Source organism: Bufo bufo, chromosome 11 (genome assembly GCF_905171765.1).
Source record: "Bufo bufo chromosome 11, aBufBuf1.1, whole genome shotgun sequence".
Classification (NCBI taxonomy): domain Eukaryota; kingdom Metazoa; phylum Chordata; class Amphibia; order Anura; family Bufonidae; genus Bufo; species Bufo bufo.
In genome coordinates this window covers 100,595,869-100,667,957 of record NC_053399.1, presented here as the reverse complement: position 1 = coordinate 100,667,957, position 72,089 = coordinate 100,595,869, and the positions used below count along the sequence as shown (strand labels likewise).

Here is a 72,089-nt window from a genome sequence, read left to right as displayed (position 1 = left end):
GTCCTGTATACTGTCTGTACTCTCCGCTCCTGTATACTGTCTGTACTCTCTGCTCCTCTCCTGTATACTGTCTGTACTCTCTGCTCCGCTCCTGTATACTGTCTGTACTCTCTGCTCCGCTCCTGTACACTGTCTGTACTCTCTGCTCCACTCCTGTATACTGTCTGTACTCTCTGCTCCGGTCCTGTATACTGTCTGTACTCTCTGCTCCGGTCCTGTATACTGTCTGTACTCTCTCCTCCTGTACACTGTCTGTACTCTCTCCTCCGGTCCTGTATACTGTCTGTACTCTCCGCTCCTGTATACTGTCTGTACTCTCTACTCCTGTATACTGTCTGTACTCTCTGCTCCTCTCCTGTATACTGTCTGTACTCTCTCCTCCGGTCCTGTATACTGTCTGTACTCTCTGCTCCGCTCCTGTATACTGTCTGTACTCTCTGCTCCGGTCCTGTATACTGTCTGTACTCTCTGCTCCTGTACACTGTCTGTACTCTCTACTCCTGTATACTGTCTGTACTCTCTGCTCCTCTCCTGTATACTGTCTGTACTCTCTCCTCCGGTCCTGTATACTGTCTGTACTCTCTGCTCCGGTCCTGTATACTGTCTGTACTCTCTGCTCCACTCCTGTATACTGTCTGTACTCTCTGCTCCACTCCTGTATACTGTCTGTACTCTCTGCTCCTCTCCTGTATACTGTCTGTACTCTCTGCTCCTGTACACTGTCTGTACTCTCTACTCCTGTATACTGTCTGTACTCTCTGCTCCTCTCCTGTATACTGTCTGTACTCTCTCCTCCGGTCCTGTATACTGTCTGTACTCTCTGCTCCGGTCCTGTATACTGTCTGTACTCTCTGCTCCGCTCCTGTATACTGTCTGTACTCTCTGCTCCACTCCTGTATACTGTCTGTACTCTCTGCTCCTGTATACTGTCTATACTCTCTGCTCCGGTCCTGTATACTGTCTGTACTCTCTGCTCCTGTCCTGTATACTGTCTGTACTCTCTCCTCCTGTATACTGTCTGTACTCTCTGCTCCTCTCCTGTATACTGTCTGTACTCTCTGCTCCGGTCCTGTATACTGTCTGTACTCTCTCCTCCTGTACACTGTCTGTACTCTCTCCTCCTGTATACTGGCTGTACTCTCTGCTCCTGTATACTGGCTGTACTCTCTGCTCCTGTATACTGTCTGTACTCTCCGCTCCTGTATACTGTCTGTACTCTCTCCTCCTGTATACTGTCTGTACTCTCTGCTCCGCTCCTGTATACTGTCTGTACTCTCTGCTCCTCTCCTGTATACTGTCTGTACTCTCTGCTCCGGTCCTGTATACTGTCTGTACTCTCTGCTCCTGTATACTGTCAGTACTCTCTGCTCTCTATATTCACCACTCGCCCCGTTATGTAGGACTCTTGCTCTTCTCTTTGTCTCTTATTCCGGTAACACATGTAGCACACGCGGCGGCCGTGTCGTGGTTCACACAGGGTGCGCTCTGCAGTTTGCATATATTTTCGTATTACGGATACTTGTCCCCTATATGATTTGCCTGTATACTCCGTCTGGTTTATATATCCGGGCGCTGCTTTACATAGGACAATGCATTTTGTAGGGGTACCGTGAATGGTGTCATTATTAACCCCTTTGAAGCTGAAGATGTCTTTCTATTGAGTGTCTATACATCAGCTCGGCCTCCCGTCACATTTGCTGTCCTATCAGTTCTCGGTGTGAGCGCCGCCGTCTCCTCACCGCTGACCTAGCACAGCGCCGTCACTTGTATGAGCTGCAACCAGGCCACACCACCGACAAACATGACATCACCTGCCTAGGAAGAGGCCGGGATACTTGGTGGGGGTCCAGGACCCTTCACACCTGCCGATTAGCTGTTATCAGTGATGACCTATTCAGAAGATAGCCATCAATACCACAATCTCAGAGCAACCCTGGAGAAACAATAAGGGTTCGGTTACACGGAGTCAAACTTTCCTCTTTATTATCCAAAATTGTAAAGGCTTGGCATGTCCTGCTGTTCCATCACATACATGTGTGATCTGTAAGCCTAAGTCCTGCTGTTCCATCACATACATGTGTGATCTGTGAGCCTAAGTCCTGCTGTTCCATCACATACATGTGTGATCTGTGAGCCTAAGTCCTGCTGTTCCATCACATACATGTGTGATCTGTGAGCCTAAGTCCTGCTGTTCCATCACATACATGTGTGATCTGTGAGCCTAAGTCCTGCTGTTCCATCACATACATGTGTGATCTGTGAGCCTAAGTCCTGCTGTTCCATCACATACATGTGTGATCTGTGAGCCTAAGTCCTGCTGTTCCATCACATACATGTGTGATCTGTGAGCCTAAGTCCTGCTGTTCCATCACATACATGTGTGATCTGTGAGCCTGAGTCATGATGTTCCATCACATACATGTGTGATCTGTAAGCCTAAGTCCTGCTGTTCCATCACATACATGTGTGATCTGTAAGCCTAAGCCATGCTGTTCCATCACATACATGTGTGATCTGTAAGCCTAAGTCATGCTGTTCCATCACATACATGTGTGATCTGTGAGCCTAAGTCCTGCTGTTCCATCACATACATGTGTGATCTGTAAGCCTAAGCCATGCTGTTCCATCACATACATGTGTGATCTGTAAGCCTAAGTCATGATGTTCCATCACATACATGTGTGATCTGTGAGCCTAAGTCATGATGTTCCATCACATACATGTGTGATCTGTGAGCCTAAGTCCTGCTGTTCCATCACATACATGTGTGATCTGTAAGCCTAAGTCCTGCTGTTCCATCACATACATGTGTGATCTGTAAGCCTAAGTCATGCTGTTCCATCACATACATGTGTGATCTGTAAGCCTAAGTCATGCTGTTCCATCACATACATGTGTGATCTGTGAGCCTAAGTCCTGCTGTTCCATCACATACATGTGTGATCTGTGAGCCTAAGTCATGCTGTTCCATCACATACATGTGTGATCTGTGAGCCTAAGTCCTGCTGTTCCATCACATACATGTGTGATCTGTGAGCCTAAGTCCTGCTGTTCCATCACATACATGTGTGATCTGTGAGCCTAAGTCATGCTGTTCCATCACATACATGTGTGATCTGTAAGCCTAAGTCATGCTGTTCCATCACATACATGTGTGATCTGTGAGCCTAAGTCATGCTGTTCCATCACATACATGTGTGATCTGTAAGCCTAAGTCATGCTGTTCCATCACATACATGTGTGATCTGTAAGCCTAAGTCCTGCTGTTCCATCACATACATGTGTGATCTGTGAGCCTAAGTCCTGCTGTTCCATCACATACATGTGTGATCTGTGAGCCTAAGTCATGCTGTTCCATCACATACATGTGTGATCTGTGAGCCTAAGTCATGCTGTTCCATCACATACATGTGTGATCTGTGAGCCTAAGTCCTGCTGTTCCATCACATACATGTGTGATCTGTGAGCCTAAGTCATGCTGTTCCATCACATACATGTGTGATCTGTAAGCCTAAGTCATGCTGTTCCATCACATACATGTGTGATCTGTGAGCCTAAGTCATGCTGTTCCATCACATACATGTGTGATCTGTGAGCCTAAGTCATGCTGTTCCATCACATACATGTGTGATCTGTAAGCCTAAGTCCTGCTGTTCCATCACATACATGTGTGATCTGTAAGCCTAAGCCATGCTGTTCCATCACATACATGTGTGATCTGTGAGCCTAAGTCATGCTGTTCCATCACATACATGTGTGATCTGTGAGCCTAAGTCATGCTGTTCCATCACATACATGTGTGATCTGTAAGCCTAAGTCCTGCTGTTCCATCACATACATGTGTGATCTGTGAGCCTAAGTCCTGCTGTTCCATCACATACATGTGTGATCTGTAAGCCTAAGCCCTGCTGTTCCATCACATACATGTGTGATCTGTGAGCCTAAGTCCTGCTGTTCCATCACATACATGTGTGATCTGTGAGCCTAAGTCCTGCTGTTCCATCACATACATGTGTGATCTGTGAGCCTAAGTCCTGCTGTTCCATCACATACATGTGTGATCTGTGAGCCTAAGTCCTGCTATTCCATCACATACATGTGTGATCTGTGAGCCTAAGTCCTGCTGTTCCATCACATACATGTGTGATCTGTGAGCCTAAGCCATGCTGTTCCATCACATACATGTGTGATCTGTGAGCCTAAGTCCTGCTGTTCCATCACATACATGTGTGATCTGTGAGCCTAAGTCCTGCTGTTCCATCACATACATGTGTGATCTGTAAGCCTAAGCCATGCTGTTCCATCACATACATGTGTGATCTGTGAGCCTAAGCCATGCTGTTCCATCACATACATGTGTGATCTGTGAGCCTAAGTCATGCTGTTCCATCACATACATGTGTGATCTGTGAGCCTAAGTCATGCTGTTCCATCACATACATGTGTGATCTGTGAGCCTAAGCCATGCTGTTCCATCACATACATGTGTGATCTGTGAGCCTAAGTCATGCTGTTCCATCACATACATGTGTGATCTGTGAGCCTAAGTCCTGCTGTTCCATCACATACATGTGTGATCTGTGAGCCTAAGTCATGCTGTTCCATCACATACATGTGTGATCTGTAAGCCTAAGTCCTGCTGTTCCATCACATACATGTGTGATCTGTAAGCCTAAGCCATGCTGTTCCATCACATACATGTGTGATCTGTGAGCCTAAGTCCTGCTGTTCCATCACATACATGTGTGATCTGTAAGCCTAAGTCCTGCTGTTCCATCACATACATGTGTGATCTGTGAGCCTAAGTCATGCTGTTCCATCACATACATGTGTGATCTGTGAGCCTAAGCCATGCTGTTCCATCACATACATGTGTGATCTGTAAGCCTAAGTCCTGCTGTTCCATCACATACATGTGTGATCTGTAAGCCTAAGCCATGCTGTTCCATCACATACATGTGTGATCTGTAAGCCTAAGCCATGCTGTTCCATCACATACATGTGTGATCTGTGAGCCTAAGTCATGCTGTTCCATCACATACATGTGTGATCTGTGAGCCTAAGTCATGCTGTTCCATCACATACATGTGTGATCTGTGAGCCTAAGTCCTGCTGTTCCATCACATACATGTGTGATCTGTAAGCCTAAGTCATGCTGTTCCATCACATACATGTGTGATCTGTGAGCCTAAGTCATGCTGTTCCATCACATACATGTGTGATCTGTGAGCCTAAGCCATGCTGTTCCATCACATACATGTGTGATCTGTGAGCCTAAGTCATGCTGTTCCATCACATACATGTGTGATCTGTGAGCCTAAGTCATGCTGTTCCATCACATACATGTGTGATCTGTAAGCCTAAGCCATGCTGTTCCATCACATACATGTGTGATCTGTGAGCCTAAGTCATGCTGTTCCATCACATACATGTGTGATCTGTAAGCCTAAGTCCTGCTGTTCCATCACATACATGTGTGATCTGTGAGCCTAAGCCATGCTGTTCCATCACATACATGTGTGATCTGTAAGCCTAAGCCATGCTGTTCCATCACATACATGTGTGATCTGTGAGCCTAAGTCATGCTGTTCCATCACATACATGTGTGATCTGTAAGCCTGAGTCCTGCTGTTCCATCACATACATGTGTGATCTGTGAGCCTAAGCCATGCTGTTCCATCACATACATGTGTGATCTGTAAGCCTAAGCCATGCTGTTCCATCACATACATGTGTGATCTGTGAGCCTAAGTCATGCTGTTCCATCACATACATGTGTGATCTGTGAGCCTAAGTCCTGCTGTTCCATCACATACATGTGTGATCTGTGAGCCTAAGTCCTGCTGTTCCATCACATACATGTGTGATCTGTGAGCCTAAGTCATGCTGTTCCATCACATACATGTGTGATCTGTGAGCCTAAGTCCTGCTGTTCCATCACATACATGTGTGATCGGCGAGCCTAAGTCATGATGTTCCATCACATACATGTGTGATCTGTAAGCCTAAGCCATGCTGTTCCATCACATACATGTGTGATCTGTGAGCCTGAGTCATGCTGTTCCATCACATACATGTGTGATCTGTAAGCCTAAGTCCTGCTGTTCCATCACATACATGTGTGATCTGTAAGCCTAAGTCCTGCTGTTCCATCACATACATGTGTGATCTGTGAGCCTAAGTCCTGCTGTTCCATCACATACATGTGTGATCTGTGAGCCTAAGTCCTGCTGTTCCATCACATACATGTGTGATCTGTGAGCCTAAGTCCTGCTGTTCCATCACATACATGTGTGATCTGTGAGCCTAAGTCCTGCTGTTCCATCACATACATGTGTGATCTGTGAGCCTGAGTCATGCTGTTCCATCACATACATGTGTGATCTGTAAGCCTAAGTCCTGCTGTTCCATCACATACATGTGTGATCTGTAAGCCTAAGTCCTGCTGTTCCATCACATACATGTGTGATCTGTGAGCCTAAGTCCTGCTGTTCCATCACATACATGTGTGATCTGTGAGCCTAAGTCATGCTGTTCCATCACATACATGTGTGATCTGTAAGCCTAAGTCCTGCTGTTCCATCACATACATGTGTGATCTGTAAGCCTAAGTCCTGCTGTTCCATCACATACATGTGTGATCTGTGAGCCTAAGTCATGCTGTTCCATCACATACATGTGTGATCTGTGAGCCTAAGCCATGCTATTCCATCACATACATGTGTGATCTGTGAGCCTAAGTCCTGCTGTTCCATCACATACATGTGTGATCTGTGAGCCTAAGTCCTGCTGTTCCATCACATACATGTGTGATCTGTGAGCCTAAGCCATGCTGTTCCATCACATACATGTGTGATCTGTGAGCCTAAGTCCTGCTGTTCCATCACATACATGTGTGATCTGTGAGCCTGAGTCATGCTGTTCCATCACATACATGTGTGATCTGTGAGCCTAAGTCCTGCTGTTCCATCACATACATGTGTGATCTGTAAGCCTAAGTCCTGCTGTTCCATCACATACATGTGTGATCTGTGAGCCTAAGTCATGATGTTCCATCACATACATGTGTGATCTGTAAGCCTAAGCCATGCTGTTCCATCACATACATGTGTGATCTGTGAGCCTAAGTCATGCTGTTCCATCACATACATGTGTGATCTGTGAGCCTAAGCCATGCTGTTCCATCACATACATGTGTGATCTGTGAGCCTAAGTCCTGCTGTTCCATCACATACATGTGTGATCTGTGAGCCTAAGTCCTGCTGTTCCATCACATACATGTGTGATCTGTGAGCCTAAGTCATGCTGTTCCATCACATACATGTGTGATCTGTAAGCCTAAGTCCTGCTGTTCCATCACATACATGTGTGATCTGTAAGCCTAAGTCATGCTGTTCCATCACATACATGTGTGATCTGTAAGCCTAAGTCCTGCTGTTCCATCACATACATGTGTGATCTGTAAGCCTAAGTCATGCTGTTCCATCACATACATGTGTGATCTGTAAGCCTAAGTCCTGCTGTTCCATCACATACATGTGTGATCTGTAAGCCTAAGTCCTGCTGTTCCATCACATACATGTGTGATCTGTAAGCCTAAGTCATGCTGTTCCATCACATACATGTGTGATCTGTAAGCCTAAGTACTGCTGTTCCATCACATACATGTGTGATCTGTGAGCCTAAGCCATGCTGTTCCATCACATACATGTGTGATCGGCGAGGACTGAACATTTGATGACCTCGTCTCTCCGTAGGCCATGAGGACCACATTGTCTGAGACATGATTTCCACCGCTCGCGATGATCACCTTTTCTCGCCTGATCTACAGCGAGTGCCCGAAACAGGCGCCTGAGCCTCACAAATCAGAGCACAAAATGCAGCGATGAAGAACTACGTGTGATAGACACAGATCCATGTCATTCTCTTCTTACAACATACATGCGCCTCCAGGCGTGACATTTGCCTGTATAAATGTTTGTTTTCCCAAAAGGCAATTCATAGATTGTTCATGAGGAGGTTTACTATCTGTTTACTCTGAACCGTTCCATTCATTTCTCTTGATTAAAGTCAAGCATTTGTCTTTATTACTGACGCGCGTTCAGCTGTGTATAAAGTTATCCTCTGAACACGTAACATATCTGTTGCATGTCAGCATGTGGTTTATGGTGTAGCAGAACTCAGCTCTGATATCAGCAGCATGTGCTCGCCGCTCTTCCACTCACACTCCGGTGGTTCTTCCTCCGGGGGCCCAGACATGTCTTCTTCCTCAGCTTCCTTCAGGCAACCTGGCTACTGGAGTCGTCTGTCTTGTCTGCCCTGGCATGCTGCAGCCTGCTCCTGCCGGAAAGACATCTCCCCTCTGCCTATAGGGTGCACACTCCCTCTGACTCTTAAGGGGCCAGTGCGTACACTGTAATCCTACACCAGCCTTCTGATGACCACCTTTGGGTACTTCAGACACTTTCCCCTATAGAAGGGTGGGCTCCTAGCTTGCTACTTCCTGCCATGGTGTCCTGTATTCATTTGTCTTCTGCCTGATACCTGACCTATGCCTGATCTCTGTATTGGCCCTTCGCTGTCTGCCCTGACTTCAGACCGTTTACTGTATTACATGTACTTCACTAGGTCTGTCCCTATGGCTTTGACTGACCTCCCCACCCACGTCTCAGGTGTCAATCACGCCAAGATGACTCCAGGTAGCAGCCTGCAGCGAACTCTAGATCCCTGTATAGGGGTTAAAAAGTGACTTTTAGTATAATGACCATAGAATTAGCCCTGTCAAACCTGTTGGTCGACACACTGACTGCCATAACGAAGTCACGTATGTGCAGTTGAATGCACCTGTCCTGCCCCCAGCCATAAGCAGATAGCATGTGAGCCAAAATACAAAGCATGCAGTGTTTTGTTGTCGGCCCATACATCAAACATGCTGCTCGGGAATTGCTTTCCCTTGTGCATATCTATACAACGCTGTAAAAGAGCAGCAAGGGTGTGTTGGCATAAACTTTCTTATTCATTTGTGTTTTCCCCTAGAGTCGTCCTGTAAGGACTGTTGGAAATTTTGGGAAAACTGATCACATATTTTGGTGGAGGGAAGGTGAAGTGAAATACGGTAGCGTGCGGCACTTCCGGCATCCTTTACGCTGACCAACGATCAGGCTGATTATCGGGAAGGAGCGTTTATTGGAACAGTCACGATCATTGTCCTGTATAAAGGTTTCTGCCGATCAACTGAGGAACGAGTAAAACTTGTTCACTGGGTGAATGTGTCTTTCAGCCCCCACCAAAATCATCAATCGTGAGCAGCAGACCTTCTCGTGTGAACTGGGTCTTCTGTCCATAAACAATGATTTTCTATGTGGAAACACGCGCCATAGGTGAAGATGCTCCAGGGAGCGGTTTATGGTCAGGCAATGATATTGAAAGATAGCCAAATTGTGAGGCCTCCAGAACTCCTGGATCTCCCATGCTTCCGTAACCTCCTACGAATGTATAATCTGCATCAGACACAGCCATTGAAACTGATAAGGATATGATAGATTTAAGATGGTCACCTCCAAAGTCCATTTCAAGTGCCTTGAAGCATAGGCGTACCTCTTTTGCCAAAATCCAATGCTACTTTTTATGTTTATAAGGTTTTCGGTGCACCGTGGGCAAGGTCACTCCATTTTGTGCATCTGGCGCCCCCTGGGTCATTGCTACGGGCTGTAAAATTTCAGGGACTGTCAATCAAACAAGAGGGGAGTCTCTGGCCTGCATTATAGGCCGAAAACCCTACTGAAATAAAAATAAAAGAAGTGTATCTCCAGATTAGAGGACTTGGTTGTCTAAAAAAAAACTGGTCGGGTATGTTTTTGCGTAACTACTATACATGGCGACATGCTTACTTTTAAACCATCTCTGAAGAAGAGATATGTAATACTTTTCAAAAATGTCTGCATCCGTTAACCTCTTAAGGACATAGGGCGTACAGGTACGCCCTTGTGCCCTGGTACTTAAGGACACAGGGCGTACATGTACGCCCTGTGTATTTTCGATCACTGCCGTGCGGCTGGCAGTGATCGGAACCCGGTGCCTGCTCAAATCATTGAGCAGGCACCTAGGCTAAATGCGCGGGGGGGTCCCGTGACCCCCCCCATGTCGGCGATCGCGGCAAACCGCAGGTCAATTCAGACCTGCGGTTTGCTGCGATTTCTGAAGTTTCTGGTCCCCGCAGTCCCTGACCGCAGGGATCAGAAATTTTATATGCCCAAAAAAAAGTTTTATTTACCCCCCCCTGCACCCCCGAATGATTTTTATGGTGGCGGGAGGTGCAGGGGGAGGGTTGCGGGCGGTGTGGGCGGTGCGGGAGGCGGGCGGTGCGGCAGGCGGGATCGCGATCCCCCGCCCGCCTCCCCTTGTATAATCGTTGGTGTCTAGTGGGGATACCAGGGTGCCAGCACATTGCTGGCACCCTGGTATAAACGGCTGACATCTGCGATGCGATGTCAGCCGTTTAACTCTTTCCATACAGCGGTCCGTACGGACCGCTGTATGGAAAAGGTTAACAGCGCAGGGAGCTCCCTCCCTCTCCCATCGGGGGGCTGCTGTGCCTTTGCAGGCCCCCGATGGGGAGGGAGAGAGCCCCCAGAGAGCCCCCCGAGAGATCCCCTCCTTACCCTTCCCCGTCTGCGAAGTTCTGAGCAGTACTGAGCAGACGGGGAAGGTTCCCATGGCAACAGGACGCCTCTCAGGCGTCCTGCTGTCCATGGTGCTGAACAGATCTGTGCTGAATGGCATAGATCTGTTCAGTGTAAGTAAAATACAGTACAGAACAATATATATTGTACTGTACTGTATTATTCAGACATCAGACCCACTGGATCTTCAAGAACCAAGTGGGTCTGGGTCAAGAAAAAGTGAATAAAAGTGAAAAAAAAGTAAAAATCAAAAAACACATTTATCACTGATAAAAAATGAAAAAAATAAAATTCCCTACACATGTTTGGTATCGCCGCGTCCGTAACGACCTGATCTATAAAACGGTCATGTTACTTTACCCGAACGGTGAACACCATAAAAATAAAAAATAAAAAACTATGATGAAATTGAAATTTTGCCCACCTTACTTCCCAAAAAAGGTAATAAAAGTGATCAAAAAAGTCGCATGTACGCCAAAATTGTAACAATCAAACCGTCATCTCATCCCGCAAAAATCATACCCTACCCAAGATAATCGCCCAAAAACTGAAAAAACTATGGCTCTTAGACTATGGAAACACTAAAACATGATTTTTTTTGTTTCAAAAATGAAATCATTGTGTAAAACTTACATAAATAAAAAAAAAGTATACATATTAGGTATCGCCGCGTCCGTATCGCCCGGCTCTATAAAAATATCACATGATCTAACCCCTCAGATGACCACCGTAAAAAAATAAAAATAAAAACGGTGTAAAAAAAGCCATTTTTTGTCATCTTACGTCACAAAAAGTGTAATAGCAAGCAATCAAAAAGTCATATGCACCCCAAAATAGATGCCAATCAAACCGTCATCTCATCCCGCAAAAAATGAGACCCTACTTAAGATAATCGCCCAAAAACTGAAAAAACTATGGCTCTCAGAATATGGAGACACTAAAACATTTTTTTGGTTTTAAAAATGAAATCATTGTGTAAAACTTACATAAATAAAAAAAATTGTATACATATTAGGTATCTCCGCGTCCGTGACAACCTGCTCTATAAAATTACCACATGATCTAACCTGTCAGATGAATGTTGTAAATAACAAAAAAAAAACGGTGCCAAAAAAGCTATTTCTTGTTACCTTGCCGCACAAAAAGTGTAATATAGAGCAACCAAAAATCATATGTACCCTAAACTAGTACCAACAAAACTGCCACCCTATCCCGTAGTTTCTAAAATGGGGTCACTTTTCTGGAGTTTCTACTCTAGGGGTGCATCAGGGGGGCTTCAAATGGGACATGGTGTCAAAAAAACCAGTCCAGCAAAATATGCCTTCCAAAAACCGTATGGCATTCCTTTCCTTCTCCGCCCTGCCGTGTGCCTATACAGCTGTTTACGACCACATATGGGGTGTTTCTGTAAACTACAGAATTAGGGCCATAAATAATGAGTTTTGTTTGGCTGTTAACCCTTGCTTTGTAACTGGAAAAAAAATATTAAAATGGAAAATCTGCCAAAAAAGTGAAATTTTGAAATTGTATCTCTATTTTCCATTAAATCTTGTGCAACACCTAAAGGGTTAACAAAGTTTGTAAAATCAGTTTTGAATACCTTGAGGGGTGTAGTTTCTTAGATGGCGTCACTTTTATGGAGTTTATAATCTAGGGGTGCATCAGGGGGGCTTCAAATGGGACATGGTGCCAAAAAAACAGTCCAGCAAAATCAGCCCTCCAAAAACCAAACGGCGCACCTTTCACTCTACGCCCCGCTGTGTGCCCGTACAGTAGTTTACGGCCACATATGGGGTGTTTCTGTAAACAGCAGAGTCAGGGCAATAAAGATACAGTCTTGTTTGGCTGTTAACCCTTGCTTTGTTAGTGGAAAAAATGGGTTAAAATGGAAAATTAGGCAAAAAAATGAAATTCTCAAATTTCATCGCCATTTGCCAATAACTCTTGTGCAACACCTAAAGGGTTAACGACGTATGTAAAATCAGTTTTGAATACCTTGAGGGGTGTAGTTTCTTAGATGGGGTCACTTTTAGGGAGTTTCTCCTCTAGGGGTGCATCAGGGGGCTTCAAATGGGACATGGTGTAAATAAACCAGTCCATAAAAATCAGCCTTCCAAAAACCAAACGGCGCACCTTTCACTCTACGCCCCGCTGTGTGGCCGTACAGTAGTTTACGGCCACATATTGGGTGTTTCTGTAAATGGCAGAGTCAGGGCAATAAAGATACAGTCTTGTTTGGCTGTTAACCCTTGGTTTGTTAGTGGAAAAAATGGGTTAAAATGAAAAATTAGACAAAAAAATGAAATTCTCAAATTTCCTCCCTATTTGCCAATAACTCTTGTGCAACACCTAAAGGGTTAACAACGTATGCAAAATCAGTTTTGAATACCTTGAGGGGTGTAGTTTCTTAGATGGGGTCATTTTTGGGTGGTTTCTATAATGTAAGCCTCGCAAAGTGACTTGAGACCTGAACTGGTCCCTAGAAATTGAGTTTTTGTAAATTTCGGAAATATTTCAAGATTTGCTTCTAAACTTCTAAGCCTTATAACATCCCCAAAAAATAAAATATCATTCCCAAAACAATTCAAACATGAAGTAGACATATGGGGAATGTAAAGTCATCACAATTTTTGGGGGTATTACTATGTATTACAGAAGTAGAGAAACTGAAACTTTGAAATTTGCTAATTTTTTTCAAATTTTTGTTAAATTAGGTATTTTTTGGTGCAAAAAAAATTTTTTTTTTTACTCCATTTTACCAGTGTCATGAAGTACAATATGTGACGAAAAAACAATCTCAGAACGGCCTGGATAAGTCAAACCGTTTTAAAGTTATCAGCACTTAAAGGGACTCTGGTCAGATTTTCAAAAAATGGCCTGGTCCTAAGGTGTAAAAAGGCTGTGTCCTTAAGGGGTTAAGATCCACGTAAAACACACGACAAGGAGCTAGGCGAACGTCTGGTGGCCAGAAGGTGAAATGACATTCAGAGACACTCTCATGCAGAGCTGTGCAGAATCACATGGCTGATGAAAATAAACCGTTGAAAGTGTGCAGCAGTAAAATAGTTAATATTTATTGTAGACAAGAAATTAGAATGCAATGTGGCTTTGTGGAAAAAGTAGAAATATTCGGACGGAATGGGAACCGCAACGTTATACATCTAACGCATACTAAATACCTTAAAGTTATCAGTTTGGCCTCCGCTCACATTGGGCGTCACGTGTTGGTTCGACAAGCGTGACAGAAAGTCGTAGAAAAGCTGCGCAACGCAAAAATATGTGCGTCTGGCCTGCAACTTGTCAACTATTTTACGAAACAGTACATTAAAGTCAATGGAGTAAAAGTTGCATACGACATGTCTGTTTTTTTTTTTGACAATCATTAGAACAAATGTTGTGCGACATATGTTGCCATGTAGCCATTTATCAAAAAGTTCCATTGGTGTTCCACAGAGAAGGTAGGATTTTTTGGATATCCTTTTGGATGAAAAGGGAACGTTTTTCCTGTTCAGTCTTTCATGTAGAAGCATCATTTTAATTCTCATATAGATTTTTTCTTTCAGATTTTGCACCCACATAAAATTCTGCCATGTCTTTACAACTGGCCTCCTGGACCAGTTAAAGCGAGGTGTGAACCAACACTAAGGTTTCATGCACACGGCCGTTGCCCGGTCTGCAATACACGTGCACTGGCCGCGTGCACCCCACTTGAATGGGTCTGCAATCCAGGAGATGCGATGCGGAACGGAAGCACGGATCAGAAGCCCACGGAACACCACGGAGTGCGGACGGATCACAGACCCATTCAAGTTGAATGCGTCTCGATCCGTCCCGGCCGCTGCACGGATGTTGCTCGTGCATTGCGGTGTGCATGAGGCCTAAAAGAGTAATTTATAGTAAATAATTTGAATTTGGCATCTTGCTATATAGAAACAATAATGATCATGTATTAAGCTTCCAAGGTCATTTAAAATATTTTTGTTTAGCACCTAGAAATGCAAGCAGACAAGATGGAGGCCGACAAAATGGCTTCAACACTTTCCTTCTTTTGTTTAATAAAAATATATCTATGGTAACCCCCTTCCCTAAACTCGCCCTATCTAGGCCCTCTGTGGTAAGGCAGCCGCCTGACGGTGACACACCTCAACCCTCGTATCTCCTTAACTATTATCTATCCCTACGTCTGGGATGGAATGGGGTCCCCGCATGAGAGACAAAGCTTGAAAGTTGTTTCTTGTGACAGTTGGGACACTCTGCATAAAGTCGGGAAAAGGCGAAGGTTGTTCTCGCATGTATCCAGACCGGCATGATCAGCTGCACTTGATATAGTCCTTCTCACCTTTTCTGGTGAACCAAACAGGATCTCATATGGTGTTAAGTGTGTTAAGGCTACTGGTAGATGTTCCACCCACCCATCCATCTTTTGAATTTTAGTTTCAGAGTCCCATTAAGTCTCTCAACCTTATCACTGCTTTGAGGGTGGTATGGAAGTCCTGCAGTACACCCATGTCCCACAGTTTCTCCTAGTAGTTTCTTGACAATTGTCTTGGCAGTTGCCCTGGTACATGCCTATCCTTCTGGACATTCAGAGAAAAGATCCACACAAATGAGAGCATACTGATATTGTCCCACACAAGGTAGCTGTATGAAGTCTACCTGCAGTCGCTGAAATTGGTACAGTGGTCGGAGTGTATGTTTCTTAGAGGTCAGGACTGGTTTACCTGGTTAATTAAGGAGGAACACATTACAGGCCTGGACTTAAGAGGGGGCAGCCAGGGAGAACCCAGATGCCACCCAGTGTTTGTCGAAAGACTGCCTCATAACATTCTTGTTACAGTGAGATAGGTCACAGGCTAGGTAGGTTATCATGGCAAAGAATGCCCAGGGAAGGCAGAACCTCTCATCCACATGCCATACTCCACACATATGCTGGCTCCGTTCTTTTCTACTGCTCTCTTTCCTCCATGGAAGCACTTAGAGCTTGGGGGAATTTAGTTTACCAATCTGCAAGGATTAGGGACTTGTTCACTTTTCTTAAGTTATGGACCATTTGGAATTAATCCGGTTTCCTCTGTTTCCCTCTTTTTCTTACTGGGAAGAGGAGTATGTTTTAAGGGGATCTGCATTTTTGCAAGATTCCTTTTTCTAGACACAGTTCTGGCTGCTCTAGTGTCCACCAAGCAATCTAGGGTCTCTCCACCAGGTAATGCCAGGGTATTGTATACCTGGCTTCCTGGACCCTCGATGATAGGGGTTAGGTAGACAATGGATTGTTGAATTCCTAGTCTGCACCCGTGGAAAGAGTAACATATTGTTGCCTGCTGCCGGGTTGACTAAGTGCCTCCGCAATCTTTCATCATGTGTCATGGTTTTCCACACTGAAAGCACAACCCTTTTTTCTACATTCCTCTGATGCAGGACGCCTACTACCCTGTTCATTCTCTTTATTATCAGTCACATTTCTTGTTTGGTGAGACTTTCTCCTTTTCTAAATTTATGGTGATGGGCTTGGACTTGTTAGTCTTTTTTCTCTTATCATCTCATATTCTTGGTCAATAGAAACATAGAAACATAGAATGTGTCGGCAGATAAGAACCATTTGGCCCATCTAGTCTGCCCAATATATCTGAATCCTATGAATAGTCCCTGGCCCTATCTTATATGAAGGATAGCCTTATGCCTATCCCATGCATGCTTAAACCCCTTCACTGTATTTGCAGCTACCACTTCTGCAGGAAGGCTATTCCATGCATCCACTACTCTCTCAGTAAAGTAATACTTCCTTATATTACTTTTAAACCTTTGCCCCTCTAATTTAAAACTGTGTCCTCTTGTGGTAGTTTTTCTTCTTTTAAATATGCTCTCCTCCTTTACCGATTTGATTCCCTTTATGTATTTAGCAGTTTCTCTCATCTCCCCTCTGTCTCGTCTTTCTTCCAAGCTATACATGTTAAGGTCCTTTAACCTTTCCTGGTAAGTTTTATCCTGCAATCCATTTACTAGTTTAGTAGCTCTTCTCTGAACTCTCTCTAGAGTATCTATATCCTTCTGGAGATATGGCCTCCAGTACTGCGCACAATACTCCAAGTGAGGTCTCACCAGTGTTCTGTACAGCGGCATAAGCACTTCACTCTTTCTACTGCTTATACCTCTCCCTATACATCCAAGCATTCTGCTGGCATTTCGTGCTGCTCTATTACATTGTCTTCCCACTTTTAAGTCTTCTGAAATAATTACTCCTAAATCCCTTTCCTCAGATACTGAGGTCAGGACTGTGTCAAATATTCTATATTCTGCCCTTGGGTTTTTACGCCCCAGGTGCATTATCTTGCACTTATCCACATTAAATTTCAGTTTCCAGAGTTCTGACCATTCTTCTAGTTTTCCTAAATCCTTTTCCATTTGGCGTTTCCCTCCAGGAACATCAACCCTGTTACATATCTTTGTGTCATCAGCAAAAAGACAAACCTTACCATCGAGGCCTTTTGCAATATCACTTATGAAGATATTAAACAAAATTGGTCCCAGTACAGATCCCTGTGGAACCCCACTGGTAACATGACCTTGTTTTGAATGTTCTCCATTGACTACAACCCTCTGTTGTCTGTCACTCAGCCACTGCCTAATCCACTCAACAATATGGGAGTCCATGCTCAATGACTGCAGTTTATTGATAAGTCTTCTATGTGGGACAGTGTCAAAAGCCTTACTAAAATCTAGATATGCGATGTCTACTGCACCTCCACCGTCTATTATTTTAGTCACCCAGTCAAAAAAATCTATAAGATTTGTTTGACATGATCTCCCTGAAGTAAACCCATGTTGTTTTTCATCTTGCAATCCATGGGATTTTAGATGTTCCACAATCCTATCCTTTAATAGGGTTTCCATTAATTTGCCTACTATTGATGTCAGACTCACTGGTCTATAGTTGCTCGATTCCTCCCTACTACCTTTCTTGTGAATGGGCACGACATTTGCCAATTTCCAATCTTCCGGGACGACTCCTGTTACTAATGATTGGTTAAATAAATCTGTTAACGGTTTTGCCAGCTCACCACTAAGCTCTTTTAATAATTTTGGGTGTATCTCATCAGGCCCCTGTGACTTATTTGTCTTCACTTTAGACAGCAAACTTAGAACATCTTCCTCTGTAAAGACACATGCATCAAATGATTTATTAGTCATCCTTTCTAGTGGAGGTCCTTCTCCTTTTTCTTTTGTAAAAACTGAACAGAAGTATTCATTAAGGCAGTCGGCTAGCCCTTTATTCTCTTCTACATACCTTCCGTCCTTTGTTTTTAATTTAGTTATTCCTTGTTTTAATTTCCTTTTTTCATTTATATATCTGAAGAATGTCTTATCCCCTTTTTTCATAGACTGAGCTAGTTTTTCTTCTGCCTGCGCTTTAGAAGTTCTTATAACTTGCTTGGCCTCTTTCTGCCTAATCTTGTAGATTTCCTTATCTTCATTGCTCTGGGTTTTTTTATAATTACAAAATGCTAGCTTTTTATTTTTAATGAATTGGGCCACTTCTGCTGAGTACCACAGTGGTCTCTTCCTTTTTTTGCTTTTACTGACAAGTCTAATGCAATTTTCTGTTGCCTTCAATAATGCACCTTTTAAGTAGTCAATGTGTTGCAATACTCTTTTGTGATGGTATTACTGCACAGTATCAGTTGATTCTTTTCTCACTTCTGTGTCTGCCAGTGAATTAACCACCTGTCCTCTACAGTAAATCTCACACCTGTCTGTTCACTGCAGTCCTCAATCGGAAGTCCATCTCTGTTCTCTTTCCACAGGTCTGACCACTCCATGTCCACCCCGCATTCGTTTGGTGTGACTTCTTTCATAATATTTCATAAGATATCATCACCCCCCATACCACTCTGGTATATTCTTCCAAGTCTACCCATTTACACTGTTACAATTGACATATCCTTTTCATGTACTTCATAAACTGGATGGGTTTTGTCCGTATGTCTGGCATGCCAGTTACTATGGCTGACAATTCTGATCTGGTCAAGAGTTTATACCACAAAGTGGTTCTTACTACACTTGGATCTCCTGTTATTTCCTTCGAGTCCAGTTATTTCCTCGATCTCTCCTCCTTTGTCCATCCAGTTACTTCATCACCATGAGCCACCATTGCTTCATCACCAGAGCCTCCTTTCCATCCTGAACACTTTCAGCTGCCCTTGTCCATGTCTCTACTTAGCCTCCCACCCTCTTCTTTTCTTTCCAAGCCCACAGTTCAGACATAAACTTCCACCATACCACAGGGCCCAGTGACCCTGTGGGCAGCATTCCAGCTTTTCTGAAGACATCTTTCACGTCTTTAAAGGCTCATGTGCCTTCTTGTGTCCTCACTATATCCATAGCTGTCATAGGATCCTGAGATCCTTCTCTTTTGGCCTGCCGGTTCCCCCTGGTCATATATCTTGTGTCCGACAACTTGTGTTTAACACTAATTTTGCATCATAAACCTCAGTGGTCTCCTCACTGTTCACAGGTGTGTATGTCTACACCCTGGTCTTTCTGTCAGCTAAGACAAGACTTCCCGACTGCTCTCAGGCCGGTACGTCTATACACTGGTCTTGCTATCAGGTAAGACAAGGCCATTGAGTCCTCTACGGAACCTCTTAGTGTCACCTGACTTGTTATTTCAACGAGTCTCCTACAGAACCTGGTTCTCAAGTCACGCCGGGACCTGCTCCTCTGTGACATCTAGTGTCACCGTGGTCTCACAGTAGCTCTTGCCTACTAGCTATCCCTTTCTCTGAGACTTGTAAATTTTATAGTCTACCCAAAAGGTGAGGAACAGTAACAGGCAGCATTATTAGGACAAACTCTTCTAAGCCATATGAGTGAATATGAAACATACCCCTGAAGAATGATTCTTGTCTTGGACACTGAATCAAATACAGGGTCTGAATGAGGATCTAAATGGTATGTAATACCCATCCACCAAACTAGACCATGCACAGACAGATAAGTCAACAGTACCAGCAACACCATTTTACAGTCACAATGACTATGACCTTACAGGGCACTTCCATTACAAACCTCTAGTCTTCAGGATCTAAAAGGTTGTTTCTCATAATACTATGCCTTGGGTAGGATATACTTTAGGGCATATAATACTTGTAGTCTACCACAAGGGACCATGGTCTACTTATCTGATTATAGTGAGGAACTGAATGACTGGGGACAACTACACAAAGCTATCCTATCTACATGTATGCTTAAAAATGACTTGAATGTTTATGTCTTCCAAAATCAGGATTTATTGGTCCTTTACCAACAAATTCTCTGGGGATAAGTCATGGGCAACAAAAACTGGGGCGCATCCCCTTCGGACTCAACTGCAAAGAATCTGAATAAGGAAATGTATTTAAATATGTAAATTGTCTGTGCGACTGGGTGAAACAGTCTCCCTTGTTCAACATCCATCAATAATGCCCCTCTGGCTACATGTGGATAGGGTGTACCATGACAGTTCAGTCTAAAAATAGGGACAGGTAAATCAGGTCTGAGAGGTGTATATCCAGTAACTCTGTCATATTAAAAGGTCACAAATGTACAGTATGCATACCAAGCTCTAACCTTCAGAAAATGAGGCTAGTATAACTGAACAAATAAATTGACTACATGTCACGGTGGGAGCAGTGAACCCTGAACTTGCCTATCCCACTGTCCCTATCTATTTGCATGATCCACCCTAGACAGCGTCCCACAACTGGTCAGGAGTCCCTTCCTGAATAACTGCAGGAGTCTATACGGTAAGGAAGACCAGGAGGCAAATAATAATCAAGTGACAGATCGGCAGCCACAAAAATAGGAATATGACGAAAACAGACAAGCCATTCAAAACCAAAAGAGACAACACTGAATCAAATCAGGAACCCTAAATCAGAGTCAGAACCGCGACAAAGTCAGACCGGGAAAACCAGAAAGAAACCTCAGGGTCCAAATGTCGGTCAGAGGTCCAGAATCCAGTAGGCAAATACACAGAATAAGGCTAGTGAGGGTCTATGGCCAGCCCCTTGCTATTTAGAGACAGAACAATGCTGTGGCTGATGAAATATACATCAGAACCACAAGGTCCTGTTGGTTACCTGTCACTTCAGTCTACCTCCATGAGTGGGAACAATGCGATAATTCCCTTGGACCTCAGGATTCCCTGGGTGTTAATCTCGACTCATCCTATTATGACATCTGGTTTCACTTTGATGAACCTGAGCCACAAGTAGGACTAGGGATCCAGCCACCAGTCACTCACTTTTCACACTTGTAGAGACACATTAAACCTTTTTATCCACAGGGAGCCCCTATCCAAGCACTGGGTGGCTTAATACACCGTCACTTCACTGGATCCCTGGAGTGAGTGTGATGGGGTCCCAAATCAGTGCCAGGGGTGCCTCCAGAGACACTGCCGTCAGTGTGCTCAGAGGTTAGTCTTTCAGCACCAGGTCCTATCATTAACTACAGACCACATTCTCCTCATCTCACTCACTCACAACTCTCATATAGACAAGAAGCAGAAGTAGTGAGAAGGTAGGATAGTGGCAGCAATAATACTTCCAGGAGAGAGCCTCAGATCCCAAATTATATCACCCACATCCAGTTATCTTTAGCCTGAAGGAATGGTGAGATCAGAGTACCAAATTTCTATTCACCTAGGATTGTGTAATCTCCCATTCTCTAAGGCTAATATTACACTAGCAGATTAGTCAGATGATTGTCAGGAAGGAATCATTCCTTCCCAGCAATCGCTTGCTCATTAGTGGAGGAGAGTGCTGCTATTACATGCAGCGATCTCCTCCACAGTATGGGGAGGGGCGATTGTTATGCCATTGCTGGTCCCCATACCGAGTCCTTGTTTACCGGCAGAAGATTGTGATTAAACAGCATGATCTGCAGCCGGCAAGCGATCATTTCTAAGCATGCTGAAAGATTCCGATTGCCTGATGAATGTGCATCATTCATTGGTTGATCGGCGGCATTATTACACTGCCAGATCATTGTGTGAACGCTTGTTAGCGATGATCTGGCCGACAATCGACCAGTGTAATATTAGCTTAAGGCTCAGACGTTTGCCGGATGTCAGCGAGTTGGTTTGGCCTCCAAGAAGATGTTGGAGTATTTCTTCTTGATTTGAAAGAGTCAATGCCTGGATCAGGATTTCAGCATGACCCCATTACAACAGCGCAATGTGGTCGTACCCTTAGGCTGACATGATGGCCCAATGCCATGTGGTGAGACCTGTGCTCATAGCCCAGCATCATGCAGCTGGATTGACATACAGCAGAGAACAGAAGAACTGGAGGTCCACCATTGAAGCCTGTTTTCTTTGCGGGTGGACACTGAGCACATCAACGTGAAAGAGTCTGGAGAAGCCATCCTGAAGGCTATACTGACTGCAAAATCATCCAGCATGGCCAGTATCGCGATGGGTCAGTGATGGTCTGGCATATCCTTGGAGGGTTGCAAACCTCCACATAATGAAATCCCCAGAGCTATTGGCAGACCTTACATTGGTGTAGTGGGCCCTGGGTTCCTCCTGGTGCAGGACAATGCCTGGCCTCATGGTGCCAGAATGTAGCCAGTTCCTGGATGATGAAGACATTGCCACCTTTGACTGGCCCTCGTATTCTCAAGACCTGAGTACAGTGAGAACCTATGAGACACTCTGCATCGGTGCATCCAATGCCACTCAGTAGTGTCACCGACTGTCAAGGCGCTCACTGATGCCCTGATACATGTCTAGAGGACCAGGAAGACGATGATGCATATTTGGAAACATTTGAGATCATGTGTAAGTCACACCTTATTGCGGAAACTTACTGGAAAGGCGAATTCCACCTTTTGCACCCTTTCATAGGAACAGAGGCTGGACTATGCTGAGGTTAAGGGGGCATTGTTAGTATGTTGTGCCATCACACCAGAATATTAACAACAGTGTTTCAACAACCTACAAAAAAGGACCCATGACACCTATTTGGACAAATGACCTGGATCAGTGAACTCATGGCTGTGAGACTTTTCAGGACTACCGCTAGCTATTTCTGAAAGATCAGATCTTTCAAAGGTGTCCAGTAGGAGATAAGGAGTAGATGATTGATCAGGAACCCCAAACATTGGAGGAGGCAGCCTGCATTGCAGATTGATATATGAAAAGTTGATCTGCAACTTGAAGAAGATCAGCACACACTGCTATAACACCAGCGATGGTAAAGGACCGTACCACCCAGGCAACTTCTACAGGCTTCCTGTAAAACCATCTTTAGGGGGTGATGGATCAGGAACCCCAAACATTGGAGGAGGCAACTCTGAGAAGCTCAGCACACACCGCTAGAACTCCAGCCAAGGTAAACGACCACACCATGACCAGCAATGGACCCTGCTGACTCATCAAACAGCTATAAATGTGATTCTCTAGGGTTTCTGTAAGCACCTCGCCAAGAGGCCACCCCAGTGCCACCTATCACAAGAGTTCACGTGGCACACCCCATTGCTGCAATCAGTCAGGAAGAGATGTTCAGCTGGTTGAGGATGTGTTCAGTGGCAGAGAATGCCAGCGGGATGTCTAATGAAGAACAGAGCATGGATGCTAAAAAGAGGAAGAATCACGTAGTCCCGATACAGGTAAATGGACAACCGGCTGGAAGCTTCATGGACTTCAGAGCCAGAACTGTAGGAGTAATGGGTAAATTACCTGCTGACTGGAAATGATGTTGGAGACGTCTGTTGCAGCATTATCAGGAGACAGGCAGCAATCGAGCATGGCTCACAGGACGGTGCCCCTTCCTTCCCAGAGGAGCATGTATGCCTCCTCACACCGATTAAATCGCTCTTCTAGGTCTGAGATTTCTACACTTTTACAAATTGGAGTACCTTTAGCATTATCTGCATCTTCTTGCCAGTAGTTGAGGACAGTAACCTGAGACTGCAGAGAACGACCCGTCCTTAGAATCTCAGCTACTGTATATTTAAACTGTCCATCTGAGGGGAATAAAATACTTCACTGGGGCCAATTCCTATTGTTCGGTGCCTATCTTTGGTGATCATGAGCCACTTTCGTGGCACATGGGGGCACTTCATGTTACAACCACCAGGTGCCATCAGTTGCTCCACAGGTTTGTTCATTCTCGCCACAGGTCACACCTTCACCCAGTCACCTCATGTCTTCACCAGTAATAGTTCATGTGTTATCATACGGCACTAACATTTTCCATAGTGAGCAGAACTGTGGATGTTGTTGGTATTTCAGGTGGACTGTACACAGCCCGGAAGATTTCTCAGCTCGTTCACGACTTTATGGTAGCGCTCTGCCTAAAGCTGTAGTACCAGCCCCTGATTATATCAGATCTGTGAGAAAGTTCTGATCTATAGGTGTCATCATGAAGATGATTACCAGGTGACAGTGGCCATTGTCCTGTGTGAATATTCCGGTAACACATGTAAGATTCTCATTTCATTGGAAGGTTTTATAGGGGAGCACATGACACATGGAGGCAACATTCGGTCACAATGCAGGCGATCGGCGCAGTGGCGTACCTCCAACAGAGGCATACAATGCAGCTGCTATGGGGCCCATGGGGAAGAGGGGCCCGCAGTGAACCAAAGGCCCCTGATTACATTCAATACAGGCTCCAGCTCCAGTCTAGAATTCCTCTCAGTGGAGAAAGGTCCTATACATCTAGTAAAGGAACTGCACAGAGAACTATGTTGTTCCCAGGTTAGACAGGTGCATCTGCCAGGACCTGTGATGACATCATCACTGGTCCTTCAAACCCCAACTGCATGGAGAAGAACTGTTCAATAAGCTTTCCATTGAGACAAGAATGGAGTGGTAAGAGGCAGTCTTCCTTTTTATCTACATTCGCCCCCATTCCCTGTTTTTACTCATATCTCATATATATATATATATATATATATATATACATATTTCTACACTGCATATATTGCCCTCTGACAACCCCTCCCCCACTGGCAGCATACCTCCCAACCGTCCTGGATCCCGCAGGACAGTCTGGACATAACCACTTATGTATATGCAACTTCCCATGTTTGCGTGGATTTCCTCCGGGTCTCCGGGTTTCCTCCCACGCTTCAAAGACATACTGATAGGGACCTTAGATTGTGAACCCCATTGGGGACAGCGCGATGCTAATGTCTGTAACGCGCTGTGGAATATGTCAGCGCTATAAAAGTGCATAAAATTAAAAAATAAGATGTTCCCGTCTGTGGGGTTTTCTCTGAGCCTCTAATTAATTTGTAGATGAATTTAAATATGGCAACGTGTTGAGAGGCCGTGGGAGGCTATGATTTATGTCCAATCTATGGCCTGCATGGAGGGGCGTGCAAGATTGAGCATGTGAAATAGATCAGTCCTTGAGAATCACACCCGGATCACGCGACAGGGCGGCCCCCATGTGTGACAAAATGGCACTAACATATTGCATAGTGGAGCAGAACTGTAGAGTTTGTTGGTATTTCTGGTGGACTCTACAGAGCCAGAAGATTTCTCAGCTCGTCCTTGCACTTTCATGACTCCATGGTAGAGCTCCGCGTAAAGCTGTAGTACCAGCCTCTGATTATATGAGATCTGTGTCATCATGGAGGAGATTACTTGTGATCACAGCTATTGTCCTGTGTGAATAGAAGCCGGAACACAGGACGTGTATAATATACGTATAATATGCGTAGTAATAATGTGAACTCATCCGACTGCTGAAACCGCAGGACAAATGTCCACAACACCTAGAAGAGGATGTTATGTATCTGAGCCCGTGATGTGAGATACTTGTGCTGGGCTCTTATTTCTGGGAAAATGGCTCTTCTATCCTGCTGGTAGGCTCTTATGTTGTATTAGTGGGCGCTTATTTCCAGGAGTTGGCCTCTTATTTTCTGGTTTATGGCTCTTATTTTCTGGTGGTGGGCTCTCATATCCTGGTTGTGGGATCTTATATCCTAGTGATGGGCTCTTATTTTCTGGTGGCAAGCTCTTATGTCCTGGTGGTCGGCTCTTATGTCCTGGTGGTGGGCTCTTATTTTCTGGTTTATGGCTCTTATTTTTATGGTGGTGGGCTCTCATATCTTGGTTGTGGGATCTTATATCCTAGTGATGGGCTCTTATGTTCTGGTGAATGGCTCTTATGTCCTGGTGGTCGGCTCTTATGGGCTGGTGGTGGGCTCCTATTTTCTGGTTTATGGCTCTTATTTTCTGGTGGTAGGCTCTCATATCTTGGTTGTGGGATCTTATATCCTAGTGATGGGCTCTTATGTTCTGGTGAATGGCTCTTATGTCCTGGTGGTCGGCTCTTATGGGCTGGTGGTGGGTTCTTATATCCTGGTTGTGGCCTCTTATGTTCTGCTGGCGGGCTCTTATGTCCTGGTGAATGGCTCTTATCTTCTGGTGGTGGGCTCTTATGTCCTGGCTGTGGGATCTTATATCCTGGTGATGGGGCCTTCTCTCCTGGTGGTGGGCTCTTATGTCCTGGCTGTGGGATCTTATATCCTGGTGGTGGGCTCTTATGTCCTGGCGGTGGGATCTTATATCCTGATGGTGGGCTCTTATGTCCTGGCTGTGGGCTCTTGTGTCCTGGTGGTGGGCTCTTGTGTCCTGGTGGTGGGATCTTATGTCCTGGTGGTGGGCTCTTGTGTCCTGGTAGTGGGCTCTTATGTCCTGGTGGTGGGCTCTTATGTCCTGGCTGTGGGCTCTTGTGTCCTGGTGGTGGGCTCTTGTGTCCTGGTGGTGGGCTCTTATGTCCTGGTGGTGGGCTCTTATGTCCTGGTGGTGGGATCTTATATCACTGATCAAGCACTGGCTGTGTGAAAGCAGCCTTACACTTTGAGCGTTGTCTCTGTGGATCTGTCCTCGGGCAGTTTACATAGCGCTGGTTCAGGGTGTGGCATCCCACAGGTCTCTCAGTCAGAAAGGGGTTAAGTAGGCAGTGGTCCCTCGCAGATTTGGACAGTCTGTGATAGGACATCCCACAACAATCATTGCCAATGAGGAGTGTGTGTGGGGGAAAAGCGCCCCCTCTGGTTTAGGGGATGCCCCGGCAGGAGCCGCCTGTCTATATAAGAGCGATGACACTGCTCTGACGCATCTCTCCGCAGCTCCCGAGTCTGAACACTGCTCTGCCTCATTAGCTGGTAGGTGCCTCATGCCTCCCTTCTCTCCAGATCTGTACGATCCGCAATCTCTGCTCCGGTCCTGTATACTGTCTGTACTCTCTGCTCCGCTCCTGTATACTGTCTGTACTCTCTGCTCCGCTCCTGTATACTGTCTATACTCTCTGCTCCGCTCCTGTATACTGTCTGTACTCTCTGCTCCACTCCTGTATACTGTCTGTACTCTCTGCTCCGCTCCTGTATACTGTCTGTACTCTCCGCTCCGCTCCTGTATACTGTCTGTACTCTCTGCTCTGCTCCTGTATACCGGCTGTACGCTCCGCTCCTGTATACCGGCTGTACTCTCTCTCTCTGCTCCGCCACGTGCCCCATTATGTATGATGTTAATGCTTCTTGCTCTTCCCTTGGGGTTTGTCTCTTCTTCCGGTAACATGTAAGACTCTCATTTGGTTGGAAGGTTTTATGGGGGCGCACATATTTGCGGTGGCCGTGGTACAGGCGGGGTGCGCTCTGCAGTTTGCATACATTTTGTATTGCAGATACTCGTCCCCTATATGATTTCTCTGTAGACTAAGTCCGGGCGCTGCTTGTATGCCATCATTAAACCATCAGCTCGGCTTCTCATCACTTGGGGCAAGATTCCATTTGCTGGCCTGGTCCTGTATCTAAACACCCTAGGCAAAGGAGAGGTGCTTGTTGGCGCCCCTGGCACTCAGCAACTGGTACATACCTTGCCACCCCCCCTTCCAATTAAAGCAGTGCCATGTTGATGCCTGGTTCCTTCGTTCTTGATAAATGCATCCTATTATCCTATTGCATGGCACAAGGCGCTGGTTGTGCTGGCGCCATTGACCGTGTGTCTGTGCTTTTTCCTTAGATAACAATGGCTCTCCAAGGTGTGATGATCACCGTGATGAAAACTTTTGATAGTTATGCAAAGGGCGATGGAGACAGCAGCACCCTGAGCAAGAGCGAGCTCATCAACCTGGTCCAAAAAGAGTTCCCAGCTCTGTGTGTAAGTACCCGGCCACCATGTATGTCACTGGAGAAGTTGTCAGGGCCCAGCCCCCACACTGGCTACTCCACATAGTGATATTACAGTGTGTATAGTAATGGATACTGTGACACTGAGTAACACTCTACCTGTCTTACCACAGGAAAGTCAAAAGAAGGATGAAATTCTCAAAGGAATTTGTGGACAGATGGACATGGACGGTGACAGCAAAGTCGATTTCAAGGAATACGTCACGTTTCTGGCCTGTGTAACCATGGCCTTAAAAGAAAGCCTCTAAATGCGGAGGGCAACGAGCAGGAGAGATGATGTGTTATCATTGTAATATCTGTCAATAAAATGTTTAGACTCGTTATCGGCTGATTCATTCTGTTTTATATAGGGACATTCAGGGGGGAGGGGTCACCTACCCAGTCTACAAAGGTCAAATGTAGATGCAAGGTAGTCCCACAACCAGCATTAACACGGCTGATATGTATTACAGAGGAGAACAGCGGCTCAGAGGTTGGTAGTGGCTCAGGAAGCTGGTCATGGTTGGTGATGGCTCAGGAAGCTGGTCATGGTTACTGATGGCTCAGGAAGCTGGTCATGGTCACTGATGGCTCAGGAAGCTGGTCATGGTCACTGATGGCTCAGGAAGCTAGTCACGGTTACTGATGGCTCAGGAAGCTGGTCACGGTTACTGATGGCTCAGGAAGCTGGTCATGGTTACTGATGGCTCAGGAAGCTGGTCATGGTTACTAATGGCTCAGGAAGCTGGTCATGGTTACTGATGGCTCAGGAAGCTGGTCATGGTTACTGATGGCTCAGGAAGCTGGTCATGGTTACTGATGGCTCAGGAAGCTGGTCATGGTTACTGATGGCTCAGGAAGCTGGTCACGGTTACTGATGGCTCAGGAAGCTGGTCATGGTTACTGATGGCTCAGGAAGCTGGTCATGGTTACTGATGGCTCAGGAAGCTGGTCATGGTTAGTGATGGCTCAGGAAGCTGGTCATGGTTACTGATGGCTCAGGAAGCTGGTTATGGTTGGTGATGGCTCAGGAAGCTGGTCATGGTTACTAATGGCTCAGGAAGCTGGTCATGGTTACTGATGGCTCAGGAAGCTGGTCATGGTTACTGATGGCTCAGGAAGCTGGTCATGGTTGGTGATGGCTCAGGAAGCTGGTCATGGTTACTGATGGCTCAGGGCATAGGTGGTGGCTTGGGGGATGAATGATGGCTAGTTGTGACTCGGACTGTTGGTGGTGGCTTGGGGAATTAATGGTGTTGCAACAGGCGCCTCCCCCTCTGTGTCGCGCATCCCAGGTGTAGGAATTGCCGAGTGGTATACTGCGGCCTAAAATTTCTTTGTGTCACAGTGCTCCAGACTAAAATAAAATACCTAGTAGCCATTGGCTCCTGAACTGAAAAATTTAGGAGCCAAATAAAATTTTTAGTCGCCAAATCGAAACCGAATCAAAATTTTGGTATCGTGACAACGCTATGCCGATCAGATCGGCGTAGGGTTGTTTCGATACCAAAATTTTGATTCGCTTTCGTCACCATAAAAAAGTATTGCGATACTCAAATACAGCGCAAAAAAAAAAAAAAAAGCCGCGTGCATTTCGCATTTTATGAAACGTTCGCCCATAATAGAACAGTCCTATCCTATTTTTTGTGGTGACAAGGTGACAAAAAAAATGGCGAATGCTCACCGCATAGGAGATATTTTTTAATTTAATAGTTTGGACTTTTCGGACGCAGCGCTCTGTAATATGTTTATTTATTTATTGTTTATATGTAAAATTGGGAAAGGGGGATTTAAACTTAATATTTTTAGTGTTTTTTTTTTTTTCTTACTTATTAGCCCCCTTAGGGGCTGAAACCCTTGTCCTATTCACCCTTAGGCCCCTTTCACACGGGCGAGATTTCTTGTCGGGTGCAATGCGTGAGGTGGACGCATTGCACCCGCACTGAATCCGGACCCATTCACTTCTATGGGGCTGTGCACATGAGCGGTGATTTTCACGCATCACTTGTGCGTTGCGTGAAAATCGCAGCATGCTCTATTTTCACTCAACGCAGGCCCCATAGAAGTTAATGGGGCTGCGTGAAAATCGCAAGCAAGTGTGGATGCGGTGCGATTTTCACGCATGGTTGCTAGGATTACAGTCTATTCACTGTGTTATTTTCCCTTATAACACGGTTATAAGGGAAAATAATATTCTTTAATACAGAATGCTAAGTAGAAGGTCAATATAATAAATATTATATACACCCCAGTATAATAAACATTGGTGGCGCAGTGCGCCCCCCCCAACAACCCAGTAGATTGGTGGTGCAGTGCGCCCCCCCCCCCCCAACACCCCAGTACAATAGACATTGGTGGCGCAGTGCGCCCCCCACCCCCAACACCCCAGTATAATAAACATTGGTGGCACAGTGGGCAGTGCCAATGAGGGTTAAAAAAAAAAATATTAACTCGCCTCCTCCAATTGATCGCGTAGCTGCCGGTCTCCTGTTCTTTCTTCAGGACCTGTCAAAGGACCGGTGGTGACATCACTGTGCTCATCACATGGTACATCACATGATCCATCACCATGGTAATTGACCATGTGATAAGCTCAGTGACGTCACCACAGGTCCTGAAGAAAGAACAGGAGACCGGCAGCTACGCGATCAATTGGAAGAGGTGAGTTAATTATTATTATTTTTTTAACCCTCATTGGCACTGCCCACTGCGCCAATGTTTATTATACTGGGGGTTTGGGGGTGGGGGGGGGGCGCACTGTGCCTCCAATGTTTATTATAATGGGGGGGGGGGGGGGGCTGCGCCACCAATGAAGATAACTGAGCTGTTAATACAAATACAGGAGGCGGGTGCCGAAATCAAATAGCCGGCACCCGACCTATGACGGGGAGCTGTGATCCGCTAGCAGTTAACCCCTCAGCCCCTCAGGAACCGCACATGAAGGGTTAACTGCCACTGATCGCAGCTTCCTGTCATAGAGGTCGGGTGCCGGCCACAGCCCCTCCCCTCCTCCCGTCTCTCTTCTTACTGGCAGCGGCGCCGGCAGCAGCAGCACAGGGAGGAGGGAGAGACTCCTCCTCTTCGCTGCTGAGAAGAACATCGGCGGCGGGGCAGAGAACTATCTCCTGTGCCCCGCCGCTGCATTCAACTGCAGAGCCGCGGTGGCCGGTCTAGTCGCAAATGGCGACAAGACTAAAAAGTCTTGACTCCATTTGTAAATTCTAAGTCGCATTGGCGACCATTTTGGTCGCCATCTGGAGCCGTGCTGGATACGGCTGGACCCCAAACTTTGGATCCGAAGCAATAAATAGGGGGAATAATTGAGGGATAAAAGAATAACTGGAGTCCAGACCTTGAGATGAATTTCAATTGCAGCTTTACTTTGCATAAACGTTCTCAAACGGTTTTACAGGCTTTGTCTTGGTTCCAGCAGGCTTTAGCATGAGACTATTTTGTAGTGCCACCTACAACATTGAGGCTAGGCACTACCAATAAAGGGATCTAGGTAGAAAATCTTCCAGGAGATCCTCCGGTCATCAGGACCTGAGGAATATAAGATCTGAGTGATCCTGAGCAGACAGGGACTTATCGTGCTACATGGCAGTAGATATGGAGCTCCTCGGCCCCTGCACTGCATGCTATCACTTCCCATTCTCCAATACAATGAAAAGAAACAGAACCAGCGCGTACCTCTGGTTGTGACCTACAACCCCCAACTAGAGGTATTGAGGAAAACTGCCAAAAAATTACATCATGTCCTACGTAAGGATGATTGACTAAAAACAATCTCCCCAGATCCCCCCTGTGGCGAAACCAACCTCGCCACTGGGTTTTGGAGGGGACTGGGTACTAGCCTCTTGCCCCAGGATTGAGGGCCCTCTCATCAGCCCATGCAAAACTTAAACCCCATGGCGATTTGACTATGTTTGTGGCATCTGAGCGCTCAGATCCAAGCCATATGGGGACATGTGGGGTTTTGAGATGTGTGACAGAACCATCTGTCTGTGTAATTGTATTGTATGTTATGTGAGGGCACCCAGTTAGCTCATGTTATTGTATTCATGTTGTCTGAGTGCCATTCACCTAATAATATGCACTCAGACTTGAGCTGTCTGGGAATGTGTTAAATGTCTATGTGTAATGTAAAGGGTGGGACATTGTATGTTTGAGTAAGTGATGTCTGTTCCATTGTCTCTCTGTGTGAATTGGCGATGTCCTTTGTCCTGAGAGATAATTGAATTACTTCTCGGTTGTCTCCAGGACAGAGGATATTGTGTATTCGTCTGTCTGTGATGATTGCATCAACCCAGTGTGAGGTAATTCTATCACGGACAGAGGGGAGGATTTTGTGTTGGAGTGTCTGAGTGTATTGTACGTGGTTATTGGCTGTTTTTACAAAACCCTGGGGTGGTAACTTTGTTGGAAGATGTGTATAAAATGCTTGTGTGTTAAAATAAAGGGAGTTCCTGTTTTATACCTTCATGAAGTCTTGGCTCATGTTTGGGGGATGGAATAACTACACTCTTGGGGATTGCTATATCATAATACTACCCTGAGTATAAGCTCTTGTAAGAGCTTGCTCCTGGTTCCTGTCTCTGGATTTAGGAGAGGTTCACCCACTGGAGCCTTGTCGTAGGTCCAGGGTGGGTAGGAGACGGCGAGACCTCCACCAAGCTTTGGCGGTTCGCGGGGTCTGCAGCGCTGACGGTGTCGAGTGGAGTGCTTGGAGTCCTATGGAAGCACTAGGAGCATCTATCGACGGAGGTACCCGGTCGGGGTACTAGGCGTTCCGTTACACCCCCTTTACTAGCTTACTGACAACCTCCAAATCTAAGGAACATTCTTGTCAGATCAAGTTCAAGGCCATAAAGGAACCCATCCCTGTAATATCAGAAGATGCAAAACCTGTTCCCATATAAAGACAACAGACAAGATCCGGATCCCCAACACACAGCAGGACTATAAGATCCCTGGGACATTCACATGTTCTACATCTAATGTGATTTATCTGATTCTCTGTTGGAGAAACAGGACAGAAACTCAATGCAAGGATGAGGTCCCACCGCCGCACAAGAAGAAGAAGAAGAAGCTGCACTTTCCTGTGGCTAAGCATTTCTGTAGCCCAGGACACAATGAAGAACACATGAAAGTTCTCATATTAAAAGGTAACTTCAAATCCCAAAGAGCTAGAAGAATTTGGGAATACAAATCTATAACACTGCTCGACACTTTGAATACTGGACTGAATTTGTCCCCGGGATTTATGACACTACAAGATCTAAAGAGTCTTCTATAGACATAGTTGGGGCACCAGGTCTCTGAGAGAACATCAATTTAGAGAGCCATAAAACTCTCACACCACTTATCTGTCAGATAATTAAGGACTCATTCTCAAGATCTTTGATATTCTGTTGTTTTTCAAAAGTCCATTCATTCCCCCAGGTCTCTGCTCTTATTGTATATATATTGCTGTTTCTTCATACATCCTTGTAGTACGCCTGATGATGTCTCGAAAGCTCGATATCATCATTACTTCTATTTTTGTTAGCCATTAAAAGATATCAAACCTGCAATACTCTTATTTTGTCTTTCTTAATGAGAGCACTAAACATCGCTGTTGAAGCCTGTTTTCTTTGCGGGTGGACATTGAGCACATCAACATGAAAGAGTCTGGAGAAGCCATCCTGAAGGCTATACTGACTGCAAAATCATCCAGCATGGCCAGTATCGCGATGGGTCAGTGATGGTCTGGCATATCCTTGGAGGGTTGCAAACCTCCACATCATGAAATCCCCAGAGCTATTGGCAGACCTAACATTGGTGTAGTGGGCCCTGGGTTCCTCCTGGTGCAGGACAATGCCTGGCCTCATGGTGCCAGAATGTAGCCAGTTCCTGGATGATGAAGACATTGCCACCTTTGACTGGCCCTCGTATTCTCAAGACCTGAGTACAGTGAGAACCTATGAAACACTCTGCATCGGTGCATCCAATGCCACTCAGTAGTGTCACCGACTGTCAAGGCGCTCACTGATGCCCTGATACATGTCTAGGGGACCAAGAAGACGATGATGCATATTTGGAAACATTTGAGATCATGTGTAAGTCACACCTTATTGCGGAAACTTACTGGAAAGGCGAATTCCACCTTTTGCACCCTTTCATAGGAACAGCGGCTGGACTATGCTGAGGTTAAGGGGGCATTGTTAGTATGTTGTGCCATCACACCAGAATATTAACAACAGTGTTTCAACAACCTACAAAAAAGGACCCATGACACCTATTTGGACAAATGCCCTGGATCAGTGAACTCATGGCTGTGAGACTTTTCAGGACTACCGCTAGCTATTTCTGAAAGATCAGATCTTTCAAAGGTGTCCAGTAGGAGATAAGGAGTAGATGATTGATCAGGAACCCCAAACATTGGAGGAGGCAGCCTGCATTGCAGATTGATATATGAAAAGTTGATCTGCAACTTGAAGAAGATCAGCACACACTGCTATAACACCAGCGATGGTAAAGGACCGTACCACCCAGGCAACTTCTACAGGCTTCCTGTAAAACCATCTTTAGGGGGTGATGGATCAGGAACCCCAAACATTGGAGGAGGCAACTCTGAGAAGCTCAGCACACACCGCTAGAACTCCAGCCATGGTAAACGACCACACCATGACCAGCAATGGACCCTGCTGACTCATCAAACAGCTATAAATGTGATTCTCTATGGTTTCTGTAAGCACCTCGCCAAGAGGCCACCCCAGTGCCACCTATCACAAGAGTTCACGTGGCACACCCCATTCCTGCAATCAGTCAGGAAGAGATGTGCAGCTGGTTGAGGATGTGTTCAGTAGCAGAGAATGCCAGCGGGATGTCTAATGAAGAACAGAGCATGGATGCTAAAAAGAGGAAGAATCACGTAGTCCTGATACAGGTAAATGGACAACCGGCTGGAAGCTTCATGGACTTCAGAGCCAGAACTGTAGGAGTAATGGGTAAATTACCTGCTGACTGGAAATGATGTTGGAGACGTCTGTTGCAGCATTATCAGGAGACAGGCAGCAATCGAGCATGGCTCACAGGACGGTGCCCCTTTCTTCCCAGAGGAGCATGTATGCCTCCTCACACCGATTAAAGCGCTCTTCTAGGTCTGAGATTTCTACACTTTTACAAATTGGAGTATCTTTAGCATTATCTGCATCTTCTTGCCAGTAGTTGAGGACAGTAACCTGAGACTGCAGGGAACGACCCGTCCTTAGAATCTCAGCTACTGTATATTTAAACTGTCCATCTGAGGGGAATAAAATACTTCACTGGGGCCAATTCCTATTGTTCGGTGCCTATCTTTGGTGATCATGAGCCACTTTCGTGTCACATGGGGGCACTTCATGTTACAACCACCAGGTGCCATCAGTTGCTCCACAGGTTTGTTCATTCTCGCCACAGGTCACACCTTCACTTAGTCACCTCATGTCTTCACCAGTAATAGTTCATGTGTTATCATATGGCACTAACATATTGCATAGTGGAGCAGAACTGTAGAGTTTGTTGGTATTTCTGGTGGTCTCTACAGAGCCAGAAGATTTCTCAGCTCGTCCTTGTACTTTCATGACTCCATGGTAGAGCTCCGCGTAAAGCTGTAGTACCAGCCTCTGATTATATGAGATCTGTGTCATCATGGAGGAGATTACTTGTAATCACAGCCATTGTCCTGTGTGAATAGAAGCCGATAATAACAGGAACACAGTACGTGTATAATATACTTGTGGTCAGGGCGACGGCCCTTGAACGTACTAATCGGAGCTTACCGAAGGCTGGTTAATGCCGGGAGCCCGGAGCGAGGGTAGGCCTAAAAGGGGCCAAAAATGGAGACATAACCATACTGTTAAACACTTTATTGTAGCATTACAGGGCAAGTGAACAGAACGCATCACGAATCTCGGATTGAGGATTTGGTACATATCTGGAGAAACAAGACGATCTCCACCGCCCCATACTCCTGATGACATGTGGCGGTATTTTGTGCCTAGAAGCGGCTGAGGCCGCCCCAATGCGAAAGGAGTGGCCCGAGATGGCCTTGGGATCCTGACCCAACCCTGCAACCAAGGAGCGGACATGGGACATGAACTGAGATGTGGACAATGGACCCCCCTTTAAGGGAAGTAGAGGACTATCTGGGGCTGCCGCCTGCAGCCCTGACGACAATTGCTGCAGCGCATTGACCGGGCACCAGTCGTTGTGCGAGGGGTAAAACCTCACCAGAGTTGGAGGTCCTGTTTGAGCGGTCTTGGTAGACCGGATGCTCAGTATAAAATGGTCGTGATGCCAGGTCAAGTGCTGCTTCTGCAGATGATGGCTGTTCTGGACGGCAGTAGTGAATTCCCCCGGCCGGAGGAACCCGTAAAACCCCAGGTATAGGGCGGCTTTAATGACGGTGCTAACCAAAGGCCCAAAAGGATTACCATCCAGAGCCAAGGACAACTGCCTAAACAAGGAGCCGGACATGGGTTGACGGACCACTGGCCTACTTGTACCGGCTTTCTCAATGCCCCGGAGCGTGGCCTTGATGGCTTGTGATGTGAAAAAAGATACTCGGGCAGGGTTGTTCAATGTGAATTGATGTTGAATTCCTGCCAAGTAAAGGCGGATGGTGTTGTGCGCGAGACCGAGGTTGGCATGACAATGCGAGATAAATGCCATCACGAATGACACGTCATCCACGTTGCCTTGTGGATGACTCTTTGCAAACTCCTTATAAAGGTTCCAGCCCGTGCGATAATTTCTGACCGCGTTTTCAGAAAGGCTCTGGTGCAAGAGATCTTTAGCTGTCCTGATCAAAGCCGTTAATCCCACACCAGGTCGCTGTAAGCTGGAATGCCCGCCCCGGCTGCGTCTGCATGCGGCATAATCTGAAAAAAGACATTAACGTTAAACCGGGACAGCGCATCCGCAGCCGTATTCATGGAACCCTGAATGTGGGAGCACTCAAAGCAAAAATTATGCACCATGGACAGCCACACCAACCTGCGCATGAGGGTCATGATCTTAGGGGATTTAGCTCTGCCACTACGGATGATGTCAACCAAGTCCTGACTATCAGTGATAAACAACACCCTCGAGTCTGACCAGTCGTGGCCCCATACCTGGGCTGCTGCTACTAAAGGATATAATTCCAACAGGGGGGATGACCAAAGAGCCTCCCTGTCCACCGTGATCTGGGACGGCCAGGCACCGGCCAGCCAGTGATTGCCGAATATGGCTGCAAAGCCCTTGGATGCGGCTGCATCTGAATAAACCGTGGGAGAGGATGGGTTCCGCGGGGGAATGAACAACCTTACCCCATTCCATGAAGACATAAATGTATTCCACATGGACAGGTCCGCCATGGCCTGTTGGTCCAACCGAATAATACTGTCTTGCTCTGGGGCTGATGGCAGGAGCAGCAGGAGCCGGGAAACAAAGGTATGTCCCTGGGGCATGACCCTCATGGCGAAGTTCAGGCGGCCCAGCAACGATTGGAGGTTCGTCTTGGTCAGTACGCATGCCTTGGACGCCTCCAGGATGGCTAACCGTATCTGCTGCAACTTCTCCTCGGGGAGCCTTGCTTCCAACCTCACTGAGTCCAGGATGACCCCCAGGAAGGTGATCGTCTTGGAAGGACCTACCGTCTTCCCCGAGGCGACAGGAACCTGGAGTGCCGAGAATAATTCCAGCAGAGAGGATAAGCTGGAGGGCTGCTGGGCAGGGTGTTCCACCAGCAGGAAGTCGTCCAGGTAATGTATGCACATGGGCGCCTGCCCATGTTCGACCAGGATCCAATGCAGGGCCTGGGCCAGACGGTCAAACAGCCATGGGCGGCTTTTAGAGCCAAACGTTAGGCGATTGGCAAAGTAGTACCTGCCTGCCCACTTGATGCCGTAGTATTGCCACAGTTGCGGATGGATCGGGAGCAGTTTGAAGGCGTCCGCAATATCTGTCTTGGACAACCAGGCCCCCCTGCCTGCCTTGAGAATAAACTGAATCGCCTCATCGATAGAGGAGTACTTCATACTAAACTCTTCCGACGGTATGAGGGAGTTGATACTGGGTATGTGAGAGGAATGAGGAGCCGAGAGATCATATATAAGTCTTTTTTTATTTGAGTCCTTCTTAGCCACCACTCCAATGGGGTTAACCCTCCATACTTCAAAGGGAATAGAATCAAACGGACCGATGAGGAACCCTTTTTCCAGCTCCAAGGAAATCGCCGCTTGCACAGCCTCTGGATCCTGTCTGGCAGAGAGAAGATTCTCACACTCCCAGTTGGCATGCGGAAGGGCCACCAACCCCGTATGGAACCCTTGTGACAGACCCGTAAGCAGATGCATCACAAACTGTTGATCACCATGCCCTACTAGGAGTGCCCCCAGGAGATCGATGTTGATGTCGGTCAGTCATGCCTGTTTAGATGACTTTTTGGGACAGGTGGACCTTGGATGTGCACGAAAGCAGACTGTGCACACGTGGAGGGCCCTGCACCCACTGAACATGCAGTGACCGAAGTTAAAATTATTACATATCTGGCTTTTGCCCAGATACACAATCGGCCTACCAAACTTGTCCATGAGGGCCGGACCCCTGGTGACTCCTGATGTACCTGGAAGGGCTCTATATGGACGGGCAGATGCCTCGTTGGGGCACCATACTGTGTCATGGAAAATGGACTGGCACGAACCACAAGTGGGGGCTCGGAGCCCTGCAAAATGCCTGCAGAAAAGCTCCATGTCTAGCACAGCCCAATTGGTCATGAATTGTAACTGTGCTAGGGAGGCTGCGGCTTTAGCCGCGAAGGACCGATGGTAATCATAAAACGCCGAGCCCCCATACTTGTGGCCCAAATCGGTGACCTGATATAGATAGGCGTCCAGCTACTCCCTCCTATTAGGCTGTGCCGAGCAGATGACGTCCCTGAACAAACTGAAAGCGAGCACAAACTCGGGTATGGACAGTTTGCGATTCAGTCGGGCATCTTTGGACTTCATCACTACTGACACCTCCCCGCAATCGATGGTTCTGTGCTCGCTTGCATCATGGGATGCTATGAGGATAGATGCCAGGTTGACCTCTTTGCCTGCCAGTATATCCCTCCTGATATTTTCCGCCACAAAATGAGCTGGGACAATGGCCGGCGGAGTAGCCGACATATCTGGGGAAACCGCCACTGGCCCTGACACCCCCTTCACGGGCGACACCGACTGCGACGAGGTGGAGGCCCTGGACTCCAGCTCCATGACCCTGTGCTGGATGTCTGCAACTGAGGCAGCCAGACTCCCCATAGTGGCATTCAACTGAGCCAGCGATGCCTGGACAGTAGGTACTGCCAGCTGCTCGCTGGGTGGGCCCGGGCTGGATACCAGCAGCCTATAAAGTTCGGCTTTCCTGGCCGAAGCCGGGTGACTGATGCCCCTTTTATTCAATTCGGCCACCAATTTTGGAATTGTCCAGTTCCTCAGGGATCCATGACCAGCCAGACCGGAAACCACGGACCCGGAGATGGACGAGGCATCGTCGATGTCTGAGGCCTGGGATATGTTGACCACTCTGCAATACTCTACGCCCTGGATATCACCTGAGGACAAAACCTTTGTTACTAGTGCCGACACCAGGCGCGTCTTGGACATCCCGATGGCCCCTCCCCCTTTTGGCCTCCACCAGAAAGACCGCCCCTAGATTATGGCCGACCTGACTGACCTGAATTGATACTCACCTGGTAATGGAATTTGATGAAAATGATAACGATACCGTACTGGAGGCCCCGTACCACCAACCGAGGTGGAGGCCTTGTTTATGGGAAACCGAAGGCACCGAGACCCCAACGTGCTGCCGTATAAACAAGAACAAGAATGAACATCTAAATGCACTGGGAATAACCCACTTGGTCGCGTCAGGCCGTACAACCTGCCCCTAAGGGTAAACGAGAAACATGGCCTAAACGTTTCTAGGCAACAATGATGAGGACAGAAGAGCCAATAACCAGGATGACGTGCCCCCCGGGCGTGCTGCAGGGTCAAGCATGCTGCTATGGGCGGAGGTGAGCTAAATTTGGTGAAAGAAAGACCCCTTGGACGTACTTAGACAGGACACCATGCCGCCGGGGCGGCTGACGCGACATTGCCTGAACGCTTCAGACAAACGTGTAACAAGATACAAGTAAGACAACCTGGACGTACCAGGCAGGACCACGTGTCACCGGGGTGACGGACGTCATATTTGCCCGAACGTTTCAAGCAGACGTACAACAGGAGATAAATATGACAACCTGGACGTTCCAGGCAGGACCACAAGCCACCAGCGTGGCAGACATACTTTGCCTGAACGTTTCAAGCAGACGTGCAACAGTAGACGAGCATGGCAACCTGGACGTTCCAGGAGTGAACAACATAATACTGCTTGAACGCTTCAAGCGGATGTACCACATGAGATGACGAGACACCCTGGAATCCAGGACACCGTGCCACGAAGTGGCGGACGAGACTTTGCCTGAATGCTTCAAGCAGACGCACCACAATAAACAAAAACGACAACCTGGGATTCAAGGCCGGACCACATGCCACCGGAGCGGCGGACGCAACAATGCCTGAACGTTTCAAGCAGACGTACCACAATAGACAAAGTGACAACCTGGAAGTTTTAGGCAGAATTATGAGCCACCGGGGTGGCTGACAGAATAGCGCCCGAACGTTTCCAGCAGACGAGCAAAGAGGGAGAGAGAGAGAGAGGTATGACAACCTGGACGTGCCACGAGGAACCACATGCCATGGGTGCGGCGGACATTACATATGGAACGTGTGAAAGTGCCTGCGGCCAAACCCCTGTGACACATACCATACCCGTATAGAAGACAGGACGTACCACCTACTGCAAGTCAAGAATCCTTGAACCGGAGTGGAGCGTCAAATAGCCGACCAGAAGCAGATACTGCAATATGATGACGCAAGACAAAAAGATAAGTTTGTTTTTTTTTTGAACAGAACACCGGCACTGCTGTTCCCGTATGCAGAGCCAACAAGCCGCTTCTAGAGCAGGAAAAGCAAAAGACTCTAGAACCGTAAGATATTCAATATGGCACTTAAGGACAGAAAACAAATAGGTGAATGGAAACAGTTCCCATGAAACCAGCCACGTGCTTGACCAAGCGCATGTGCTGACGTGCATGCGCCTCTGTCAATGTGACCCAATGGTGATCAGCCACGTGCCTGATGGAACCAGTGGGCACACATAACAAGGAACTATGAAACGACCTATATGTAAATACCATAGATGAAATGAAACAATCACAACACATATACCGTCCGTATATGTGAGTGACCCCAGCCATGGTGAAAACAGCTGGTGGCTGACAACTATCACACGTGTAGCAAGGATATAGATCACGAGATAGTATGTCCAGGATAGTGTCAACTCCCATCTACCGACGGTATATATGAAATGCTCCAGCCATGGAGGAAGCCGGTACTTGACATTATCACTTGTGAAGCAACCTCCTACAGTTAATAGATTACATGTACCGCATTAATATAATGCTTCCATAACTCACAAGTACTACTAGAGTGATAGACACATAAGGGAGTGGGGTGATCTATGGAGAGCGAGGGGCCTGTATGCTGTTTTTCTACAGTGACCCTCTGTATTCTATTTCTCGCCGCCTACAGACGTGCTTCTAATAGTCAAATGTTGTATATTTGTATAGTGGTATGAAGACATGAAGCAAACATACTGCACAGTATCCTTATTCCTATATATTTGGCGGGGGTTCCTAAACACGGTGCGAGCGTTACCAGGGGCGGAGCCGCAGAGCGTGCCTAGCAACCGGCACACGCGGCTGCTCCCGGAACGCCCGCCCGCATGAAGCCTGCGCCGCCCGGCCTGCCTCATGGAAGCCTGCCGGGCCACGGTATACCCCGCAACATGCTTGCACCGCCCCAGTACCGCGGTAAGTATCGTGACCAGCCGCGCGCTGCCCCCCCGCCGGGGTGAGGACCGGACCCGCCGTGCCGGCATCAGATTCCCCCTGCTTACCTGAACGACACCCGAGACGAGCCGAACGCCAACAGATACTCACCCAGACCGTGACGAAAAAGAGCGGGACGTGCAGGAACCAGACGCAAACCGGAAGTACCAGGTACCTGGCTGCACGTCCCGTCTGTAACCCCCGCCGAGGTTATAAAGGCAGAGGGGGCGTGGCCTCTGCCCCTCCCACAAATACAGGCTGCCCGGCACGTATAATATGCGTAGTAATAATGTGAACTCATCCGACTGCTGAAACCGCAGGACAAATGTCCACAACACCTAGAAGAGGATGTTATGTATCTGAGCCCGTGATGTGAGATACTTGTGCTGGGCTCTTATTTCTGGGTAAATGGCTCTTCTATCCTGCTGGTAGGCTCTTATGTTGCATTAGTGGGCGCTTATTTCCAGGAGGTGGCCTCTTATTTTCTGGTTTATGGCTCTTATTTTCTGGTGGTGGGCTCTTATATCCTGGTTGTGGGATCTTATATCCTAGTGATGGGCTCTTATGTCCTGGTGGTGGGCTCTTATGTCCTGGTGAATGGCTCTTATCTTCTGGTGGTGGGCTCTTATGTCCTGGTGGTGGGCTCTTATGTCCTGGTGGTGGGTTCTTATATCCTGGTTGTGGCCTCTTATGTTCTGCTGGTGGGCTCTTATGTCCTGGTGAATGGCTCTTATCTTCTGGCGGTGGGCTCTTGTGTCCTGGCAGTGGGCTCTTGTGTCCTGGTGGTGGGCTCTTCTGTCCTGGTGAATGGCTCTTATCTTCTGGTGGTGGGCTCTTATGTCCTGGTGGTGGGCTCTTATGTCCTGGTGGTCGGTTCTTATATCCTGGTTGTGGCCTCTTATGTTCTGCTGGTGGGCTCTTATGTCCTGGTGGTGGGCTCCTATGTCCTGGTGGTGGGTTCTTATATCCTGGTTGTGGCCTCTTATGTTCTGCTGGTGGGATCTTATGTCCTGGTGAATGGCTCTTATCTTCTGGCGGTGGGCTCTTGTGTCCTGGCTGTGGGCTCTTGTGTCCTGGCTGTGGGCTCTTGTGTCCTGGCGGTGAACTCTTATCTTCTGGCGGTGGGCTCTTGTGTCCTGGTGGTGGGCTCTTCTGTCCTGGTGAATGGCTCTTATCTTCTGGTGGTGGGCTCTTATGTCCTGGTGGTGGGCTCTTATGTCCTGGTGGTCGGTTCTTATATCCTGGTTGTGGCCTCTTATGTTCTGCTGGTGGGCTCTTATGTCCTGGTGGTGGGCTCTTATGTCCTGGTGGTGGGTTATTATATCCTGGTTGTGGCCTCTTATGTTCTGCTGGTGGGCTCCTATGTCCTGGTGAATGGCTCTTATCTTCTGGCAGTGGGCTCTTGTGTCCTGGCGGTGAACTCTTGTGTCCTGGCGGTGGGCTCTTGTGTCCTGGTGGTGGGCTCTTGTGTCCTGGCGGTGGGCTCTTGTGTCCTGGCTGTGGGCTCTTGTGTCCTGGCTGTGGGCTCTTATTTCCTGGCGGTGAGCTCTTGTGTCCTGGCTGTGGACTCTTGTGTCCTGGTGGTAGGCTCTAATATCCTGGTGGTGGGCTCTTATATCCTGGCTGTGGGCTCTTTATGTCCTGGTGGTGGGCTATCTTCTGGTGGTGGGCTCTTATGTCCTGGTGGTGGGTCTTATGTCCTGGCTGTTGGCTCTTGTGTCCTGGCTGTGGGCTCTTGTGTCCTGGCGGTGGGCTCTTATGTGCTGGCGGTGAACTCTTATGTCCTGGCTGTGATCTCTTGTGTCCTGGCGGTGGGCTCTTGTGTCCTAGTGGTGGGCTCTTGTGTCCTGGCTGTGGGCTCTTGTGTCCTGGCTGTGGGCTCTTGTGTCCTGGTGGTGGTGTAACGGTCGCGTACACACACACACAGGGGGAAGGGAAGTGACCACTGCGCTCCACCCTTACCCCTGGCCCTGCCTACTTGCCTCGCGAGTCCTAATGACAGGGGACAACTGGACGGCAATCCCTAACTTGGAATAAGTGCAGGGATGACAGACAGACAAACAACAGGACGTGAACGGACCGAGTCAATACCAGGAAAGCTACAAAGTACAAAGGGAGCAAGCAGAGAATTGTCAGGGGAAGCCGGGGTCATAAATACCAGGAGAGCAGCAAAGTACACAAGGAGCAGGCAGAGGATGGTCAGGAATTCAGCAGGAGGTAAGAACGCCAGGAAAGACCAAATCACAGGTGGAACCTAAATTAACAGGCAACCTGTGTCCAGCAGGCTGCCTGTATTTATAGTGGGGAGTGAGGGTCATGTGACGTGGCCAGCGTCACATGACCGACAGACCAACTAGTCGAGCACCGAGTGATCAGCTCGGCGCTCAAGGCAGACTTAGGAGCAGGGAGCCACCCAGCTAGTAACGCCGCCCTGGGAATGAGGTCAAACACAGATCCTCATTCCCAAAGCTAAGCAACAGGTCTGCGGGTAATGGGGGACCGAGTGCACCTTCGGAACCCCGTTACAGGTGGGCTCTTATGTCCTGGTGGTGGGCTCTTATGTCCTGGCTGTGGGCTCTTGTGTCCTGGTGGTGGGCTCTTGTGTCCTGGTGGTGGGCTCTTATGTCCTGGTGGTGGGTTCTTATGTCCTGGTGGTGGGATCTTATATCACTGATCAAGCACTGGCTGTGTGAAAGCAGCCTTACACTTTGGGCGTTGTCTCTGTGGATCTGTCCTCGGGCAGTTTACATGGAGCTGGTTCAGGGTGTGGCACCCCACAGGTCTCTCAGTCAGAAAGGGGTTAAGTAGGCAGTGGTCCCTCGCAGATTTGGACAGTCTGTGATAGGACATCCCACAACAATCATGGCCAATGAGGAGTGTGTGTGGGGGAAGGGCGCCCCCTCTGGTTTAGGGGATGCCCCGGCAGGAGCCGCCTGTCTATATAAGAGCGATGACACTGCTCTGACGCATCTCTCCGCAGCTCCCGAGTCTGAACACTGCTCTGCCTCATTAGCTGGTAGGTGCCTCATGTCTCCCTTCTCTCCAGATCTGTACGGTCCGCAATCTCTGCTCCGGTCCTGTATACTGTCTGTACTCTCTGCTCCTCTCCTGTATACTGTCTGTACTCTCTGCTCCTGTATACTGTCTGTACTCTCTGCTCCGCTCCTGTATACTGTCTGTACTCTCTGCTCCTCTCCTGTATACTGTCTGTACTCTCTGCTCCGGTCCTGTACACTGTCTGTACTCTCTGCTCCACTCCTGTATACTGTCTGTACTCTCTGCTCCGCTCCTGTATACTGTCTGTACTCTCTGCTCCGGTCCTGTATACTGTCTGTACTCTCTGCTCCGGTCCTGTATACCGGCTGTACTCTTCTCCTCCGCTCCTGTATACCGGCTTACCTCTTCTCCTCCGCTCCTGTATACCAATTGTACTCTCTCTGCTCCGGTCCTGTATACCAACTGTACTCTCTCTGCTCCGCTCCTGTACTCTCTCTGCTCCGCTCCTGTATACCGGCTGTACTCTCTCTCTGCTCCGCTCCTGTATACCGGCTGTACTCTCTCTCTGCTCCGCTCCTGTATACCGGCTGTACTCTCTCTCTGCTCTGCTCCTGTATACTGGCTGTACTCTCTCTCTGCTCCGCTCCTGTATACCGGCTGTACGCTCCGCTCCTGTATACCGGCTGTACTCTCTGCTCTGCTCCTGTATACCGGCTGTACTCTCTCTCTCTGCTCCGCCACGTGCCCCATTATGTATGATGTTAATGCTTCTTGCTCTTCCCTTGGGGTTTGTCTCTTCTTCCGGTAACATGTAAGACTCATTTGGTTGGAAGGTTTTATGGGGGCGCACATACCTGCGGTGGCCGTGGTACAGGCGGGGTGCGCTCTGCATTTTGCAGATACTCGTCCCCTATATGATTTCTCTGTAGACTTAGTCCGGGCGCTGCTTGTATGCCGTCATTAAACCCTCCTTCACGGAGTGTCTGTACATCAGCTCGGCCTCTCATCACTTGGGGCAAGATTCCATTTGCTGGCCTGGTCCTGTAACTAAACACCCTAGCCAAAGGAGAGGTGCTTGTTTTGCCCCTGGCACTCAGCAACTGGTACATACCTTGCCACCCCCTCCCACCCCCCCCCCCTTCCAATTAAAGCAGTGCCATGTTGATACCCGGTTCCTTCGTTCTTGATAAATGCATCCTATTATAGTAAAGAGAGACTCGGCATGGAAGAGGACCGTTATACCGCCCCCTGCTGCATGGCACAAGGCGCTGGTTGTGCTGGCGCCATTGACCGTGTGTCTGTGCTTTTTCCTTAGATAACAATGGCTCTCCAAGGTGTGATGATCACCATGATGAAAACTTTTGATAGTTATGCAAAGGGCGATGGAGACAGCAGCACCCTGAGCAAGAGTGAGCTCATCAACCTGGTCCAAAAAGAGTTCCCAGCTCTGTGTGTAAGTACCCGGCCACCATGTATGTCACTGGAGAAGTTGTCAGGGCCCAGCCCCCACACTGGCTACTCCACATAGTGATATTATAGTGTGTATAGTAATGGATACTGTGACACTGAGTAACACTCTACCTGTCTTACCACAGGAAAGTCAAAAGAAGGATGAAATTCTCAAAGGAATTTTTGGACAGATGGACATGGACGGTGACGGCAAGGTCGATTTCAAGGAATACGTCACGTTTCTGGCCTGTGTAACCATATGCTTAAAGAAAAGCCTCTAAATGCGGAGGGCAACGAGCGGGAGAGATGATGTGTTATCATTGTAATATCTGTCAATAAAATGTTTAGACTCGTTATCGGCTGATTCGTTCTGTTTTATATAGGGAGGGGTCACCTACCCAGTCTACAAAGGTCACCTATTCAGGGGGAAAGGGTCACCTACCCAGTCTACAAAGATCACCTTTTCAGGGGGGAGGGGTCACCTACCCAGTCTACAAAGGTTACCTATTCAGGGGGGAGGGGTCACCTACCCAGTCTACAAAGGTCAAATGTAGATGCAAGGTAGTCCCACAACCAGCATTAACACGGCTCATATGGTCATGGTTACTGATGGCTCAGGAAGCTGGTCATGGTTACTGATGGCTCAGGAAGCTGGTCATGGTTGGTGATGGCTCAGGAAGCTGGTCATGGTTGGTGATGGCTCAGGAAACTGGTCATGGTTAGTGATGGCTCCGAAAGCTGGTCATGGTTACTGATGGCTCAGGAAGCTGGTCATGGTTACTGATGGCTCAGGAAGCTGGTCATGGTTACTGATGGCTCAGGAAGCTGGTCATGGTCACTGATTGCTCCGGAAACTGGTCATGGTTACTGATGGCTCAGGAAGCTGGTCATGGTTACTGATGGCTCAGGAAGCTGGTCATGGTTACTGATGGCTCAGGAAGCTGGTCATGGTTACTGATGGCTCAGGAAGCTGGTCATGGTTACTGATGGCTCAGGAAGCTGGTCATGGTCACTGATGGCTCCGGAAACTGGTCATGGTTACTGATGGCTCAGGAAGCTGGTCATGGTTACTGATGGCTCAGGAAGCTGGTCATGGTTACTGATGGCTCAGGGCATAGGTGGTGGCTTGGGGGATGAATGATGGCTAGTTGTGACTCGGACTGTTGGTGGTGGCTTGGGGAATTAATGGTGGTGGAACAGGCGCCTCCCCCTCGGGCCCTCTGTGTGGCGCATCTCAGGTGTAGGAATTGCCGAGTGGTATACTGCGGCCTAAAATTTCTTTGTGTCAGTGCTCTTACCTGGATACAGTGCTCCAGACTAAAATAAAATACCTAGTTGCCATTGGCTCCTGAACTGAAAAGTTTAGGAGCCAAATAAAATTTTTAGTCTCCAAATCGAAACCGAATCAAAATTCTGATATCGTGACAATGCTACGCTGATCAGATCGGCGTAGAGTTGTTTCAATACCAAAATTTTGATTCGCTTTAGTCACCATAAAAAAGTATTGCGATACTCCATACCGCGCAAAAAAAAAAGCCACGTGCATTTCGCATTTTATGAAACGTTCGGCCCATATTAGAACAGTCCTATCCTATTTTTTGGAGTTACAAGGTGACTAAAAAATGGCGAATGCTCACCGCATAGGAGATATTTTTTAATAATTTAATAGTTTGGACTTTTCGGACGCAGCGCTATGTAATATGTTTATTTATTTATTGTTTATATATTTTATATGTAAAATTGGGAAAGGGGGAATTAAACTTAATATTTTTTTTTTTTTTTTACTTATTAGCCCCCTTAGGGGCTGAAACCCTTGTCCTATTCACGCTTAGGCCCCTTTCACACGGGCGAGATTTCTGCGCGGGTGCAATGCGTGAGTTGAACGCATTGCACCCGCACTGAATCCGGACCCATTCACTTCTATGGGGCTGTGCACATGAGCAGTGATTTTCACGCATCACTTGTGCATTGCGTGAAAATCGCAGCATGCTCTATGTTGTGCGTTTTTCACGCACGCAGGCCCCATAGAAGTTAATGGGGCTGCGTGAAAATCGCAAGCATCCGCAAGCAAGTGTGGATGCGGAGCGATTTTCACGCATGGTTGCTAGGATGACAGTCTATTCACTGTGTTATTTTCCCTTATCACATGGTTATAAGGGAAAATAATAGCATTCTTTAATACAGAATGCTAAGTAGAAGGTCAATATAATATATATTATATACACCCCAGTATAATAAACATTGGTGGCGCAGTGCACCCCCCCCCCCCATCCCAACACCCCAGTATAATAAACATTGGTGGCGCAGTGGGCAGTGCCAATGTGGGTTAAAAAAATTAAAAAATAACTCACCTCCTCCAATTGATCGCGTAGCAGCCGGTCTCCTGTTTTTTCTTCAGGACCTGTCAAAGGACCTGTGGTGACATCACTGTGCTCATCACATGGTACATCACCATGGTAATTGACCATGTGATAAACTCAGTGACGTCACCACAGGTCCTGAAGAAAGAACAGGAGACCGGCAGCTACGCGATCAATTGGAGGAGGTGAGTTAATAATTATTTTTTTTTAACCCTCATTGGCACTGCCCACTGCGCCAATGTTTATTATACTGAGGTGTTGGGGGGGGGGAGGGCGCACTAAAAAGTCTTGTCGCCATTTGTAAATTCTAAGTCGCATTGGCGACCATTTTGGTCGCCATCTGGAGCCGTGCTGGATACGGCTGGACCCCAAACTTTGGATCCGAAGCAATAAATAGGGGGAATAATTGAGGGATAAAAGAATAACTGGAGTCCAGACCTTGAGATGAATTTCAATTGCAGCTTTACTTTGCATAAACGTTCTCAAACGGTTTTACAGGCTTTGTCTTGGTTCCAGCAGGCTTTAGCATGGAACTGGCAGGCAAACTCCACTCTGCTATATCTGTTTCTCTCTGACTTTGCTGTACTGGCTGGCTGTATAACTCTTCTGTATGCTGCACTTCACTTTGTAGTCTGACTCTAGGTTCTGCCAGGGAACTTTCCTTTTGGCTCCTGAGGTGTCAAGCTTTGGCATCCATGGCCAGCAGAGATTATGGTGCTCTGGCTGGTGTGGGCACGTTCAGCAGAGACGTGCCCCTGCACACCTTCCCTTAGTAGGGGGTACACTGAACTGGTCCCCACCCTTCCTGCAGGAAGTAGGACAAGCCCACATCTCTCCAGAGGGGGGTTAGAATCGAATGAAAAGTTCCATTCTCTGTAAGTATAGCCCTGCCGTGTTTGCTGCCACCTGCTGGTGAACCAGGCACATTACATGAACAGTTACATAACATTAGAAATGCAGAGTGTGGAGGACCTGGAATAAACGCATAAGATGACATGAGGTTAGACCAATAAAGACAGTAGCAAGGTGCAGAAGTGGTAACACCACTCTGGGGTGTTGTAGTGGCTTGGGAGTTGAAGGTGCTCCTGCTCTCCGGCCACCTTCTCCTGTCTATCCTAATATTGAATGTACAGTCGTGGCCAAAAGTTTTGACACAAATATTAGTTTTCACAACGTTTGCTGCTAAACTGCTTTTAGATCTTTGTTTCAGGTGTTTCTGTGATGTAGTGAAATATAATTACACGCACTTTATACGTTTCAAAGGCTTTTATCGACAATTACATGACATTTCTGCAAAGAGTCAGTATTTGCAGTGTTGGCCCTTCTTTTTCAGGACCTCTGCAATCCGACTGCACATGCTCTCAATCAACTTCTGGGCCAATTCCTGACTGATAGCAACCCATTCTTTCATAATTCTTTCATAATCACTTCTTGGAGTTTGTCAGAATTAGTAAGTTTTTGTTTGTCCACCCGCCTCTTGAGGATTGACCACAAGTTCTCAATGGGATTAAGATCTGGGGAGTTTCCAGGCCATGGACCCAAAATGTCAACGTTTTGGTCCCCGAGCCACTTAGTTATCACTTTTGCCTTATGGCACGGTGCTCCATCGTGCTGGAAAATGCATTGTTCTTCACCAAACTGTTGTTGGATTGTTGGAAGAAGTTGCTGTTGGAGGGTGTTTTGGGACCATTCTTTATTCATGGCTGTGTTTTTGGGAAAAATTGTGAGTGAGCCCACTCCCTTGGATGAGAAGCAACCCCACACATGAATGGTCTCAGGATGCTTTACTGTTGGCATGACACAGGACTGATGGTAGCGCTCACCTTTTCTTCTCCGGACAAGCCTTTTTTCAGATGCCCCAAACAATCGGAAAGAGGCTTCATCAGAGAATATGACTTTGCCCCAGTCCTCAGCAGTCCATTCACCATACTTTCTACAGAAGATCAATCTGTCCCTGATGGGTTTTTTTGGAGAGAAGTGGCTTCTTTGCTGCCCTTCTTGACACCAGGCCATCTTCCAAAAGTCTTCGCCTCACTGTGCGTGCAGATGCGCTCACACCTGCCTGCTGCCATTCCTGCGCAAGCTCTGCACTGGTGGCACTCCGATCCCGCAGCAGAATCCTCTTTAGGAGACAATCCTGGCGCTTGCTGGACTTTCTTGGACGCCCTAAAGCCTTCTTAACAAGAATTGAACCTCTTTCCTTGAAGTTCTTGATGATCCTATAAATTGTTGATTGAGGTGCAATCTTAGTAGCCACAATATCCTTGCCTGTGAAGCCATTTTTATGCAACGCAATGATGGCTGCACGCGTTTCTTTGCAGGTCACCGTGGTTAACAACGGAAGAACAATGATTTCAAGCATCACCCTCAATGTCAAGTCTGCCATTTTAACCCAATCAGCCTGACATAATGATCTCCAGCCTTGTGCTCGTCAACATTCTCACCTGAGTTAACAAGACGATTACTGAAATGATCTCAGCAGGTCCTTTAATGACAGCAATGAAATGCAGTGGAAAGGTTTTTTTGGGATTAAGTTAATTTTCATGGCAAAGAAGGACTATGCAATTCATCTGATCACTCTTCATAACATTCTGGAGTAGATGCAAATTGCTATTATAAAAACTTAAGCAGCAACTTTTCCAATTTCCAATATTTATGTAATTCTCAAAACTTTTGGCCACGACTGTAGATTGTTAGCCCCAGTGTGGACAAGATCTATGGTGAGCGTTGATCTCCAACATTCAGGCCAGAGAAGTAATGTTTCTCCTTGTTGAGAACAGCAAGATGGCCATTATAACCCAGGCAATGCTCCCTGGGGAAAAAAGTAAGCAAAATAAATTTCCATGAAGAAGACTATTTTGTAGTGCCACCTACAACATTGAGGCTAGGCACTACCAATAAAGGGATCTAGGTAGACAATCTTCCAGGAGATCCTCCGGTTATCAGGACCTGAGGAATATAAGATCTGAGTGATCCCGAGCAGACAGGGACTTATCGTGCTACATGGCAGTAGATATGGAGCTCCTCGGCCCCTGCACTGCATGCTATCACTTCCCATTCTCCAATACAATGAAAAGAAACAGAACCAGCGCGTACCTCTGGTTGTGACCTACAACCCACAACTAGAGGTATTGAGGAAAACTGCCAAAAAATTACATCAATCATGTCCTACTTAAGGATGATTGACTAAAAACAATCTTCCCAGATCTCCCCCCCCCCCCCCCCCCCCCTTACTAGCTTACTGACAACCTCCAAATCTAAGGAACATTCTGATCAGATCAAGTTCAAGGCCATAAAGGAACCCATCCCTGTAATATCAGAAGATGCAAAACCTGTTCCCATATAAAGACAACAGACAAGATCCGGATCCCCAACACACAGCAGGACTATAAGATCCCTGGGACATTCACATGTTCTACATCTAATGTGATTTATCTGATTCTCTGTTGGAGAAACAGGACAGAAACTCAATGCAAGGATGAGGTCCCACCGCCGCACAAGAAGAAGAAGAAGAAGCTGCACTTTCCTGTGGCTAAGCATTTCTGTAGCCCAGGACAAGATGAAGAACACATGAAAGTTCTCATATTAAAAGGTAACTTCAAATCCCAAAGAGCTAGAAGAATTTGGGAATACAAATCTATAACACTGCTCGACTTTGAATACTGGACTGAATTTGTCCCCGGGATTTATGACACTACAAGATCTAAAGAGTCTTCTATAGACATAGTCGGGGCACCAGGTCTCTGAGAGAACATCAATTTAGAGAGCCATAAAACTTTCACACCCCTTATCTGTCAGATAATTAAGGACTCATTCTCAGGATCTTTGATATTCTGTTGTTTTTCAAATGTCCATTCATTCCCCCAGGTCTCAGCTCTTATTGTATATATATTGCTGTTTCTTCATACATCCTTGTAGTACGCCTGATGATGTCTCGAAAGCTCGATATCATCATTACTTCTATTTTTGTTAGCCATTAAAAGATATCAAACCTGCAATACTCTTATTTTGTCTTTCTTAATGAGAGCACTAAACATCGCTGTTGAAGCCTGTTTTCTTTGCGGGTTGACACTGAGCACATCAACATGAAAGAGTCTGGAGAAGCCATCCTGAAGGCTATACTGACTGCAAAATCATCCAGCATGGCCAGTATCGCGATGGGTCAGTGATGGTCTGGCATATCCTTGGAGGGTTGCAAACCTCCACATCATGAAATCCCCAGAGCTATTGGCAGACCTTACATTGGGGTAGTGGGCCCTGGGTTCCTCCTGGTGCAGGACAATGCCTGGCCTCATGGTGCCAGAATGTAGCCAGTTCCTGGATGATGAAGACATTGCCACCTTTGACTGGCCCTCGTATTCTCAAGACCTGAGTACAGTGAGAACCTATGAGACACTCTGCATCGGTGCATCCAATGCCACTCAGTAGTGTCACCGACTGTCAAGGCGCTCACTGATGGCCTGATACATGTCTAGAGGACCAGGAAGACGATGATGCATATTTGGAAACATTTGAGATCATGTGTAAGTCACACCTTATTGCAGAAACTTACTGGAAAGGCGAATTCCACCTTTTGCACCCTTTCATAGGAACAGCGGCTGGACTATGCTGAGGTTAAGGGGGCATTGTTAGTATGTTGTGCCATCACACCAGAATATTAACAACAGTGTTTCAACAACCTACAAAAAAGGACCCATGACACCTATTTGGACAAATGCCCTGGATCAGTGAACTCATTGCTCTGAGACTTTTCAGGACTACCGCTAGCTATTTCTGAAAGATCAGATCTTTCAAAGGTGTCCAGTAGGAGATAAGGAGTAGATGATTGATCAGGAACCCCAAACATTGGAGGAGGCAACTCTGAGAAGCTCAGCACACACCGCTAGAACTCCAGCCAAGGTAAACGACCACACCATGACCAGCAATGGACCCTGCTGACTCATCAAACAGCTATAAATGTGATTCTCTAGGGTTTCTGTAAGCACCTCGCCAAGAGGCCACCCCAGTGCCACCTATCACAAGAGTTCACGTGGCACACCCCATTGCTGCAATCAGTCAGGAAGAGATGTGCAGCTGGTTGAGGATGTGTTCAGTAGCAGAGAATGCCAGCGGGATGTCTAATGAAGAACAGAGCATGGATGCTAAAAAGAGGAAGAATCACGTAGTCCTGATACAGGTAAATGGACAACCGGCTGGAAGCTTCATGGACTTCAGGGCCAGAACTGTAGGAGTAATGGGTAAATTACCTGCTGACTGGAAATGATGTTGGAGACGTCTGTTGCAGCATTATCAGGAGACAGGCAGCAATCGATCATGGCTCACAGGACGGTGCCCCTTCCTTCCCAGAGGAGCATGTATGCCTCCTCACACCGATTAAAGCGCTCTTCTAGGTCTGAGATTTCTACACTTTTATAAATTGGAGTACCTTTAGCATTATCTGCATCTTCTTGCCAGTAGTTGAGGACAGTAACCTGAGACTGCAGGGAACGACCCGTCCTTAGAATCTCAGCTACTGTATATTTAAACTGTCCATCTGAGGGGAATAAAATACTTCACTGGGCCAATTCCTATAGTCTTTGGTGATCATGAGCCACTTTCGTGGCACATGGGGGCACTTCATGTTACAACCACCAGGTGCCATCAGTTGCTCCACAGGTTTGTTCATTCTCGCCACAGGTCACACCTTCACCCAGTCACCTCATGTCTTCACCAGTAATAGTTCATGTGTTATCATACGGCACTAACATTTTCCATAGTGAGCAGAACTGTGGATGTTGTTGGTATTTCAGGTGGACTGTACACAGCCCGGAAGATTTCTCAGCTCGTTCACGACTTTATGGTAGTGCTCCGCCTAAAGCTGTAGTACCAGCCCCTGATTATATCAGATTTGTGAGAAAGTTCTGATCTATAGGTGTCATCATGAAGATGATTACCAGGTGACAGTGGCCATTGTCCTGTGTGAATATTCCGGTAACACATGTAAGATTCTCATTTCATTGGAAGGTTTTATAGGGGAGCACATGACACATGGAGGCAACATTCGGTCACAATGCAGGCGGTCGGCGCAGTTGCGTACCTCCAACAGAGGCATACAATGCAGCTGCTATGGGGCCCATGGGGAAGAGGGGCCCGCAGTGAACCAAAGGCCCCTGATTACATTCAATACAGGCTCCAGCTCCAGTCTAGAATTCCTCTCAGTGGAGAAAGGTCCTAAAAAATCTAGTAAAGGAACTGCACAGAGAACTATGTTGTTCCCAGGTTAGACAGGTGCATCTGCCAGGACCTGTGATGACATCATTACTGGTCCTTCAAACCCCAACTGCATGGAGAAGAACTGTTCAATAAGCTTTCCATTGAGACAAGAATGGAGTGGTAAGAGGCAGTCTTCCTTTTTATCTACATTCGCCCCCATTCCCTGTTTTTACTCATATCTCATATATATATATATACATATTTCTACACTGCATATATTGCCCTCTGACAACCCCTCCCCCACTGGCAGCATACCTCCCAACCGTCCTGGATCCCGCAGGACAGTCTGGACATAACCACTTATGTATATGCACTTCCCATGTTTGCGTGGATTTCCTCCGGGTCTCCGGGTTTCCTCCCACGCTTCAAAGACATACTGATAGGGACCTTAGATTGTGAACCCCATTGGGGACAGCGCGATGCTAATGTCTGTAACGCGCTGTGGAATATGTCAGCGCTATAAAAGTGCATAAAATTAAAAAATAAGATGTTCCCGTCTGTGGGGTTTTCTCTGAGCCTCTAATTAATTTGTAGATGAATTTAAATATGGCAACGTGTTGAGAGACCGTGGGAGGCTATGATTTATGTCCAATCTATGGCCTGCATGGAGGGGCGTGCAAGATTGAGCATGTGAAATAGATCAGTCCTTGAGAATCACACCCGGATCACGCGACAGGGCGGCCCCCATGTGTGACAAAATGGCACTAACATATTGCATAGTGGAGCAGAACTGTAGAGTTTGTTGGTATTTCTGGTGGACTCTACAGAGCCAGAAGATTTCTCAGCTCGTCCTTGCACTTTCATGACTCCATGGTAGAGCTCCGCGTAAAGCTGTAGTACCAGCCTCTGATTATATGAGATCTGTGTCATCATGGAGGAGATTACTTGTGATCACAGCCATTGTCCTGTGTGAATAGAAGCCGGAACACAGGACGTGTATAATATACGTATAATATGCGTAGTAATAATGTGAACTCATCCGACTGCTGAAACCGCAGGACAAATGTCCACAACACCTAGAAGAGGATGTTATGTATCTGAGCCCGTGATGTGAGATACTTGTGCTGGGCTCTTATTTCTGGGAAAATGGCTCTTCTATCCTGCTGGTAGGCTCTTATGTTGTATTAGTGGGCGCTTATTTCCAGGAGGTGACCTCTTATTTTCTGGTTTATGACTCTTATTTTCTGGTGGTGGGCTCTTATGTCCTGGTGGTGGGATCTTATGTCCTGGCGGTGGGCTCTTATGTCCTGGTGGTGGGCTCTTTATGTCCTGGCGGTGGGCTCTTATGTCCTGGCGGTGGGCTCTTATGTCCTGGCAGTGGGCTCTTATGTCCTGGCGGTGGGCTCTTATGTCCTGGCGGTGGGCTCTTATGTCCTGGCGGTGGGCTCTTTATGTCCTGGTTGTGGGATCTTATGTCCTGGCGGTGGGATCTTATGTCCTGGCGGTGGGTACTTTATGTCCTGGCGGTGGGCTCTTATGTCCTGGCGGTGGGCTCTTATGTCCTGGCGGTGGGCTCTTATGTCCTGGCGGTGGGCTCTTATGTCCTGGCGGTGGGCTCTTATGTCCTGGCGGTGGGCTCTTATGTCCTGGCGGTGGGCTCTTATGTCCTGATGGTGGGCTCTTATGTCCTGGTGGTAGGCTCTAATATCCTGGTGGTGGGATCTTATATCCTGGTGGTGGGCTCTTATATCCTGGCTGTGGGCTCTTTATGTCCTGGTGGTGGGCTCTTTATGTCCTGGTGGTGGGCTATCTTCTGGTGGTGGGCTCTTATGTCCTGGCGGTGGGCTCTTATGTCCTGGCGGTGGGCTCTTATGTCCTGATGGTGGGCTCTTATGTCCTGATGGTGGGCTCTTATGTCCTGGTGGTGGGCTCTAATGTCCTGGTGGTGGGATCTTATATCCTGGTGGTGGGCTCTTATATCCTGGCTGTGGGCTCTTTATGTCCTGGTGGTGGGCTATCTTCTGGCGGTGGGCTCTTATGTCCTGGCGGTGGGCTCTTATGTCCTGGCGGTGGGCTCTTATGTCCTGGCGGTGGGCTCTTATGTCCTGGCGGTGGGCTCTTATGTCCTGGCGGTGGGCTCTTATGTCCTGGCAGTGGGCTCTTATGTCCTGGCGGTGGGCTCTTATGTCCTGGCGGTGGGCTCTTATGTCCTGGCGGTGGGCTCTTATGTCCTGGCGGTGGGCTCTTATGTCCTGATGGTGGGCTCTTATGTCCTGGTGGTGGGATCTTATGTCCTGGCGGTGGGCTCTTATGTCCTGATAGTGGGCTCTTATGTCCTGGTGGCAGGCTCTAATATCCTGGTGGTGGGATCTTATATCCTGGTGGTGGGATCTTATATCCTGGCTGTGGGCTCTTTATGTCCTGGTGGTGGGCTATCTTCTGGTGGTGGGCTCTTATGTCCTGGTGGTGGGCTCTTAATGTCCTGGTGGTGGGCTCTTATGTCCTGGTGGTGGGATCTTATATCCTGGTTGTGGCCTCTTGTGTCCTGGCGGTGGGCTCTTGTGTCCTGGCGGTGGGCTCTTGTGTCCTGGCGGTGGGCTCTTGTGTCCTGGCGGTGGGATCTTATGTCCTGGTGGTGGGCTCTTATTTTCTGGTTTATGGCTCTTATTTTCTGGTGGTGGGCTCTCATATCCTGGTTGTGGGATCTTATGTCCTAGTGGTGGGCTCTTATGTCCTGGCGGTGGGGTCTTATGTCCTGGTGGTGGGCTCTTATGTCCTGGTTGTGACCTCTTATGTTCTGCTGGTGGGCTCTTATCTCCTGGTAAATGGCTCTTATCTTCTGGTGGTGGGCTCTAATATCCTGGTGGTGGGCTTTTATATCCTGGCTGTGGGCTATCTTCTGGTGGTGGGCTCTTATGTCCTAGTGGTGGGCTCTTATGTCCTAGTGGTGGGCTCTTATGTCCTGGTGGTGGGCTCTTGTGTCCTGGTGGTGGGCTCTTATGTCCTGGTGGTGGGCTCTTATGTCCTGGCTGTGGGCTCTTGTGTCCTGGCTGTGGGCTCTTGTGTCCTGGTGGTGGGCTCTTATGTCCTGGTGAATGGCTCTTATCTTCTGGCGGTGGGCTCTTGTGTCCTGGCGGTGGGCTCTTGTGTCCTGGCTGTGGGCTCTTGTGTCCTGGCTGTGGGCTCTTGTGTCCTGGTGGTGGGCTCTTGTGTCCTGGTGGTGGGCTCTTGTGTCCTGGTGGTGGGCTCTTATGTCCTGGTGGTGGGTTCTTATGTCCTGGTGGTGGGATCTTATATCACTGATCAAGCACTGGCTGTGTGAAAGCAGCCTTACACTTTGGGCGTTGTCTCTGTGGATCTGTCCTCGGGCAGTTTACATAGCGCTGGTTCAGGGTGCGGCATCCCACAGGTCTCTCAGTCAGAAAGGGGTTAAGTAGGCAGTGGTCCCTCGCAGATTTGGACAGTCTGTGATAGGACATCCCACAACAATCATGGCCAATGAGGAGTGTGTGGGGGGGAAGGGCGCCCCCTCTGGTTTAGGGGATGCCCCGGCAGGAGCCGCCTGTCTATATAAGAGCGATGACACTGCTCTGACGCATCTCTCCGCAGCTCCCGAGTCTGAACACTGCTCTGCCTCATTAGCTGGTAGGTGCCTCATGTCTCCCTTCTCTCCAGATCTGTACGGTCCGCAATCTCTGCTCCGGTCCTGTATACTGTCTGTACTCTCTGCTCCTCTCCTGTATACTGTCTGTACTCTCTGCTCCTGTATACTGTCTGTACTCTCTGCTCCTCTCCTGTATACTGGCTGTACTCTCTGCTCCTGTATACTGTCTGTACTCTCTGCTCCTCTCCTGTATACTGTCTGTACTCTCTGCTCCTGTATACTGTCTGTACTCTCTGCTCCTCTCCTGTATACTGTCTGTACTCTCTGCTCCTGTATACTGTCTGTACTCTCTGCTCCTGTATACTGTCTGTACTCTCTGCTCCTGTATACTGTCTGTACTCTCTGCTCCTCTCCTGTATACTGTCTGTACTCTCTGCTCCTGTATACTGTCTGTACTCTCTGCTCCGCTCCTGTATACTGTCTGTACTCTCTGCTCCTCTCCTGTATACTGTCTGTACTCTCTGCTCCTCTCCTGTATACTGTCTGTACTCTCTGCTCCTGTATACTGTCTGTACTCTCTGCTCCTCTCCTGTATACTGTCTGTACTCTCTGCTCCTGTATACTGTCTGTACTCTCTGCTCCGGTCCTGTATACTGTCTGTACTCTCTGCTCCGCTCCTGTATACTGTCTGTACTCTCTGCTCCTGTATACTGTCTATACTCTCTGCTCCTCTCCTGTATACTGTCTGTACTCTCTGCTCCGCTCCTGTATACTGTCTGTACTCTCTGCTCCGCTCCTGTATACTGTCTGTACTCTCTGCTCCTCTCCTGTATACTGTCTGTACTCTCTGCTCCTGTATACTGTCTGTACTCTCTGCTCCGGTCCTGTATACTGTCTGTACTCTCTCCTCCTGTATACTGTCTGTACTCTCTGCTCCTGTATACTGTCTGTACTCTCTGCTCCTGTATACTGTCTGTACTCTCTGCTCCTGTATACTGTCTGTACTCTCTGCTCCTGTATACTGTCTGTACTCTCTGCTCCTGTATACTGTCTGTACTCTCTGCTCCTGTATACTGTCTGTACTCTCTGCTCCTGTATACTGTCTGTACTCTCTGCTCCTGTATACTGTCTGTACTCTCTGCTCCTGTATACTGTCTGTACTCTCTGCTCCGCTCCTGTATACCGGCTGTACTCTCTCTCTCTGCTCCGCTCCTGTATACCGGCTGTACGCTCTCTCTCTGCTCCGCTCCTGTATACCGGCTGTACTCTCTGCTCCGCTCCTGTATACTGTCTGTACTCTCTGCTCCGCTCCTGTATACCGGCTGTACGCTCTCTCTCTGCTCCGCTCCTGTATACCGGCTGTACTCTCTGCTCCGCTCCTGTATACTGTCTGTACTCTCTGCTCCGCTCCTGTATACCGGCTGTACTCTCTGCTCCGCTCCTGTATACCGGCTGTACGCTCTCTCTCTGCTCCGCTCCTGTATACCGGCTGTACGCTCTCTCTCTGCTCCGCTCCTGTATACCGGCTGTACGCTCTCTCTCTGCTCCGCTCCTGTATACCGGCTGTACGCTCTCTCTCTGCTCCGCTCCTGTATACCGGCTGTACTCTCTCTCTCTGCTCTGCTCCTGTATACCGGCTGTACTCTCTGCTCTGCTCCTGTATACCGGCTGTACTCTCTGCTCTGCTCCTGTATACTGTCTGTACTCTCTCTCTCTGCTCCTGTATACCGTCTGTACTCTCTGCTCTGCTCCTGTATACCGGCTGTACTCTCTGCTCTGCTCCTGTATACCGGCTGTACTCTCTCTCTCTGCTCCGCCACGTGCCCCATTATGTATGATGTTAATGCTTCTTGCTCTTCCCTTGGGGTTTGTCTCTTCTTCCGGTAACATGTAAGACTCATTTGGTTGAAGGGTTTTATGGGGGCGCACATACCTGCGGTGGCCGTGGTACAGGCGGGGTGCGCTCTGCATTTTGCAGATACTCGTCCCCTATATGATTTCTCTGTAGACCTAGTCCGGGCGCTGCTTGTATACCATCAGCTCGGCCTCTCATCACTTGGGGCAAGATTCCATTTGCTGGCCTGGTCCTGTAACTAAACACCCTAGCCAAAGGAGAGGTGCTTGTTGGCGCCCCTGGCACTCAGCAACTGGTACATACCTTGCCACCCCCCCCCTTCCAATTAAAGCAGTGCCATGTTGATGCCCGGTTCCTTCGTTCTTGATAAATGCATCCTATTATAGTAAAGAGAGACTCGGCATGGAAGAGGACCGTTATACCGCCCCCTGCTGCATGGCACAAGGCGCTGGTTGTGCTGGCGCCATTGACCATGTGTCTGTGCTTTTTCCTTAGATAACAATGGCTCTCCAAGCTGTGATGATCACCATGATGAAAACTTTTGATAGTTATGCAAAGGGCGATGGAGACAGCAGCACCCTGAGCAAGAGCGAGCTCATCAACATGGTCCAAAAAGAGTTCCCAGCTCTGTGTGTAAGTACCCGGCCACCATGTATGTCACTGGAGAAGTTGTCAGGGCCCAGCCCCCACACTGGCTACTCCACATAGTGATATTACAGTGTGTATAGTAATGGATACTGTGACACTGAGTAACACTCTACCTGTCTTACCACAGGAAAGTCAAAAGAAGGATGAAATTCTCAAAGGAATTTTTGGACAAATGGACATGGACGGTGACGGCAAGGTCGATTTCAAGGAATTCTCCATCTTTATGGCCTGTGTGACCATGGCCTTAAAAGAAAGCCTCTAAATGCGGAGGGCAACGAGCAGGAGAGATGATGTGTTATCATTGTAATATCTGTCAATAAAATGTTTAGACTCGTTATCGGCTGATTCATTCTGTTTTATATAGGGACATTCAGGGGGAGGGGTCACCTACCCAGTCTACAAAGGTCAAATGTAGATGCAAGGTAGTCCCACAACCAGCATTAACACGGCTCATATGTATTACAGAGGAGAACAGCGGCTCAGAGGTTGGTGATGGCTCAGGAAGCTGGTCATGGTCACTGATGGCTCAGGAAGCTGGTCATGGTCACTGATGGCTCAGGAAGCTGGTCATGGTCACTGATGGCTCAGGAAGCTGGTCATGGTCACTGATGGCTCAGGAAGCTGGTCATGGTCACTGATGGCTCAGGAAGCTGGTCATGGTCACTGATGGCTCAGGAAGCTGGTCATGGTCACTGATGGCTCAGGAAGCTGGTCATGGTCACTGATGGCTCAGGAAGCTGGTCATGGTCACTGATGGCTCAGGAAGCTGGTCATGGTCACTGATGGCTCAGGAAGCTGGTCATGGTCACTGATGGCTCAGGAAGCTGGTCATGGTCACTGATGGCTCAGGAAGCTGGTCATGGTCACTGATGGCTCAGGAAGCTGGTCATGGTCACTGATGGCTCAGTAGTCTGACTCTAGGTTCTGCCAGGGAACTTTCCTTTTGGCTCCTGAGGTGTCAAGCTTTGGCGTCCATGGCCAGTAGAGTTTATGGTGCTCTGGCTGGTGTGGGCACGTTCAGCAGAGACGTGCCCCTGCACACCTTCCCTTAGTAGGGGGTACACTGAACTGGTCCCTACCCTTCCTGCAGGAAGTAGGACAAGCCCACGTCTCTCCAGAGGGGGGTTAGAATCAAATGAAAAGTTCCTTCTCTGTAAGTATAGCCCTGCTGTGTTTGCTGCCACCTGCTGGTGAACCAGGCACATTACATGAACAGTTACATAACATTAGAAGTGTGGAGGACCTGGAATAAATGCATAAGATGACATTAGGTTAGACCAATAAAGACGGTAGCAAGGTGCAGAAGTGGTAACACCACTCTGGGGTGTTGTGGTAGCTCGTGAGTTGAAGGTGCTCCTGCTCTCCGGCCACCATCTCCTGTCTATCCTAATATAGAATGTAGATTGTTAGCCCCAGTGTGGACAAGATCTATAATGAGCGTTTATCTCCAACATTCAGGCCAGAGAAGTAATGTTTCTCTTTGTTGAGAACAGCAAGATGGCCATTATAAGCCAGGCAATGCTCCCTGGGGAAAAAAGTAAGCAAAATAAATTTCCACCTACAACATTGAGGCTAGGCACTACCAATAAAGGGATCTAGGTAGACCATCTTCCAGGAGATCCTCCGGTTATCAGGACCTGAGGAATATAAGATCTGAGTGATCACGAGCAGACAGGGACTTAACGTGCTACATGGCAGTAGATATGGAGCTCCTCGGCCCCTGCACTGCATGCTATCACTTCCCATTCTCCAATACAATGAAAAGAAACAGAACCAGCGCGTACCTCTGGGTGTGACCTACAACCCACAACTAGAGGTATTGAGGAAAACTGCCAAAAAATTACATCAATTATGTCCTACGTAAGGATGATTGACTAAAAACAATCTTCCCAGATCCCCCTCTTACTAGCTTACTGACAACCTCCAAATCTAAGGAACATTCTGATCAGATCAAGTTCAAGGCCATAAAGGACCCCATCCCCTGTAATATCAGAAGATGCAAAACCTGTTCCCATATAAAGACAACAGACAAGATCCGGATCCCCAACACACAGCAGGACTATAAGATCCCTGGGACATTCACATGTTCTACATCTAATGTGATTTATCTGATTCTCTGTTGGAGAAACAGGACAGAAACTCAATGCAAGGATGAGGTCCCACCGCCGCACAAGAAGAAGAAGAAGCTGCACTTTCCTGTGGCTAAGCATTTCTGTAGCCCAGGACAAGATGAAGAACACATGAAAGTTCTCATATTAAAAGGTAACTTCAAATCCCAAAGAGCTAGAAGAATTTGGGAATACAAATCTATAACACTGCTCGACACTTTGAATACTGGACTGAATTTGTCCCCGGGATTTATGACACTACAAGATCTAAAGAGTCTTCTATAGACATAGTCGGGGCACCAGGTGTCTGAGAGAACATCAATTTAGAGACCATAAAACTTTCACACCCCTTATCTGTCAGATAATTAAGGACTCATTCTCAAGATCTTTGATATTCTGTTGTTTTTCAAATGTCCATTCATTCCCCCAGGTCTCTGCTCTTATTGTATATATATTGCTGTTTCTTCATACATCCTTGTAGTATGCCTGATGATGTCTCGAAAGCTCGATATCATCATTACTTCTATTTTTGTTAGCCATTAAAAGATATCAAACCTGAAATACTCTTATTTTGTCTTTCTTAATGAGAGCACTAAACATCGCTTCCCATCGTCCTATAACCCGAGGTCTACAGTGCCCTCTGCTGAAGGATCCTCACAATTACACTCCAGTATGAGAGTGATTTCTGCCTCCAAATTATAGAAAGTGACTTGCTGATCAGTATGTGACAACCTAACCCCCCACACCCCCCCCCCCCCCCTCTGTTAATTTTTTTTATCTCCAGATGTCTACTGGTCTGCATGGTTCTGACCAACCTGCCAGGAGCAGACTCCATTAGGGTGTCACGAGGGCCCAACATCTAGTAGTGTACCCGCGCTCACAGCCCTGCACCATGCAGATTGGCATACACAAGAGAACATTACAACTGGAGGTCCACCATTGGAGCCCATTCTCTTCACAGGTGCACAGGTTTCGGACTGGGGTTTATTGGGTCCTCAAGAGAAACCTATTCTTTTATTTATTTATTTTTTAAAAAGCTTTAATGAAAGAAAAGTAAGAACAGACACTGAACCTAAACTGAGTGGAACAAGGCCAGGTACATCCTGATGTGCACAGTATTGCATTACAATGTGTTATTGGTTATAGTACAATGAGTAGGTACATTACAAAGTGCAAAAAACTAATACAACTCTCAATGGGGATCCAGCAAAGGAATAGGGAGAGCACCTAACAAGGATAGCCTAAATCCATAACAAATTAGCATTTCCTGTACGTTTTCCAGGCCTTCCATTGTTTTTGAAACCTACTAATAGGGCGGTTTTTCCAGGCTCAAATCTATAAAGGCTATCAACCTTCTGACGGAAGCTCAGTGGAGAGCCATTAATGTGGGGTCAAAAGAGAAACCTATTCATGAGGACAACCCCCTTATCATCAATAAAGTCTAACAGGTTTTGAATCAAAGGCTTACAACTTATCAGATGTTTCTTGTCTTTCGGGCCCCAGGTGGCGGTATTTATGAACCTGCGCAGTGTGAACTGTTCTCTGCTGCTGTGGTGAAAGTGTATGGTGAGAGGACAAATTGAGCTATTGTGAATAAGAGACGTGGAGACTGCTGAGACCATGTGCCACTGATGTGAGAGGTGAACGGCAGCTTTGAAGGTGCGTAGGACACAGTGGAGCAGATCACCCCCACAATAATCCAGGGGGAACCAGACGTGGGTCTATCACCACAGTTCAGCTAACCCTACTGTGTATGGGGCTCCGGAGAAGTTGGACGGTCACCGCACCTCAAATAGTGAATCTGCATTGGCAGAAACGACTTCAATGTTCGCGGCAGTATCGGAAGTGGACTGATCGGTAAAGAGTTGTCTTCTCTGATGAATCCCATTTTCTGCTTCATGGATCGGATGGACGTTGGGGTGTCAGGAGCGAAACATCAGAGAGGGAACATCCTGCAACCATTCCTGGAAGAACACAAGCTGGTGGTGGCAGCGTCATGGTCTGGGGAGGTATTTGTGGCATTCTCTGGGCCACTCATCCATGGGGAAGGCTCTCCACCGATTTCGGTCTGACTCCATCCTGGCAGATCATGTACACCCTAAATGCTGGTTGTCTCCCCTGGGTAGATGGGATCTTCCAGGGAGATAATGTGACATGTCATCCGTCTAGAAATGTCCGATATTGGTTGGAAGAACATGGCCCAGACTTCCAAGTCCTATCCTGTCCCCCAATTCCCCAGACTTAAACCCAATTGAGCATCTGTGGTCCCACCTCGATGGTCGTGTTCACTCTATGGATCCTCTTGACCCCCTCCATCAGCTGTGGGACCACCTTTATGATTGTGTTCACTCTATGGAATCCCCCACGCCCCCCTCCAGCGTCTGTGGGACAACCTCGATGGTCATGTTCGCTCTATGGATCCTCCAGCAGCTGTGGGACCACCTCGATGGTCATGTTCGCTCTATGGATCCTCCAGCAGCTGTGGGACCACCTCGATGGTCATGTTCGCTCTATGGATCCTCCAGCAGCTGTGGGACCACCTCGATGGTCATGTTCATTCTATAGATCCTCCCCCACACCCCCTTTGTGGGATACCCTGCGTAGTGCCCTGGGGCAGGCACACTCTGAAGTCTGGACATTTGTGGACATTTTTTCCTGTTTCCCCCATGCAAAGTTATAAACTTCTCACTTTATTTCTTTTGAAAGGGTTAACTTGCACTGTTTAATACTGTGTTACTGCATCTTATATGTATGAATGCTGAAAGACGTTTGGGACTTTAAACAAGAAACTGGTAATTTTCCACAGCTACCATAGAGTTTAAAGAAGGCATAACCCAGACTTGTTTACCACTAAAACCCAGACAGACTGACCTTCTGAATGTCTGGTTTTAGCTCTGTTATTATGTCTGGAAACTTGCTTTTGTCTGGAAAAACTGCTGTGTCATTGCCATTGAGTATCATTGAAGCTCTAATGTAAGTCTATGACAGACGGTAAGTGTAACATTGTATCTGTTTGTGCTGAGTTTCTTCACTACACCCTTCCCACTAGAAGGTTCTAGTTCAGCCAAAATCTGTATATAAGGAGAGCAGTCAGAGCCCCTAGTATTCTGCAGTTAGGGACCAGTGCTTGGAGGGGAAGATTCTACCAGTCTGCATGAGTGACCGGAAGAAGATGCTGAGATGGGGACGCTGAGCCATAGACCATGGGTCACCAGCCCTGTGACTAAGATGCCACCCTGACTACTGAGCTACAGACCATAGGCCTCCAGCCTTTTGGCCTTATGATGCCAGAGAGCGTAGCCAGTTTCTGGATGATGAAAACATTGATGCCATTAACTGGCCCTTCTCGAGACCTAAATCCAATTGAGAACCTCTAGGACATTATGTATCAGTGCATCCAATGCCACCTAGTAGAGTCCCCGACTGTCCAGGAGCTCACTGATGCCCCGATCCAGGTCTGTAAGACACCCCCCAGGACTCTATCTACCATCTCATCAGAAGCATGCCCAGAGATTGTCACGATTGCATACTAGCACTTGGGGGCATATCTTGTCACAACCACCAGGTGGCAGCAGGGGCTCCATTATGGAAGGTTTGTTCACTGGAATATACACCAATCAGCCATAACATATGGCGGGTATTATGTAGCCCTCCTTTCTGACCGTTCATGGGCTCCTTAAGACCTCTGAGGTGTCCTGTGGTGTGATCTGGGATCTCTCCACAGGTCACACATATATCTTCATCCATTCACCTCATGTCTTCACCTGTAATATTTCACATATTATCATATGGCACTAACATATTCCATAGTGGAGCAGAACTGTGGATTTTGGTGGTATTTCAGGTGGACTGTACAGAGCGAGCCCGGAAGATTTCTCAGCTCGTCCTTGCAATTTATGACTTTTTGGTGGGGCTCCACATAAAGCCATAGTACCAGCCCCTGATTATATCAGATCTGCGAGAAAGTTCTGATCTATAGGTGTCATCATGGAGGAGATTACCATATGACAGCAGCCATTGTCCTGTGTGAATAGAAGCCGATAATAACAGGAATGCAATCGTATAATACTCTGAGTAATAACGTGATCTCACCCCAACCGCCAAAACCGCAAGACAAACGTCCTCAGCACCTAGAAGAGGATGTTATGGTGGGCTGATCTATCCTGGTGGTTGACTCTTATTTCTGGTAGTGGGCTCCTATATTCTGGTGGTTGGCTTCTATAGCATGGTGGGGAGCTGTTCTATCCTGGTGGTAGGCTTATCAATTCTATTGTTAGTTTCTTATTTCCTGGTGGTAGGCTCCTATGTCTTGGTGGTGGGCCCTTCTATTTTGGTGGTGGGGTTATATATCCTGGTGGTGGGCTCTTCGATTCCGGTGGTAGTCTCTTAGTTCCTGGTGGTGGGCTCTTCTATACTGGTGGTGGCTTTTCCTCTCTTGGTGGTTACAAATTATATCCCGGCTCTTTATTTCCTGGTGCTGGAACCTTATTTTCTGGCGGTGGGCTCCTGTATCCTGGTGGTGGGCTCTTCTAAAACAGATGGTGGTCTCTTTTTTTCCTGGTGGTGGGCTCCTATTTTCAAGTGGTGGCCTCATATCCTGGTGGTGGGCTCTTCTATCCTGCTGGTGAGACATAATGTTTATTATGTTTTCATAGATTATTACTACTATATGTGATGAGGATGCTATGCTGTGCTGCTGCTGTCATTAGATTTTTGTTATATTTAATTGCTATACTGTTGGTTTTGACTCACACACAGACCTGGGAACTGCCTCCAGATACAGAATCTCCCAGAAAATGAGAGTGCAACAGCAAGTGTGAGGCAACCCTCTGCACCAGCTCATCTCCTTGGCGGTGAGTCCTAACTTTTGGGTTGAGCAATGTTTGCATGTCTGTATACCACTCAGGAACAGAGCAGTCATGTGCCATTTCAATAGCAGTGCATTCATGTGATATCTCAAGAGCAGTACAGACATATCTAAGGAGCAGCGCAGTCATGTGACATCTCAGAAGCAGCACAGTTATGTGATATCTCAGGAGCAGAGCAGTCATATCTCAGGAGCAGCACAGTCTTGTCTCAGGAGCAGCGCAGTCATGTCTCAGAAGCAGTGCAGTCATGTCTTAGGGGCAGTGCAGTCATGTCTCAGGGGCAGTGCAGTCATGTCTCAGGAGCAGTGCAGTCATGTCTCAGGGGCAGTGCAGTCATGTCTCAGGGGCAGTGCAGTCATGTCTCAGGGGCAGTGCAGTCATATCTCAGGAGCAGTGCAGTCTTGTCTCAGGAGCAGTGCAGTCATGCCTCAGGGGCAGTGCAGTCATGTCTCAGGAGCAGTGCAGTCATGTCTCAGGGGCAGTGCAGTCATGTCTCAGGGGCAGTGCAGTCATGTCTCAGGGACAGTGCAGTCATATCTCAGGAGCAGCACAGTCTTGTCTCAGGAGCAGCGCCGTCATGTCTCAGGAGCAGTGCAGTCATGTCTCAGGAGCAGTGCAGTCATGTCTCAGGGGCAGTGCAGTCATGTCTCAGGGGCAGTGCAATCATATCTCAGGAGCAGCACAGTCTTGTCTCAGGAGCAGTGCAGTCATGTCTCAGGAGCAGTGCAGTCATGTCTCAGGGGCAGTGCAGTCATGTCTCAGGGGCAGTGCAGTCATGTCTCAGGAGCAGTGCAGTCATGTCTCAGGAGCAGTGCAGTCATGTCTCAGGGGCAGTGCAGTCATGTCTCAGGAGCAGTGCAATGCAACCCATTATCTTATTGGCCTTGGCAGCAGCTGCCTGACACTGGTTTTTACAGCTCAGTTTGCTATTTATTAAAATTCCTAGGTCCTTTTTCATGTCAGTGTTACCCAGTGTTTTACCATTTAGTATGTACGGGTGATTTGCATTATTCCTTCCCGTGTGCATAACCTTACATTTGTCAGTGTAAAACCTCATCTGCCACTTCTCTGCCCAAGCCTCCAATCTATCCAGATCCCTCTGTAGTAGTATACTGTCCCCTGTAGTGTATATACAGTATACTGTCCTCTGTAGTATATATACAGTATACTGTCCTCTGTAGTATATATACAGTATACTGTCCTCTGTAGTATATATACAGCATACTGTCCTCTGTACTATATATACAGTATACTGTCCTCTGTAGTGTATATATACAGTATACTGTCCTCTGTTGTATATATACAGTATACTGTCCTCTGTAGTATATATACAGTATACTGTCCTCTGTAGTATATATACAGTATACTGTCCTCTGTAGTATATATACAGCATACTGTCCTCTGTACTATATATACAGTATACTGTCCTCTGTAGTGTATATATACAGTATACTGTCCTCTGTAGTATATATACATTATACTGTCCTCTGTAGTATATATATACAGTATACTGTCCTCTGTGGTATATATACAGTATACTGTCCTCTGTAGTATATATATACAGTATACTGTCCTCTTCAGTGTATATACAGTATACTGTCCTCTGTAGTATATATATATATATACAGTATACTGTCCTCTGTAGTATATATACATTATACTGTCCTCTGTAGTATATATATACAGTATACTGTCCTCTGTAGTATATATATACAGTATACTGTCATCTGTAGTATATATACAGTATACTGTCCTCTGTAGTATATATATACAGTATACTGTCCTCTGCAGTATATATACAGTATACTGTCCTCTGTAGTGTATATATACAGTATACTGTCCTCTGTAGTATATATACAGTATACTGTCCTCTGTAGTATATATACAGTATACTGTCCTCTGTAGTATATATACAGTATACTGTCCTCTGTAGTATATATACAGTATACTGTCCTCTGTAGTAATATACTGTCCTATGTAGTATATATACAGTATACTGTCCTCTGTAGTATATACAGTCATGTGAAAAAATTAGGACACCCTTTGAAAGCATGTGGTTTTTTGTAACATTTTTAATAAATGGTTATTTCATCTCCGTTTCAACAATACAGAGAGATTAAAGTAATCCAACTAAACAAAGAAAACTGAAGAAAAGTCTTTTCAAGATCTTCTGTAAATGTCATTCTACAAAAATGCCTATTCTAACTGAGGAAAAAGATAGGACACCCTCACATGTATTCCCTCTTAAATTGGCTCAGATCTCACACAGGTATATCACACCAGGTGCACATAATTAGTAGATCGTTACTCTGCATGTTGAATGAGGCTTGCCCTATTTAAACCTCAGACATTTAGTTTGGTGTGCTCCTGACTGTTGAAGTGAGAGTGAGCACCATGGTGAGAGCAAAAGAGCTGTCAGAGGACTTCAGAAAAAAGATTGTAGCAGCCTATGAGTCTGGGAAGGGATTTAAAAAGATCTCAAAAGATTTTGAAATCAGCCATTCCACTGTCCGGAAGATAGTCTACAAGTGGAGGGCTTTCAAAACAACTGCCAACATGCCCAGGACTGGTCGCCCCAGCAAGTTCACCCCAAGAGCAGACCGCAAGATGCTAAAAGAGGTATCCAAAAACCCTAAAGTGTCATCTCGAGAACTACAGCAGGCTCTGGCTACTGTTGATGTAGAAGTACATGCCTCTACAATCAGAAAGAGACTGTACAAGTTTAACTTGCATGGGAGGTGTGCAAGGAGGAAACCTTTGCTTTCCAAGAGAAACATCGAGGCCAGACTGACATTTGCCAGCGATAAAGTTGACAAAGACCAGGACTTCTGGAATAATGTTCTTTGGACAGATGAGTCCAAAATTGAATTATTTGGACACAACAGCAGAGGACATGTTTGGCGTAAACCAAACACAGCATTCCAAGAAAAGAACCTCATACCAACTGTGAAGCATGGAGGTGGAAGTGTCATGGTTTGGGGCTGCTTTGCTGCAGCAGGACCTGGTCAGCTCACCATCATAGAATCCACGATGAATTCTACTGTGTATCAGAAGGTGCTTGAAGAACATGTGAGACCATCAGTTAGAAAATTAAAGCTGAAGCGGAACTGGACCATGCAACATGACAATGACCCAAAACATACTAGTAAATCAACCAAAGATTGGCTGAAAAAGAAGAAATGGAGAGTCCTGGAATGGCCAAGTCAAAGTCCAGATTTGAATCCCATTGAGATGCTGTGGGGTGACTTGAAAAGGGCTGTACGTGCAAGAAACCCCTCAAACATCTCACAGCTGAAAAAGTTCTGCATTGAGGAGTGGGGTAAAATTTCCTCAGACCGATTTCGAAGACTGGTAGATGGCTACAAGAACCGTCTCACTGCAGTTATTTCAGCCAAAGGAGGTAACACTCGCTATTAGGGGCAAGGGTGTCCTATCTTTTTCCTCAGTTAGAATAGGCATTTTTGTAGAATGACATTTACAGAAGATCTTGAAAAGACTTTTCTTCAGTTTTCTTTGTTTAGTTGGATTACTTTAATCTCTCTGTATTGTTGAAACGGAGATGAAATAACCATTTATTAAAAATGTTACAAAAAACCACATGCTTTCAAAGGGTGTCCTAATTTTTTCACATGACTGTATATATATACAGTATACTGTTCTCTGTAGTATATATACAGTATACTGTCCTCTGTAGTATATATACAGTATACTGTCCTCTGTAGTATATATACAGTATACTGTCCTCTGTAGTATATATACAGTATACTGTCCTCTGTAGTATATATATACAGTATACTGTCCTCTGTAGTATATATACAGTATACTGTCCTCTGTAGTGTATATACAGTATACTGTCCTCTGTAGTATATATACAGTATACTGTCCTCTGTAGTATATATATATATATATATATATATATATACAGTATACTGTCCCCTGTAGTATATATACAGTATACTGTCCTCTGTAGTATATATACATTATACTGTCCTCTGTAGTATATATACAGTATACTGTCCTCTGTAGTATATATATATATACAGTATACTGTCCCCTGTAGTATATATACAGTATACTGTCCTCTGTAGTATATATACATTATACTGTCCTCTGTAGTGTATATACAGTATACTGTCCTCTGTAGTATATATACAGTATACTGTCCTCTGTAGTATA

General features: G+C 47.0%; 3 protein-coding genes and 1 long non-coding RNA gene across 4 annotated transcripts; 3 read left to right on the top strand and 1 right to left on the bottom strand.

Annotated features, from left to right (window-relative positions):
• The first annotated feature begins 26,722 nt into the window (after nt 1–26,722).
• Nucleotides 26,723–28,192, top strand: LOC120982102 (protein S100-A2-like). The gene is made up of 3 exons (XM_040412052.1): nt 26,723–26,846; nt 27,703–27,840; nt 27,983–28,192. The coding sequence occupies exons 2-3, from the start codon at nt 27,709–27,711 to the stop codon at nt 28,115–28,117; spliced, it is 267 nt and encodes an 88-aa protein (XP_040267986.1). The 5' UTR covers nt 26,723–26,846; nt 27,703–27,708; the 3' UTR covers nt 28,118–28,192.
• Nucleotides 27,157–46,138, bottom strand: LOC120982106. The gene is made up of 3 exons (XR_005774844.1): nt 45,959–46,138; nt 35,933–35,938; nt 27,157–27,555 (listed from the first exon to the last, which is right to left on the bottom strand). It is a non-coding gene; the product is annotated as an uncharacterized LOC120982106 (long non-coding RNA).
• A 12-nt stretch (nt 46,139–46,150) lies between these two features.
• On the top strand, nt 46,151–46,634 carry LOC120982103 (protein S100-A2-like). The gene is made up of 2 exons (XM_040412053.1): nt 46,151–46,282; nt 46,425–46,634. The coding sequence occupies exons 1-2, from the start codon at nt 46,151–46,153 to the stop codon at nt 46,557–46,559; spliced, it is 267 nt and encodes an 88-aa protein (XP_040267987.1). The 3' UTR covers nt 46,560–46,634.
• An 11,692-nt stretch (nt 46,635–58,326) lies between these two features.
• Nucleotides 58,327–61,274, top strand: LOC120982104 (protein S100-B-like). The gene is made up of 3 exons (XM_040412054.1): nt 58,327–58,475; nt 60,785–60,922; nt 61,065–61,274. The coding sequence occupies exons 2-3, from the start codon at nt 60,791–60,793 to the stop codon at nt 61,197–61,199; spliced, it is 267 nt and encodes an 88-aa protein (XP_040267988.1). The 5' UTR covers nt 58,327–58,475; nt 60,785–60,790; the 3' UTR covers nt 61,200–61,274.
• Nucleotides 61,275–72,089: the final 10,815 nt, after the last annotated feature.

Bases quoted from the DNA above. Each gene is read 5' to 3' on its own strand.
- LOC120982102 (XM_040412052.1), top strand. From the start codon at position 27,709: ATGGCTCTCCAAGGTGTGATGATCACCGTGATGAAAACTTTTGATAGT. The intron at 27,841-27,982 runs GTAAGTACCCGG...GTCTTACCACAG, and splicing joins AAGAGTTCCCAGCTCTGTGT to GAAAGTCAAAAGAAGGATGA.
- LOC120982103 (XM_040412053.1), top strand. From the start codon at position 46,151: ATGGCTCTCCAAGGTGTGATGATCACCATGATGAAAACTTTTGATAGT. The intron at 46,283-46,424 runs GTAAGTACCCGG...GTCTTACCACAG, and splicing joins AAGAGTTCCCAGCTCTGTGT to GAAAGTCAAAAGAAGGATGA.
- LOC120982104 (XM_040412054.1), top strand. From the start codon at position 60,791: ATGGCTCTCCAAGCTGTGATGATCACCATGATGAAAACTTTTGATAGT. The intron at 60,923-61,064 runs GTAAGTACCCGG...GTCTTACCACAG, and splicing joins AAGAGTTCCCAGCTCTGTGT to GAAAGTCAAAAGAAGGATGA.